Source organism: Arachis ipaensis, chromosome B6 (assembly GCF_059453495.1).
Source record: "Arachis ipaensis isolate K30076 ecotype BB chromosome B6, ASM5945349v1, whole genome shotgun sequence".
Classification (NCBI taxonomy): Eukaryota; Viridiplantae; Streptophyta; class Magnoliopsida; order Fabales; family Fabaceae; genus Arachis; species Arachis ipaensis.
In genome coordinates, this window is record NC_142441.1 from 148,809,606 (window position 1) to 148,881,694 (window position 72,089).

At 32.2% G+C, this 72,089-nt stretch overlaps 5 protein-coding genes across 9 annotated transcripts; 1 reads left to right on the forward strand and 4 right to left on the reverse strand.

The window, feature by feature from the left end:
• The first annotated feature begins 231 nt into the window (after positions 1–231).
• On the forward strand, positions 232–886 carry LOC107648551 (glutaredoxin-C6). The gene has a single exon (XM_016352371.3). The coding sequence runs from the start codon at positions 321–323 to the stop codon at positions 753–755; it is 435 nt and encodes a 144-aa protein (XP_016207857.1). The 5' UTR covers positions 232–320; the 3' UTR covers positions 756–886.
• A 21,042-nt stretch (positions 887–21,928) lies between these two features.
• Positions 21,929–25,657, reverse strand: LOC107605492 (beta-fructofuranosidase, insoluble isoenzyme CWINV3). The gene is made up of 5 exons (XM_016307385.3): positions 24,785–25,657; positions 24,007–24,165; positions 23,123–23,364; positions 22,677–22,767; positions 21,929–22,217 (listed from the first exon to the last, which is right to left on the reverse strand). Exons 1-5 carry the CDS (start codon positions 25,655–25,657, stop codon positions 22,014–22,016), a joined length of 1,569 nt encoding a protein of 522 aa, XP_016162871.2. The 3' UTR covers positions 21,929–22,013.
• Positions 25,658–27,081: 1,424 nt separating this feature from the next.
• Positions 27,082–33,510, reverse strand: EMB1030 (Alanyl-tRNA synthetase, class IIc). 3 transcript variants are annotated; one of them, XM_088489888.1, is made up of 13 exons: positions 33,267–33,510; positions 32,820–33,172; positions 32,139–32,365; positions 31,734–31,912; positions 31,326–31,404; positions 31,083–31,217; positions 30,837–30,986; positions 30,592–30,702; positions 29,556–30,473; positions 29,132–29,404; positions 28,438–28,647; positions 28,156–28,313; positions 27,082–27,600 (listed from the first exon to the last, which is right to left on the reverse strand). In XM_088489888.1, the coding sequence occupies exons 2-13, from the start codon at positions 32,992–32,994 to the stop codon at positions 27,264–27,266; spliced, it is 2,952 nt and encodes a 983-aa protein (XP_088346014.1). In that variant the 5' UTR covers positions 32,995–33,172; positions 33,267–33,510; the 3' UTR covers positions 27,082–27,263. The 3 variants fall into 3 exon arrangements, with proteins under 3 accessions (XP_088346014.1, XP_088346015.1, XP_088346016.1); XM_088489889.1 differs by having other exon boundaries at positions 32,820–33,051; positions 33,267–33,486; XM_088489890.1 differs by having other exon boundaries at positions 32,820–33,029; positions 33,267–33,466.
• A 3,997-nt stretch (positions 33,511–37,507) lies between these two features.
• On the reverse strand, positions 37,508–41,942 carry LOC107605494 (beta-fructofuranosidase, insoluble isoenzyme CWINV3). Of its 2 annotated transcripts, none has more exons than XM_088491328.1 (6): positions 41,619–41,942; positions 39,571–40,463; positions 39,295–39,459; positions 38,512–38,753; positions 38,038–38,128; positions 37,508–37,827 (listed from the first exon to the last, which is right to left on the reverse strand). In XM_088491328.1, the coding sequence occupies exons 1-6, from the start codon at positions 41,749–41,751 to the stop codon at positions 37,642–37,644; spliced, it is 1,710 nt and encodes a 569-aa protein (XP_088347454.1). In that variant the 5' UTR covers positions 41,752–41,942; the 3' UTR covers positions 37,508–37,641. The 2 variants fall into 2 exon arrangements, with proteins under 2 accessions (XP_088347454.1, XP_088347455.1); XM_088491329.1 differs by lacking the exon at positions 41,619–41,942 and adding an exon at positions 41,476–41,595.
• A 12,463-nt stretch (positions 41,943–54,405) lies between these two features.
• On the reverse strand, positions 54,406–63,016 carry LOC107605495 (linoleate 13S-lipoxygenase 2-1, chloroplastic). Of its 2 annotated transcripts, none has more exons than XM_088491388.1 (8): positions 62,610–63,016; positions 61,206–61,492; positions 60,051–60,291; positions 58,719–59,042; positions 57,857–57,942; positions 57,652–57,756; positions 56,450–57,030; positions 54,406–55,325 (listed from the first exon to the last, which is right to left on the reverse strand). In XM_088491388.1, the coding sequence occupies exons 1-8, from the start codon at positions 62,896–62,898 to the stop codon at positions 54,566–54,568; spliced, it is 2,673 nt and encodes an 890-aa protein (XP_088347514.1). In that variant the 5' UTR covers positions 62,899–63,016; the 3' UTR covers positions 54,406–54,565. The 2 variants fall into 2 exon arrangements, with proteins under 2 accessions (XP_088347514.1, XP_088347513.1); XM_088491387.1 differs by having other exon boundaries at positions 60,072–60,291; positions 62,610–62,941.
• Between the last annotated feature and the right edge of the window lie 9,073 nt (positions 63,017–72,089).

Sequence of the window (72,089 nt, forward strand, 5' to 3'; positions counted from 1 at the left end):
TTTAGATATGAGTCTTCTCCTTTATTAGCTAATAAGGTGGTGAAATTTTAGCCAATAAAATATAGCTCAAATGACATAATTTCTGCATATTCAATTAAGAGGTTGCGAAGTAAAATCTTATATGAAAAGTAACATTTGTTTAATCTGTTTTTATTATATTAGAAGTGAATTAAAAATGAAATTATATATATAAATTAAAACCCCTCAGGTCCAACACCAAGAGCTCTTGTTCTCAAAAACGCACCCCACTTGCAACTTGCAACTCTCTCTCTCTCTCTTTCTCTCTCTCGTTGACATAAAAGAAAAGGGGGAAAACGGCGATGCAGGGGCTACGGCGGTGCTCAAACGACGTCGTTCAGCTGGACCTATCCACTACAGTGACGACCACAAACACATCATCAACCTCACTCTCCATCGACGTTGAGGAATCAGTGGAGACCAAGATCCAACGGCTCATAACAGAGCACCCAGTCATCATATTCACACGATCTTCTTGCTGCATGTGCCACGTCATGAAGAAGCTTCTCGCTACCATCGGAGTTAACCCAACCGTCATCGAATTGGACGACCACGAGATCGCCGCCCTCCCTTCCTCCTCCGAAGACGGACCTGGTGCCGCCTCCAATCTCCGGAACCGCACCCCCGCCGTCTTCATAGGTGGCGCCTGTGTTGGTGGTCTCGAGTCCCTCGTGGCTCTCCACGTCAGCGGTCACCTTGTTCCTAAGCTCGTTCAAGTCGGTGCTCTCTGGGTATGAATATCAAAATCAATTATCCAAATTATAAATTTCCTTTTCTCTATTAAAAATATCAATATTGTTATTTCTTCCTCAAAAAAAAAAAAAAAAAAGAAAAAGAAAAATATAAGTAATTGTATAATTTCGAGTCCTCTCCCTCTCTCTCCCTCTCCCTCTCTCTCTCTCTCTCTCTCTCTCTCTCTCTCTTCATGCAATGTTTCTAATTTTGGTTAGAATTGAAGTGTGAGTTAATTAATTAAACTGATGTAATTAAATATAAAAAGTTAATATAAAAAATAGTCTTCCGTGTTAGTTAATAATTAAAGTATATTAATTTTGCTATAGTAGTTATTATGAATGATTTTAGGGTAAGAAAGAAGTGCGATATAGGTTAGATTGTAGTTCTATATCCCAATTATTGATCTACTTTCCTCTTCTGCTGCTAGGGAATTTTGAACAGGAATCTTAAGAAGTGTATTTTTTTTTTTAGCGTTTATGGATGGTGACAATGGTTAAAAAAGCAAAACAATGATCGCAGATCTTATTAGCTACAGTAACCATTCAACTTTAATTTAATCTAATATTTAAAATAAAATTGAGTGCATACAATAATAATATGATTTGACCAAATTAGATGATATTGTGGGTTTTCATAGGGGGGACACGTGTTGTGGGAGAGCATCTCTTTCTCTTGTGTGCAGAGAGAGCGTGACAACGTTGTTTGTTTTGTTTTGTTTGGACTTTATTCATCTGTTTCAACTTCAAGTGTGTGTGTTCTTCTGTGATTGGGTCCCACTCTACAATTATTGTGCAATCTGGACCGTTGCTTTCTCACTTTTCCATACCCAATTCCTTTTTCTTTTTAATCTAATATATCCGTTATGAGATCAAGATGACGAATTTCACATGGGAAAAGTTTCTTCTAGGACCAAGAGCATTCTTGTGAGTTTGACTCATCTCAATTATAGGTCATACAGAAAATGATACTAAAAATGTTTACATTAGGATATGAATGAACACATAGATAAAGGAATCTCTCTTTATATAAATAATGATTATGTAGATTGTAGAGACAAGATTCATTTTCCATTCAAAACTAATAAACGTATGTAGTTAAGTGGTGGTGTGAAAAATTGAATTAAATCTTATAAAAGTAATAGAGATGATTCCTTCTAACTTAAAATTTATGTTTTGATTGCTTCACTTGCCATTACCAATGATGGGGACAATTATGGCCGTCCGAGTGAGGAAGATCTTTTATTTATTTTGTTCTATTTTATTTTTTATTTTAATTTCTATATTCTTGACTTCTTGTCCCCTATGGGGGGCTATAGGTCCTTGTGAAAGGGCTAAGGGGTTCTCAAAGGGATTATTTTCTTTGTGACAATTAATGGCACGCATATCCAATAATTATTGAAAAACAAATAAATATAGTTTAAGTCTACCACGGCTCTTAATATTTTTAATTATATATTTTTTGGTCCTCTCTGCACCCTTGGCATTTTGATAAGCATCCAATAGAATCAAATCCCAATTTCTGAGTAATATTGTCCTCTAAAAAGGAATTAAAATAACTACTTTAGGCATGGTTCATTGGTTAATTATGCTGTTATTGTCGAGCCAGAATCATATGCATGAAAGGAGTTGCAATTGGAATTAGAATTGGAATAATTGGAATCCATACTAACCTCTTATATATTCTTCAATTTCTTGCTTTCTTTTTTGTTCTTTTGACTAAATATGAGTTGCTTTTTCTTTATTTTTCAAATGACAGAGACCTCATTTTCTCATTCACAGTAATGCCTGTGGTGTGTAAATAATAAATCATGTCATAAAAATAAAAGTAATTGTTGTGTGTTCAACTTGGCTTTATTTATGTTGCAACAACAATAATAATTTTTGTTAGTATTATTACCCCATGAGAATAAAATAGTATGTGCATATATTCGCTTGGACACTATTGATGAAGCTATTTAAATAATTATTAATTAATTCATCATTGAATCTAGTACCATTGATGATCACAAAAGATGAATTAAAAAAGCTTTCTGATTAGATTCAAAGGTAAAATGAAATTACTGTCATCATGGTAAGAGACAACTTTGATGTGGTAATGCATGATGGCATGCATGACTACAACACCAAAAGTCACATAATGTAGTTTTTTTTTGTTTTTTGTGTCAAAGTAAGTCTCCATATTTATTATTAAGAGTCAATTTAAAAGGGTCCATAAGTAATTTTTTTTTTTACTTTTAATTTATGAAAAGTTATAACATTAATGTTTGGTACAATTTTTAAAATCAAATTGTAATTTTTTAAAAAGCTATTTAAGTGCTTATATTGAAGTTAACAAAAATGAGTTTTCTTATAATAAATTTTTTTTATCATTCTTCTTTTAAAATGAGTACTTTTAAGATTAAAAAACTAAACACAAAAAAAAAAATAAGTTTAATATAAATATTTATTATTTAATTTTTTTCAAAAATAACTTAATTAAACTGTCTATCCAAACTAGACTTTAGTCTAAAGTATCAACCATGGTTATTTTTTTTATTTCTCACGGCATAGTTTGACTTAACAAGTAAAAGATTGATCCGTTGTAAATTTGTATTTTATTTAAAGATTTATCATTACTCAATAAATTATTACATAGATAAATTAAGATTTGTATTTTCAATACTTGCTAAAAGCTAAACCGGTCGAGTAGTGAGTGGACATCTCACCGAACCAAATTGGTTAAAGTATGAACCATATGAAATTGGAAAGTTTTCAAATATACCGGTACACCGGTGTTTCAGTAATTTTTAACCGTTGATCTTAATTATATATATTATATATACTTTTTAAAATTAAGATTAACGGTTAAAAATTACTGAAATACCGGTATACCAGTACACTTGAAAATTTTTTGAAATTAGAACATAGTGAGCATCTCATGGGAAAGAATCATAAATATCTATGATCATCACTACTTCACTATTCTAAGGCAAAGTCCGCACACAAAATGAAAAACCCCCAAATAGAAACAAAAACGAAAAAAGGGTTTAGCACTTAGTAGTAGTAGTGTTGTCATTAGATGAGTGCCACTACTTTAATTTCTCTCACTGCTTACATAAACAAAAAGCACTTTGGTTGTCATTAATTATTGAGATAAGCAAAGCATCTTGGAAGCTGGGGTAGAGCCAGAGCAGCATCTTGCTGCTTTCTACATATTTGTAATTACTTACGCAAACATATTTATTTCATTTAGGGCAGGATAATAAAACATCACTTTTGTTTGGTATGTTTTAAATTAAGAGTAAAATCTCTTTTGGATTCCTATTTTATTTTAATTTAGACAATTTGTATTTTAATAATTAAAAAATGATAATTTATTTGTCTCTTATCTTTTTTTATCATTAGCCGTGTGAATTCTTCTATGAAATTTTTTAACAAAAGATGATAGAAAATATTTATGTGTGACGTAATTTATGAGTTAACATTTATCAGTCCTATATGAATGATAATTATATGATTGAGACTGTTTTAGTTTCTGCATAATTATTAAAATAATATCACAATCAAATGGTTATAATTCTTTGTAATGCTATTTAATAAATGTATAAATAATAAACTGTCACAATCCAATAATTATATATCATTCATGTAAAAAAGATGAAAAATAGATCATACAAATTAACGTCACATGTAAATATTTTTTATTATTTTTTTTAAAGATTTTCATAGAAATGTTCATGCATATAATTAAACAAAACAATAAGGGACGAATAGTCATTTTTTAATCATTAAAATATAAGTTGTCTAAATTAAAAAAAGACAAGGACAAAAAAAATTTACTCTTAAAACAAATATTAAAAATAAAATATTATTTTAATTTTTATTGTTTTGATTAAATTTTAATTTGGTTGTTAATGTTTGAATCAAACAAAGATTGGTATTGATATTCCGAATGGAGTAAAAAGAAGAGGTTATGATTAAGGGCAAGAACGTAAGTCCAAATTCCAGTTCAGTTGGCACTAAGTGGGGCCCAATTAGTTCTTTTTCCTTTGGGCTTGGAAAAGACTCCAAAGGTGATGAGTGATGACATCAACGACATCAACCACTACAAGCCCACAATCCCAGTGAAACAGAGACAATGAAACTACAAGAAACTAAAATAAATTATGTAAAATCACTATTAATAAAGTACACACTTCATTAGAATAGATTGATCATTGAAAATATACAATTGATAAAGCAGCTGTTTTTGGCAAATTTGTTAGTAATTAATTATAAAAAAATGCTAAAAGCTCATTAAAATTTATTCTTTTTATCACCTCTTGTGTGTTCTTGGAAAAGTAGTTACTAATAATCTGAAAATTTTGAATTGAGTTAAATTCAATAGCAATGAATCTAAATTATGTTTCGTGCCACAATCGCAATCCTAATAAAAAAAACATCCAGTTCCAATATTAGTAAATCTAAAGTTGACTTCTTGAAATAATTGACTCTGTCTTTTTTTTAAATAAAAATAGTAATTATATTATGTATATATTAAAAATTAATCATCAATTAGTCACTGCATATAAAAATGCGTATTTAGCATCTTAAAAAATTCTCATTATATTACTAGAAATAAATTTGATTATTTTATTATTATAGATTTTTTTTATTATTCTACTATAGCGTGTTTGATTATTTTGGTAGATTGATTATTTAGTTAAAAAATATATGAATTAATATCTATCAATATACAAAAATATATAATAGCTAATTTTAGTACGTACATAACATTTTTTAAAAAGCCAATGAGTTATAACTTAAATGGTATAGTCTCTCTATACTTACCTAAGAGGTCGTGGGTTTGAATTTTTCTATCTTTGGTAAAAAAATAAAAAAATAACATTTTTTAAAAATATATACCACAATAATTTGAAAAAGTAAAATCAAATTGAAAACTTTGTTTTATTATTGAGATTAGAGTAGCACAGGAGCAAAGCTAACCTAGTATTATTAATTATCTAGAAAAAAGACCATCAAATTAAGAAAAAATTGCCCTTGCCCCTTGTGTAAGAAATAAAAAAGTCGGAACTTTTTTTCTTTTTTAAAACCGTTATTTATATTATATTATAAAATATCCAACTAACTTTGTTTAAGAAACCGCAGTAGTTTTATGATGAAACTCATGAAAGGTTTTTGACTTTAGGGAAAAAAAAAACCCAAATATTTACAAATGATTTAAAAAATTACAAATTAAAATTATTCACGTATTTATAAAGATATGAGTTCTTCATTTTTTATAACTTGTCAACGACTCCATAAGTGGGGTTCTTTTTTCTCCCAAATTTTGTGGCTTTTTCTATAATGGAAAATCAAATGTGGCATGCAATTTGCATGGCATGATATATATAATAATGAAGTAATGAACAGCAATGGGAGGACCCATGTTAGAATCTTTTACACCCTAACCAAGAAGAATCTCTCACAAATGGATCTCTTTCCACACACAAGCATATACAAAATTAAAATTTTACCAATTTTTTTTTAATTTTAAAAATAGGCTAAAAATATAAATGGCATGGTAGATGAAAAATCATTAGGGCCGTTAAAATGGGCTAAACCCATCAGACCAGTCTGTTTATCAATTTAAATGGGCGGGCTTTCCTTCTAAAATTAAGCCCGTTTAGGACTAAATAGACTGAACTCGATTAACTAAAAAAAAAATGACGGGTTAAACGGGCTAGCCCGTGAATTAAACGGGTGGCCCGTTTAAATTTTTTTTACATTTTTTAAAAAAAATAGTACTTTTAGCTAATATTTCTTCTGTTCCGACTCGAAAATTCGACCCATCAACTAAAAAAAATTATTTTTTAAATTATTTTTGACCTAAAAGTAGTATTTTTTGTCAAAATATTTTTTAAAAAATAAAATAAAATAATAAACGGACTGACCCTAACCCATTGGACTGACCATAAATGGTCCGGACTAAAAAATTCTGACCTGCAAATAAAGCAAGTTTAAAGGAACCAGCCCATTTAACCCACAAGTTTAACAGGTCGGATCTAAATAGGCCAGACTAGCCCGTTTGACAGCCCTAAAAATCATTAGTTCCTTAATGCTTGGACTTCAGGTGGTGCACTCAGCTATAAGAAAGACACTTTAATAATTGTTATATCTTGGTAAACGTTACATCAATGTACATATATAAATAAACTTGAAGGAATAAGCTTTTTCTACCTAGCATACCACATTCTAAGGTTGGGAGGTACCATTAATGGTTACTTTATAATTTTTCCCAATCATAATCTTTCATTGAGTTCACACCACTACTTTCATCATCAAGCCCGCCATTTGTGTCACACTTTGATATATTTTTTTCTTTTTCTTTAAATTTAACAACTAACATTCGAATTTTTCTAATTATAGCATGTAAATTAAATATGAAAATCAGTAATTAAATATAAGGTTAGGAGGAGAGATCTCTTCCCATGTGAATAAAAACATATAAACCAAACCACCAATAATAAAAATTTAAGAAGAACTATCGATGGGAATTGAAAATTACTGTCATCATAAATCATTCATTCTAAAAATTTAAGTTAATAAAAAAAATAATATTAATAATTATATCTTTAATAATTATAATATAAAATAGTGCTATGGTGTTTAAATACATTTTTTTTAGTAAATATTGAAATGTGTTGGTATTACGCGAGAGACATGCGTGAATATTGCATGTACACGACTACACGCACAGACAAAAAAGAATTTGAGAGAAGTTAGATTTAATTAGTAGATAATATTGGTTAATTGTGATTAATTAATTTGTACATATATATATAAATAGAAGTGTAGTTTGAAACAAATGACTTACACAAATAACAAACACTTCTCTCTCTCTTTATACGCTCAACATATAATTAGTGAATATATATATATATATATATATATATATATATATATATATATATATATATATATGAATTATTTTTATTATATTGAGATAATAATATTAACAAATATTAATATTAGAATTTTTTATTTATATTTATTTATTTTATATTTATTTATTTTATTTATTTATTTCACAATACGTTATCAGCACAAGATTTTGATAAAAATTTAGAAGGACTTAAGTAATAAATTTTTATTATATCAAAATTCTCTCATTGAATTTAATGATCTTGATATATCTGAAAATAACTACTTATCATGGATATTAGATGCTGAAATTCATTTTGATTCAATGGATCTTGGAGATACTATTAAGGCTGAAAATAAAGCAATCCAAAAGGATAAAGCCAAAACCATGATATTCCTTTATCGTCATCTTGATGAATGATTAAAAAATGAATATCTCATACTAAAAGATCCTGCAGATCTGTGAAAGAACCTTGAAAAAAAAGTATAATTATCAAAAGATAGGGATACTTTCTCGATCCCGATATGAGTAGATACAGTTGCGTCTGCAGGATTTTAAATTCATAAATGAATATAATTCAGCAACGTTCCGAATTACCTCACGAATGAAATTATGTGGGAAAAAGATAATTGATAGTGACATGTTAGAGAAAACTTTCTTGACATTCCATGTCTTGAATGTGCTCATGCAGCAGCAGTATCGAGAAAAATAATTTTAAAAAAAAATATTTTGAACTAATTTCTTACCTTCTTGTTATTGAACGAAATAATGAATTGCTTTCAAGAAATCATAAAGCGCGCCCAGCTGGCGCTGCTCCATTTCCTGAAGCAAATATGGCAAATTATAACTCCAAAAGAAGTAAATGGCAAGGCTTTAATAAGAAGAAAAATTATGGCATGAAAAAAAATTATGTTTACAAGAAAGGATCTCATCAGAAATAGGATAAAGAAAGAAATAATGGGTAAAATAAATCAATAAAGGAATAAATATTTCCATTGTGGTGGAAAGGATCGTTGATCGCGTACCTGTCGTATCCCAAGGCATTTAGTTGATCTTTATCAAGTATCCTTGAAAAAGGACGACAAAAGAAATGAGACAAATTTTATTTCAAAAGATGTTGCTGAAAATTACACCACTCATTATGAAGTATTTGATTTCTTTGAGAATCCTGAAGAAAATATTGGTCATTTAATCAATGATGAAAAAATTTAATATTAGAGTTTGTTGAATACTTATATAAATAAATAATGTAAGAAAATTTTTGTTAAGTTTTATTTCCTATGCATTTGAATTTTAGGTACGATGTATATAAATAATGTTTAATAAAATATTTATGTTTAAGAATTTCAAAATCACTAAATGTGTCAAGTTCTACAATAATAATAATAATAATAATAATAATAATAATAATAATAAAATTTTTAGTATATGATACTATGTATAGTGCCTCTTGAAAAAACAATTCCAATTAGGAATACAATTTTACGACGCATATACTTTTTCTCATATTATTATTATTATTATTATTTATCTTTGAAGAAAATGACAAGGACATATAATGAAGATGTTTGCCTTGCGGATAGTGCAAGTTTGCATACTATTCTCAAAAGTAATATATATTTTACTCATCTTGTACCAAAAAAAGAATGTGTTAATATCATTATTGGCTCAGGCAATACGATGATAAAAGGTTTCGAAAGAGTTATAATTTTATTTTTTGGAGGAACAAAATTCATAATAAATAATACACTATTGTCTACTAAGTCTCTAAAGAACTTGTTGAGTTTTAAAGATATTCGCCGAAAAGGATATCATATTGAAACAATGAATGAGAGAAATAATGAGTACTTATGTATGACAACTCATGATTTAAATAAAAAGGTTATACTAGAAAAGTTACCCTCACTTTCTTCTGAGTTATATTATACTAATATCAATGCAATTGAATCACATGTTATTGTAAATCAGAAATTTACTAACCCAAATGAATTCATAATTTGGCATAATCAATTGGGATATCCTGGAACAACCATGATGTGAAGAATTATTGAAAACTCCTATGGACATTCATTAAAAAACTAGAAGATTCTTAAATCTAGTGAATTTTGTTGGGTTACATGCTCTCAGGAAAAGATAATTTTAAGGTCATCACCAATAAAGATTGGATTTGAGTCTCCTGAATTTTTAGAAAGGATTCAAGACGATATATGTGGACCTATTCATCCACCATGTGGATCTTTTAGATATTTTATGGTCCTATTAGATGCATCTTCGAGATGGTCACATGTGTACTTATTGTCTTTTCGCAACCTGGCGTTTGCAAGATTACTTGCTCAAATTATTTGATTAAAAGCACATTTTTCAGAAAATTCAATCAAAATAATTCGTCTTGATATAATGCTAGTGAATTCACCTCTCAAGCTTTCAATGCTTATTGTATGGCCAATGGTATAAGTGTTGAACATCCAGTAGCTCATGTTCATACACAAAATGGACTAACAGAGTCACTTATTAAACAGCTCTAATTGATTGCTATACCCTTACTTATGAGAACAAAATTTTCAATCTCTGCTTGGGGCATGCTATTTTACATGCTACAGCACTTATTCGCTTAAGGTCAACAAGTTATCACCAATTCTCTCTTCTGCAATTAGATTTTGGCCAGCAGCCAAATATTTTTCATTTGAGAATACTCAGTGTGCAATATATGTTCCAATTGTCCTGCCTTATCGCACTAATGGGACCCCAAAAAAATTAGAAATATATGTTGGATATGATTCTCTCTCTATAGTGTGGTATCTTGAGATATGAACTGGAGATGTATTTAAAGTCCGATTTGCAGATTGTCATTTTGATGAATCAAAATTTCAAAGATTAGGAAGAGAGAATAAATTTCTTGAAAATGAACTTAATTGGAATGCATCATCCTTGATGCATTTAGATCCTCGATCAGGACAATGTGAACTATAAGTTCTAAAAATTATACATTTGCAAAGACTAGCAAATGAATTGCCTGATGTATTTTGTGATACGAAAAGGATAATTAAACCCTATATACCAACTGAAAATGTCCCAATTCGAATTGATGTTTCAGTCGAACAAATGGCCACATAAATAAATTCACGTTAGAAGCGGGGTAGGCCTGTCGGTTCTAAAGACAAAAATCTTCGAAAAGAAAAAGAGGTAAATACTATTTTTGTTAAAAAAGATAAAGACATAGTAAAGACACCTGCATTTGTCCAAAATTCGGATATAATTTTGATGCAAGAAGAGGAACAGGTAGCTAAAAATTGTAAAAATGATGAGATCTCGATAAATTATGTCTTTATAGGAGAAAAATAGAATTGAAACAAAATAATTATCAATGAAATATTTGCATATAATGTGGCATTACACATAGGGGTTGTAGTGGGGCGGGTAGGGGCGGATTTTTACTCTACCCGACCCCACCCCGCGCTCCATTCACTTCACTACTACTCACCGAACCCCTACCCGCGGGTAATAGACTACCCGCCCCCGCTCCTATAAAAATTAAATAACATTTTAATTTTTACATACTCATGTATAAATTAAGATAAAAACTTAAAATTAATACATAAATTAAAATACAAATATAAGATTCATACAATATACAATGTCAAATACCTTGAAATTAAAAAAAAAAAAACTAATGTTTGATCACTATAAATTTAACACCATAATAAAAAAAATGGTTTAATTATTCTGTTGGTCCCTATAGTTTCGCAAAATTTTTAATTAGGTCCCTATACTTTTTTTTCCTTTTAATTGGGTCCCTATACATTAATTTTTTTTCAATTTAGTCCCTATTAACGTTAAACGTCAAAAAAATGTTAGTGAATTGTGAAATTATTTTTATACCCTTAGGGACCTAATTGAAAACAAAAAAATATAGGGACTTAATTGAAAATTCGGTGAAACTATAAATATTCAATGAAAGATATTCCTATAATCCCTATTCAATGATTCTAAGACATGAAAAATGTTCTTATAATCCATTTTATTTTGTCACTATCATTCTTTTGCTTATTTATATACAAATTGTACCAAAAATACCTTCTCTCTTTTTTTCTTTTTTTTACTTTTAAAATACCTTATCTTAAGAACCTAAAAAAAAGAATGGATAAAATGAAATAGAAATAATAGTAATAAGCATATATAAAATTCAGTTTTCATCCTTCAAGTATTCATTATGATAATGTAACATTTTACATTTGTGTGAATTCATAGAATATAATTTGTGTCTTTATCATATCATGGTACACAATAAAAAACTGTAATTTGTGTTATTGAAATTTAAAATCTGAAAACCAGTTCTCGTGTTGCAGCCTCCCACTCCTTGAACTAGCATAGAGATCAATAATAATATTGATAACGGACGATTTTGAGCCAAGAAGAATTCTGAGAGAGCAGACTTCAGTTCATCAGTAAATATATGCAACCATCCTGAACCTCACTTTTCTCAGACTTGTATAAAAATCACCAATTTAGTAAATAAAATAATAAACTTAAATTCATAGTCATGATTCATGAACCTAGAAACAATAATCTAACAATGCCTTATCAAAGTGAATATTGTAATCAAATCATGCATGCATCACAATGCAAACCAGATAGGAGTAACGATCGCAAACACTAACCGTGCTTTCTCCAAATTTTCAACCATATCTTTCATTGTGTGTACTGTAATTTTTTTCACCTGGTGTAAATAACACAGCAATTCAGAAAGTGTAAAGCATTTACATTATACACCAGCAAGAAACTATTAAGCTCGCAATATGAAGGACATGTAAAGTTCATACTGGAACTATCAAATTTAAACAAATTGGTTAGTGACAATAAACTTCTGATATACAAAAACAAATTCTTAATAAGCAGAAATAGGCCTTTCGAGAAGCCGATATCTGGTTCTATTCCTAGATTTAAAGTTGTAATATTATCCTCCAGATTTGACGTGATGGCTAGAATGGTAGTGGGATAACTATTTTGAATATGATTAGCAATTTCATCCGGCTCACTTTACAAAAAAAAATTCTTTACATTTTTATTGAATTAAAATATTGCAGATATATAAAGAAACAACTCAATATACTAAAGATGTGACTAATCACTAATGCATAATGTATGTTCTTACCTTCAGATTTCTGACTTGGTGAAGACAACCTGCTGGAATGAAAACAGCTTCTCCTAACCTCTGAACGAAAGTCCAGGGCTCAATTCCTACGAGAAATAAAGAGCTGTTAACATGCTGTCACAATTTAATTATCAATCAAACAAAAAATAATTCTCTCTTTCAACATCTCAATATTAAGGAAAAATAATCCAAGAGTAGTAACGGTTATGGAGTAAAAGAAGAGTAAATCACATTGACATGTTCAACTACTTGGCCTATCTTACCCCTTCCAAGGTCATCAGGATCAGCATGCACAACAACTGCCATGCCAAGTATGGAATGCACTCCATTCAACTGAATCTACATCGAAAATTGAAAGAGATAAGTACAATTAAGGGTTCATTTATCAAATTGAAATGTGAATTATACAACAAAAAAGATGTCAAATTTGAATTCTACAAACATAGCAATAACCAAAGTTTAGTTGAGTAATTACCTGTGAATCTGTGATAGAAATCTCAGCAACCCCTGAATGAGAAAAGAACAAAATGTGTTGTTAGGAGAAAAATCAATTGATAGAAAGAATTGAGAAAATAAAAAGAATTGATAAAAAATCATACCATCAAGGCCTGCAAGAATGTTACCCAAATCACCAGCATGACGGTGATGATCGGCAAGAGCTTCATGGTGTTTGTTAAGAGGATTGAAGTGAGGACTCGTGGAATTGCAACCATTGGTAGTGTCACCAAGAGCATGGATATGGAAGCTTGGCACGACAGGGACGCCGAGAGGACGAGGCACAGCGAGAGGGCACCATGCGACAGATCCGGAGAGAGCTCGATGAAGAGGTTAGGGCTAAGGATATGTGAGTGTGGAAGTGAGAAGGGTTTTTTTGAAATTTTAAAAATATAAGAGTGTCCTGCTATCCTAAAAGAGAGAATATTCATTTTTTTAAGAGAATATTCTGTTATTTTAGACGTTTTTGTCACGGTAGGGACTAAATTGAAAAAAAAAAACGTATAGGGACCCAATTAAAAGGAAAAAAAGTATAGGGACTTAATTGAAAATTTCGTGAAACTATAAGGATCAACAGAGTAATTAAACCTAAAAAAATTATAACACTAGATATAAAAGAATCTTCAATCCTTATTCTGATCACTTTTTAAATCTTTATCATCATTAAAAATTTAAAAATCAAGATTCAAATCTAAATTTAAAAATTAAAAGACATAGTAATTAATAAATTAATTAATATTATGTAAAAAATTAACATAAATAAATATTAGTAGATATAAATATATTTTACCTAATTTAAGTTTAGTTCCGTTAAATGTTGGAAGCACTTTGAAAACTTTACAAAAAAAACATGATAGCATAGGTAAGTATTAGATTGCAAATATTAGTATAAACTATAGAAGTACTAATTATTTTCTTGTTTTGTTTATTTAAAGCATGAATATCATAGTCTCATTCTTAATCAACATATATAACCAATTACAACATGCCAAAGTCATGAAAAAAAAAACCAAAGAAATAAAAAAATGCAATCAAACACATATAAACAAATTGTAATTACAATATCTTTGGTTCTCAATCAAAATAAAAAATAAAAAATTGCAATTATACACATATAAACAAAATTATAATCACAAAGTTTCTAATTCTCAATCAAAATAAAAAATAAAAAACTACAATTAGAGACACTTGAAAATATTATTCTCAGTCATACATATCACCAACGAAGGAATAGTTGTTCTTTTTATTTTTATTTTATTTTTTCATGGCAATGGCTTGATTGGCTTCATATAGTATTTTAATAAATGCATAAACATAACTACTTAAAGAAAATATATGCACATATACTCACCAGCATCTTATTTTTCACCTTGAAAAATCCAGTTGTATCATCTTATATTTCACCTTGAAGAATCCAGTTGCATCAGCCTTAACAGTAGGCTTTGATGCTCCAACTGCCACGATAGCCCCCTGAAAACAAGAAATGACCAAATTACAACAAAATTCTCAATTAAACACATATAAATCTACAGTTGTAATGTCAACAATGTTGTAATGTCAACACATATAAATCAAGTATATACAGAGTCTGTTATAATGTCCAAAATGTTAATGGACATATCTTTCTGAAATTCTGACCAAGTGAAGCCTTGATCTATGCTGGTTGCTTATGTTAGCTTGGACAATTTCATTATATGCTCTAAGAGTCTCTTTTGCTATTTTTGGTTTAATTATTAACAAAATCAGAACACATAATCAAAATAAAAAATGAAAAACTACAATGAAACACAAAAAAATTGCAATCAACAAATAATTCTCAATCAATAAAATTACAATAAAATTTTCAATCAAATACATATAAACCTACTGTACAACACATATATTAATAAAATTGAATAAAAAATTACAGAACTTACTGGCGGTCACAAACTCAGAGAGACAGAGAAAAGGGGCTCCGGTAACAGGCTCACATGCCATGGCGACGGTGACCAAACGATGAATCTGTAGAAGAAGAAGAGAAGAACTTAGATCTCAGAGAGAGAGAGAGAGAGAGAGAGAGAGAGAGAGAGAGAGAGAGAGAGAGAGAGAGAGAGAGAGAGAGAGAGAGAGAGAGAGAGAGAGAGAGAGAGAGAGAGAGAGAGAGAGAGAGAGAGAGAGAGAGAGAGAGAGAGAGAGAGAGGAACTTGCAGTTTTATGGAGCTGTGGGACTGAGCAGCGAAGGCAGGCGGGAGCTGAGCAGCAACGACGAGGAGCTACGAGACTGAGTAGCAACAATAAGGAGCTGCGGGACTGAGCTGCAGCAACGTCAAGGAGGTGCAGGACTGGGCAGCAGAGAAGAAGACTGTGGTGATTATGGTTCTCTGTAGAAGACTTTGGAGACTTGGGATCTGATGGAGGCACAAACAAAAGAACCAGAATCTCTAGAAACATATATGTATATATACTCCGGGGCGGGTTTACCCTGACTCCGACCCCATCCCGCACCGCTCAACTACCTGCATCGCCTCCGGGTCGGGTACCCGCGGGTTCGGGTGCTCCTACTACCCCTATTTACACATCATGCATGAAGATAAGGATCTTGAGCTAAGATCAGTCGAAGAATGTCGACAAAGGAATGATTGACCAAAATAGGAAGAAGCTATGAAGGGTGAGTTAGACTCACGTGTAAAACGTGAAGTCTTTGGACCTATAGTCCGTACAGCAGAAGATTTAAAACCTATTGGATACAGATGGATATTTGTGAGAAAACAAAATAATAAAAATGAAGTTGTACGCTACAAAGCTCGACTCGTGGCATAAGATTTTTCACAAAGACCCGGTAAAGATTATGAAAAAACATATTCTCCTGGAATAGATGCAATAACGTTGCGTTATTTGATTAGTTTATCCGCATATCATAAACTACATATGCATCTAATGGATGTGGTGAAAGCCTATTTATATGTATCATTAGATTGTGATATTTATATGAAAATTCATCAAGGACTAAAGATATCTAAATCATCCAATGAATATTTATAGGGGTTACTCGGTCAAATTGCAAAGATCTTTATATGGTCTAAAGCAATCTGGACGAATATGGTATAATCGTCTTACTAAGTATCTGGCTAAAAACGAATTCAAAAATGCTTATATCTACCCATGTATTTTCATAAAGAAATCTGCATCTGAATTCATTATAATTACTATGTACGTTGATGGTTTAAATATCATTGGAACCCCTGAAGAGATTTTAACAATTATAAAAGCTCCAAAATGAGAGTTTGAGATGAAAGATCTTGAAAAGACTAAATTTTGTTTTGGCCTGCAGATCAAGCATACAAAAAATGGGATCTTTATTCATCAAACAATATACACAAAAAAGATCTTGAAAAGATTTTATATGGATAAGTCACATCTATTAAATACCCTAATGATCGTAAGGTCTTTGAATGTGGAAAATGACAAATTCTGTCCTAAAGAAGAAAATGAAGATATCCTTAGTCCTGAAGTACCATATCTCATTGTCATTGGAGCACTAATATATCTTGTTAATAATACACGATCTGATATATTATTTATTGTAAATTTACTAGTAAGATATAGTTTCTCTCCAAGCAGAAGATATTAGAATGGAATCAAATACATTTTTCGACATCTCATGGAACAATTGATATGAGTTAGTTTTATCCATATAAATCCAAGTCACAATTAGTTGGCTATGCAGATGTAGGATACTTGTCTGATCCACACAAAGGAAGATCTCAGATAAGATACCTATTCACATATGGTGATACGGCTACATCATGGAGGTCCACGAAATAGACGATAGCAGCAACATCCTCTAATCATGTTGAAATACTAGCGATACATAAAGCAAGTCGCGAGTGTTTTTGGCTCAAGAATTTAATCCAATATATTATATCATCTCGTGGAATGACTGGTAGAAAAATAGCTCCAACTGTTCTGTTTGAAGATAATATAGCATGCAATGCTCAATTTAAAGATGGATACATCAAAGGTAATATAATAAAGCATATTTCTCCCAAATTTTTCTTCACTCATGATCTTCAAAATCAAGGAACAATTGATATCCAACAGATCCACTCAAGCGATAATCTGGCAGATTTATTTACAAAGTCACTTCCAAATTCCTCCTTTGAAAAATTGATACATCAGATTGGGATGCGTCGATTTTGAGATGTTAAATAATGTCGATAAGAGGGAGATGCTGTACTCTTTTTTCCTTGGTCAGATTTTTATCCTTATTGAATTTTTTTTGACAAGATTTTTAACGAGGCAATCCTCGTCATAAAAGATATTGTACTCATTTTCGTTCACTAAATTTTTTTTCTATTAGATTTTTTTTAGTAAAGTTTTAACGAGATATAATTCTGATAGATATCCAAAAAAGAGTGTTATGATATAGATGGATGCTCATTTAATGATTTGGACGCTAACTTTTTTTAGTTTTTAATAGTGAAGTTCAGTTTATCAAGACAAAACTAAAATTAACTAAATTTAAAAGTATAACTTTTGTATGTATATAAATAAAAGTACGGTATAAGACAAATACTTACACAAACAACAAACACCCCTCCTTCTCTTTAGATGCTGCAAGGTATAATTAGTGAATATATATATATATATATATATTATTTTTATTTTTTTAAGATAATAATATTAATAAATTTTAATATAAAGAAATTTTTATTTATATTTTTTTATTTTATATTTATTTATTTATTTATTTCGCAACAAATTTATTATTAACTTTGTTAAGAATTTGCCCATATGTTTTTGTTACGAGTAAGGTGAGCAAAAGATACTACCATTTTCGGATTATAATGCTAGGGCCATAATGATAATTATAAGGGCATTTTACTAAAATAGAATGTTTGAAAGGATTCTTTACTCAAATACAATATTTGTCATTCGTTTACATGAGTGTTCTGTTTTATTATTATGTAAACCGTTGTAGATAATACGGTTTTCAATTTAAACATAAACCGTGGGTGGTAGGGATGGTTTACTTGTAGGTAGGGGTGGCAAACGAGCTTAAATCTGCCGGGCCGGTCCGCGTAACCCGCCAAAAAAGGCGGGCTGGGCTGGAAAATTGGGATCGCTAAATAGTAAAAGCCCACCTAACCCGCACCGCTTAAACCGCGAGCTTTGGCGGGGCGGGGCGGGCTTCCCTGCCGGGCTTAGAATTTTTTAGCAAGGGGTATTTTTACAATTTTTTTACCAAAACTCAACTTCCCCCAACTCAACTTATAAGAGAATAAAGATGAAAATTGAGTATTTTGGATTATATTTATTTTGTTTTAAAGACAATATTTATAATTATGTTTTGGATTATGTTTATTTTGCTTTGGGAACAATATTTATAATTATATTTATTAGATATTTATAATTACAAAGACTTTAATGTTTGTGAATATAAAAGTTATAATTTGTTTATACTTTTAGAAATTATAATAGTTAAAAATAAAAAATAGGAGAGATTTTTTTATGCCTTTATATATATTATTTAATAGTTAAAAATAAAAGAAAAAAAAAAAAAGAGGTAAGCCCGCCAGCCTGCGAGCCCGCCGTTAGGCGGGGCAGGCTAGGATTCTGGGACCGCCTCACTAGGCGGGGCGGGGCGGGGTGGGTTTCCCCACTTGCCACCCCTACTTGTAGGAAACGTTGAGCATAAACCGCGGTTGCTTACCACGGAATATGCATGGTAGAAACCGTGGGTGTTCACTATGGTTTATGAGGAAACATTGTGAGCATAAAATCCTGTTGGCTACCACGATTTATGCTTTGAGTAATATAAAATTATGTGACAAATGAATAATATTAAATTAATTAATTTTTTTGCAATATAATTTAAAAAATTAATAAATGTCAAATGAAATACTCTGTATAATTAAATATCAAATTCAATACTCTATATAATTAATAGTTTAGATAGTTTAAGAAATTAATATATTAATATTTTTAAACGAACTTTCTTGCGTCTTATATATATATGCCAATCAAATAAATTGGCCAATATTCAAAATAAATAATATTGTAGTAGACAAAATTAATAATTAATTTAGTTTCAAAGTAAATATTTATGTACTCAAATATCAAATATAATACTCTACATAATCAATATTTTAGAAAATAAAAAAATTATTACAAAGCAATTTAAAAAGAAAAAATAAGTTAACAAAATATTTGTAGGACTTTTTTCATTCAATCATTAATAGGTAAAGGCATATCGAAAAATAAAAATATATATCAAATAAAAAAATCGTTTTCTTTCTACATCAAATTGATAAGATAAAAAAATAATTTTTTTACATTAAATTGATAAAAAAAAAAGAGATATAGTACTATTTTTATACGTAAAAAATTTAGAATAAATTAAAAAGGCAGAAAAATTACTGAAAATATAGATTAGATAAATAATTTCTCTGTCTTTTTAAGAGATATAATACTATTTTTATACGTAAAAGATTTAGAATAAATTAAAAAAACAGAAAAATTACTGAGAATATAATTACTTTTTTCTTTTTGAAACTTGAATCTTGTTATGTGGTTTAGGTTCTTTCACATTGGTTATTATACTGCTTGAAAGTCTTTGTTGTTAGTTCCATGAATGTGAATCCAGCTGCGAACTTCTCTAAAGTTGTAGCCTTTCTTCTTTTTTGGATAACTTGACTGAAAAAATGTTAATTTCCTTCTTCTTATAATATAGATATGAGTTATGAGTTTCTGTTTCCATAGTAACTATTCTGTCATATATGTTTCTTTCATTAAAATATATCACCACTGGTTGCTTTTCAAAATATATCACCACCGGTTGCTTTTCTTCTTTTTTTTTTTTTTTTCTTTTAAATGTTGTTGTTGTTTTATTTTATTTTATTTTTGTTTAGGTTTCTGTTGAAGGTTTTTGGTATATTAGCATAGGTATCAATACTTTTTAAGAAAAATTATTTATCTAATTTATATTCTCAGTAATTCCTCTGTCTTTTTAGTTTATTCTAAATCTTTTACGTATAAAAATAGTACTATGTTTCTTTTTTTTTTATCAATTTAATATAAAAAAAAAATTATTTTTCTATCTTATCAATTTGATGCAGAAAGAAAATGATTTTTTTATTTGATATATATTTTTATTTTTTGATATACCTTTACCTATTAACGATTGAATGAAAAAAAGTCCTATAAATATTTTGTTAACTTATTTTTTTTAAATTGCTTTGTAATAAATTTTTTTATTTTCTAAAATATTGATTATGTAGAGTATTATATTTGATATTTGAGTACATAAATATTTACTTTAAAACTAAATTAAATTATTAATTTTGTCTACTACAATATTATTTGTTTTAAATATTGGTTAATTTATTTGATTGGCATATGTATAAGACGCAAGAAAATTTGTTTAAAAATATTAATATATTAATTTCCTAAACTATCTAAATTATTAATTATGTAGAATATTGAATTTGATATTTAATTATATAGAGTACTTCATTTGACATTTATTAATTTTTTAAATTATATTGCAAAAAAAATAATTAATTTAATATTATTCGTTTGTCACATAATTTTATATTACTCAAAGCATAAACCGTGGTAACCAACAGGGTTTTATGCTCACAATCTTTTTCTCATAAACCGTGGTGATCACCCACAGTTTCTACCAAACTTTTTCATGGTTTATGTTTAAATTGGAAACCGTGGTTATCTACCATGGTTTACATAATAATAAAACATGAGATACTCATGTAAACGAATAGCAAATATTGTATTTGAGTAAAGAATCTTTTCAAACATTTTATTTGAGTAAAATGCCCTAATTATAATGAGGTCCCAAAAAAAATCAATGATGATGATGATGATGATAATAATAATAATAATAATAATAATAATAATAATAATAATAATAATAATAATAATAATAATAATAATAATTTTACAAAAGAAAGAGACTTGGGTTACCAAGCAGGAGAAGGGGGCTACTACTTTGTTGTTTCATATTTTTCCTTATCTCAAACAATCATAAGCAAACAACAATATTTGAGAATTAAAAAAAAAAGTTTTTATTTGTCTTAAATTTTAAATTCTCAACCCTCTTAAAAAAGAGATTTTTTCAATTAAAAAATAAAAAAAGTAATGAAACTTTTTTTGGTAATAAAAGGGGCCTAGGCCCAAGAAAGAAAAAACATTCTATAAAAAATTTTCCGTGTTCTGGCCCAATAGGCCACATCAACCTAATAGCAAACAATAGTTACCATCATGACCAAAAAAAAAAAAAAACCAATAGTTACCATGATTTAGTTTTTGGCATAACAAAAACTAGGTTTGGACATCTAATTACTATATGATCAAAATGAATAATGATTTGATTTTATGTAACTTTATGAAATTATTCCAGCATATATGTCAAGTTACCTAGTAAAATTATTTTAACCTAGTTTATTAATTAATATATTACTCAATAAATTGATCTCATGATTATATATATGCACGAGTCTGAGTTATTTGAATTTGTTTAATAAATTAAATAAAATACTATGATATGATGTACTTGCATTGGTATATCACTCATTAAGATAATATAAATCTTATTTAAGCAAAATAAATGCAGAATTTCTAATAAGAACAACTAATTCTTACATCAGATTCATCTTCTTATTACAATAATGGAAACAAATTAAAAAAAAAAAACTCAATAATTTGTGGATTAAATAAAGTTCTATGGTTCTCTTCAAACACAACTTATATTGCCCTCATAGCCAATTTGTGCTTGCTTCATGCTCCAAGCATTTAATTTTGAAATTTGTATAGTTTGAATCCCATTATTAAATACAAAAAGATGAGCATTTTTATCTATAGCCAAAGAAGGATAAACCCTACTGGTGATACAAATTCTCCCTTCATCTCCAAAACTTTCAACAATAGAGTGGTCAATCTGTATAGCAAGAATATATAAGAATATGCCTTTCCACTCAAATCAATTAAGTATTATACTTATGATGGTAGATAAAATTATATAAATAAGTCAACTTGCTCTATGATTAAGAAAATTGAGAAAAAAGTGTATTTTAATTAGAACCAAAGCAAATTTTCAACTACATTGCTATGTTTTTTTCAAAAGACTAGGCAGTTTTTAAATATAAAAAAAAATTGACAATACAAATGGGTTTGTCCATTTTTATTTACATAACTGCATTGCCAATCTTTTTTAAGAAGAAAAAAAAAACGTATCAATAAGCATTGATTAGAATTATTTAGCATATCTGAATATTTAGTTGATTAGAATTATACTCTAACATGATTGTTTGAAAGATGACTATAGATCAGATTAGACATTTAAAAAATAGCATGAATGCTATGAACCATGCATTGAGATACACACAAATAGACATACCAAAGTTCTAAGAGAAATTGTTTTTTGAGTAGGATCTATGTCAAAGAAAGTTCCATATGTAGTTTTATCAATGTCATCTCTTAATGAAGACCTGCATAAGAGTAGAGAAAACATATTGTTCTGGGTTATTTTAAACTTAGAATGAAGTAAATTCAGAAGCATATATAATACAAGGAAAAGTATAGGGTACCAATATATTATTTGCCAATTTATTGTCAATAATAATTAATTATTATATTTTAAACACATGTATAAAGAGACACATCCAGAAAATATATATATAAAGACACTTCCATTAGACACAGCCATAAAAAAGACATTTTTGTTAGACACATCCACAAAGACACTTACGTTAAATACAGTCATAAACAAGAGTTGGCAGAAGTTGGCAGAAACACTGTTGGTAATGTAGCGGGATTGATAATACAATAATAAACAAAAAATACCTGCTTTGATCACTACACATTAGGCCTACATATCTATTTGGAGCTTTATAGATTTGAAAGAACACTGAAGTTTGCTCTCGGAGATCCTCTGAAGCCAAAGCTAACAAACCAAATGGTCCAATTATGCCACTTCTTGATCCATCTTCTTTTTTGCTACATAGTATTTGTGGATCAACACCCTTTGGATCTAACCATTCTGCACTTTCTACTTCGGATATTTCAAATACCACTTCTACATCAACCTTCACAGTGATGAGAAGGTTCAAAAATAATGATAATTTTGTTATGATGATTTATTATAAAATTTGTCTTTTAAAGAAATATTAGATTATGGTAAAAACTCAGTTACAGTCAATTTTATGTGAAGTTAATAATTGAGAGCCATTGATTTGATTAAATTTTTATCTAACGAGTTATAAACTTCACGTGAAGTTTACTGTACCTGAGTTTCCACCTTAGATTATTTATCTATATAGAAAAATTAATCTAAAAGTTTTAAGAATACTTAGGGATTTAGTTTATCAAATAACGATAAAACTAATGTGTCAATCTTTTAACAGAATTCGATGCGACACTAATTTATCTATTAAAATAAAGTGAATGCTATGGTGCCTAAAAAGTGGTACCAATATACTAAAAAGGGTTAAAAGTTATTATTTAATTTAAAAGATATAAGATTAAATAATTTTTAAAAAATTAAAACTTACTACAAAAAGTAAGTTAGGCAAAATTTAGGCAAAAATTTATAGGCACAATAGAATTGGCCTTAAAATAAAAGGTTAAGAACTAATTTGATAATTGAAAATTTTTTAAAATATTCGACTAAAATTTCTTAAAATAATTGATTTGGAAAATGTATGACCAATTAATTTGTTATAACTTACCTGTGATGCAACGATGCCGGAGACTTGAAGAGTTGATCCACTAAGGAGGTTTTCTTTAGTAATGCTAACTTGTTTATCATGTAATTTTTCAACCTCTTCAATTGGCCATTGCACCAATCTCTTCCCACTTTTATCAAGCCAAATTTGCCTTGGAATTGACTACAACAAACATAGCAAAATTAAGCAACAACCATCATTTACCTAAATGGCTTGTTAATTAATTGCATTTTACCTTTTAAACTTTACATCATATACATTTTAGTCCTTAAACATAAAAACATAAACTTCTATAAATATCCATTTGACCTAAAATAAGTGTACTATATTCATAAAAATTTTGACTCCTTAGACTAAAAATGAGTAATAAAAAAAAGGGTAAAGTATATTTTTTGTCCCTGAAGTTTGACAAAAGTTTTAAAAATACCCTTAAGTTTTATTTTATTTCAATTTTATCCCAAAAGTTTTCGATTTGCATCAAATATACTCTCGATGGCTAAATTTTCAAAAAATTTAAGACCAATTTAACAATAATGCATGAAAATTATGCTTGATTTGTTTGTGTTGAGGGTTGTTCTTATGAAATTGTTGTTGAATTGGTCTTAAATTTTTTGAAAAATTAGCGGTCGGGGTATATTTGATGCAAATCAAAAACTTTTGGGACAAAATTGAAACAAAATAAAACTTATGAGTATTTTTGAAATTTTTATCAAATTTAAAGACAAAAAATATATTTTACCCTAAAAAAAAAAGTCAACTAAAAATAAAAAATATTAAATACCTGTATACCAGCCCATCCTTTTTGAATATCATCTTGTGTAGAATCAGATTCATTCACCCATCCCCACAATATTCTCCTGTTCTTAGCATAATCAAAAAATGATTTGGAAGCATAAAATTTACCATAATCATACCTTAAATCTGAACTTGTTCCTGTGAATTTAACATCAGGAACAAAATTTTCATTGTCACCAAAGACATTATAGTTTCCAAGAAAATAATAGTCATGTAACCTACTAAGATAACTTATCTTCATTACATGCCTAACAAAATTAGGATCTTGATGATCAAAAGATGTATCTACTCCATTTTCGCCTTTGATCAACACCGGAAAGAAGTCCGGACACTCGCAAACTCCGGTGTTATCCGTCGCGAAAAACGGCCTAGAATCCACTTTCCAATCAACAAAATCCTTACTATGGTACAAAATAACCTTCCCTTGATCACCATTTTGAGCACCAATAACTACCCTCCATTTTCCATCATTTCCAAGCCAAGCAGTTGAAGGGTCTCTAAAATTGTTCAACTCAACACCAATTGGTGGTTTCATCACAGGGTTTTGAGGGAGTTTGATCCATTCCCTTAAGAAAGGATCTGATGCATTCTTTGGAATAGCCAAGTTTTGAACTTGGTGTTTGTTTTCATCAATACCTGTGTACAAAATAAAAGGCTTTTCGCCTCCTTCGAGTATGGTGGCTGAACCTGACCAGCAGCTATTGATGTCGAAAGGCTCGCTCGGTTCGATAGCATTGTTTAGATGAATCCAATTGATGAGATCATAGGACACAGAGTGAGCCCATACAATTCTGTCCCCAAAGGTTGCTGCATAAGGATTATGCTGGTAGAAAAGGTGGTAAACACCTTTATAGTACATTGGTGCTGCCATAGGTACATCAAACTTTAGTAATGATCATAAATTTTGGTATATTATAAAGTCAAACTAAGTTTCATTGTGTGCTTACCATTTGGATCTGCAGAATGAAGGCATTGATTTACAAATTTTCCTCAACAAAAACATGTCAAATGAAATAAAGAAAATATATAATTAGATGATCAATGATTTATAACAGAGAGGAACAGAACAGAACAGAACAGAACAGAACAGAATACAACAGTGAAGTAAGGCCTATAAATAAATAAATAAACTAAAGCATGTTCAATTTAAAAAGATTAGTTCATAAATCATAAAGCATGGTTGGGGGATAATACCGTTCATCCAATTTTTTGGTGGCTGAAAGTGATAAGAAGTTCGATATGGTTGATTAATAGAAGAAGAACTAATAATGTTATCTGGGAATGCTTCAATTCTGTTTCCATTTTGCAGGATAAAAAGAAACAATGCAAGTAACATTAGTGTTGCAAAGTTCTTCATCATGAATATTGTGAAGGAGAACATGAATTGGTTTGATTAATTAAGAACTTGTATTGTATATATATATGCAGAGTGCATCTTATTAATAATGGACTAATTAATATATTCACAAAACTTGGAAGAACATGTGTGATGGACATAATGATCATGGGACAAATCTAAAATCAAATATAGTTTCTTAAATCTAAACCCACATGCGTGACCCTGTTCTAAGTTTTTTTTCCAACGAATCTTTTCCCTGAAGGATCACTTGAAGACAATATTAAATGAATAATGACAAAGACTCAAAAAAGTCTAAAGGTCTTTTGGTTAAAAATATAAGAAGAAATATCAAGGTCTTGCTCATTTCTTTAATTTATTTTGCTTTAGTTATTTTATATGTATTATTGCTCCTTTTATTTATTATTTATTTTTAAGCAAAGAATTGTATAATTGCATGCTTTGAAATTTGAATTAATTTTGGTGAGCAAGGGTCATAATACAGAGTTATTTATTCAATAATTTAATTTTATAGTTAGTTAATATTAGTCATTTTTTATTTGAATTCTAAAAACTTTTAACTTTTAGAAGATTCAGAGTTTAAAATTTATAATTTAATAATTTAAAATTTAGAATTAAAAATTTAGAATTTATTATTTAACAATACTTTTTGAATTTAAAAATAAATAAAAATATTACTAAAATATAAAAAAAATGACTTTAAATTTAACATTTTTAAAGTATTGCTAACACTATTTAATTAGCATAGACACCATAATTGTAAGTACTATGTACTTCACCAATCTTAAAGTATATCATCTAGATATAGGTAGAGAAAAAGTGAAAACAGCAAAATACACTTACATCAATGTAAAATTGACAAACTTGCATCATCAATAATTTTGTATAGAATCATATAAATTATGTGTAAAAACGAGTATTAAAAATGTGATCAAATAATTCATTTTTTATATACATTTAAGAACATTACAGTTAGTTAGTTGATTTAAATTATGGGCTTACATGAAATAGGAGTATGTATGTATTACATATGTATCTTTTCACTTGGTAAATATGTAACTAAGTTTTTACAGCTTCTCACGTTGCATTGTGAGACATCTTCTGGAATTCAGTTTCCTTTTTCAGATAGAGTGGCTATGAGGTCGGCCTGAGCCTTCTCGAGGGCAGACACCAGGTTTTCAGGTTTCCTCCCACCAGCCTGGGCAAAATTGGGCCTTCCTCCGCCGCCACCGCCACATAATTTTGCTATCTGTCCAATAAATTTACCAGCTTGAATCCCCAGATTGACGACCCCCGGAGTAAAAGCAGCCACCAGACTAACCTTCCCTTCACCTGGGCACGAGCCCAGTACAATGGCTGTTGGATCTGGTAATGTTTCCATTAAATATTCCGCAGCACTTTTAAGTGACTCAGGATCAGTATCGTCCAAGCACTCAACCAGCACCCTGAACATTTTTTACAAGCTATAAATAGATATCATACACGTCGAGTATTGCGGGGAAAAGATCATTCGCGTCTACCCAACCATCAAATAATTAAAGAACATCTCTATTTCTAGGCTGCATTTTGATGGATATTTGTCTCTCTAAGACAGAATAGAAGATACATGTATTATCAATACTTGTTGAAAGTGAAGAACAAATAATATTCATGTCCTCTTTCTGTCTCAAGAGATAGAATACAAAAAGCAGCCTACATGCTACTACAAAATTATCACCATATATGGAAGTATACATGCACAAGGAAATTCTCTAAAGACTTGAGTTCTAACCATATCTAAGCATCCATAGAAAATAATACACAAAGTGAAATAAAATAAGGTGATGCAATTAATTACTTCTGCTTAATTGATTATAATTTTTTGGCTATGACATGAAAATTTTTCAAGTGGAAGACGACTCTGTATCAGACACATCTTTTTCTTTTTCCATGAGTTATATTCATTAGTTAGTACCTTAGCATTATATTATAGAATGTAATGAACAGGAAAGAAATATTACCTGTACTGTTCTGATTTTCCCACCAACAATGTTTTGCCGGCAATAACCGAAGCCTTGTAGACTGCGGCTTTGGCACGCAAGGCAGAATTTTCATTTCTGATTGCTCGCAACTCTTCTAGAAGGTTTTCTATCCTCGTCACCACTTCTTCGGGTTTAACCTTCATATCGTAAGGTTAAACATAAAACATCGAGACTAGTAGAGATAAAAAATGCCAAAATAGAATATTAACTTCGCAAAACATTGGCAACATTATTATGAGAACTCAGGATCATGAAACATACTTTGAGAGTGGAACATAACTGCTTCAGATAAATATCTCGAGCATTGACATATTCAATAAAAGCTCCCCCAGCAACAGCTTCTATACGCCTGATTCCAGAAGCAATACCCTGCTCTGATATTATCTTAAAACCACGAATTTCAGAAGTATTACTGACATGAGTTCCGCCACAAAGTTCCATTGATACACCAGGAACCTCTACAACACGAACCTGCAATACAACCAATTAGAAAACCACAAGAGCCTGCATAAACATCATATCAGCTGGATAAATAATGACATACATATATGAATATATTCTACTTCCCTTTTTAATTTTTACGGAGAGATTGATAATCTGTTTGGTCATTAGGATTTAAACTTTATTCATAGTTTCATTTCTTACGCAACAAGATGCTCTCACAGAGGATCTTCCGATACTAGTATATCACTCAGCTTTACATTATTCACTATCAAGGTCCATGTGCCAGTGGACAGGACGTAGAGAGGGGGATTAAGTCTTGATGTATCGACAATAGACAGGGGAGTTGTAGTCAGAAGAAATTAAGATCCCTGAGAAATAATTGCAACATATCCCTAAAAATCTAGGTTTAAACATCTGAAAATATACACTTCATGATATGCATATCTCCTCAGAAAAAACAAAGCATAAGATGGTAAAATTTTATGTCATATGTGTATGGAGTAATTCTAACCTCTTCTCCATATTTTTCTCCAAACATTGCAATAGCTCCAGCACGCTTTGCATCAGCAAGTGGCATCACTTTGGTTTGAAGAAGTATTCCTGCTTCAATCCATTCATTTATTAGCCCTTCAATTTCTCCAAGCTCACTGTCAAGAAGTGGTCGGTGGAAGTTGAAATCAAACCTCAAACGTTCAAATGCCACCAAAGAACCAGCTTGTGAGGTTTCTTGACCAATCACTTTCTTTAGTGCTGCTTGTAATAAATGAGTAGCAGTATGATGATCCTGCAAAGCACCAAATATATTTGCTATCAACATGAACCACACTTGGAATTTGAAAAACTAACGTGATACAAGGATGTGTCTGTGTGACATTGTAGTGAGTTATAATACACCAAATTGGTTAATGAAATGAGAAAGTCAACAGTTGTTATACCTTAGCTCTCTGCCTCAGCTTTACATCCACTGCTGCTTCAACTTCCTTGCCAACCTCAACAACTCCCTTACGAACAGTACCCTTGTGAACAAATATGTTACCTAAAGACTTCTGAACATCTGTTATCTCCACAACAGCTTTTGGTTGATTTTCACCCTCTACAACATAAATAAAACCATGATCTCCAATTTGTCCCCCTGATTCAGCATAAAATGGAGTCTTGTTCAGCAAAATTTCCACGTTACTCCCTTCACTAACTTGTGCAGTTGGATCACCATCTATCACTAGGCTTTGTACAATTGCTTTAGCATAAAGATTGTCATAGCCTATAAATTCAGTGTCAGGTAAATTTTCTGCAATATTTGCCCCGTTTCCCATGGCAAGTTTGACATTATTGTGTGCAGCTTGAGATTGACGCCTTTGCTTCTCCATCTCCATATCAAAACTATTTATATCAACACTCACACCACGTTCTTCAGCCACTTCTTTTGTTATTTCAACAGGGTATCCATAAGTATCATACAAAAGAAATACGTCTTCGCCAGTCAAGCAAGGTGCAGTTCCATTTTGCTCAGCATTTGACAAAGCATTAGCAAGCTTCTCTTCAAGCAACTTTTCTCCTCTCTCCAATGTTTGTACAAAACGAAGCTCTTCTCTCTTCAATTCCTCAAAGATATAGTGTGATCTACTCCTAACATCGGAATCAATGTTGGTGCTTAGTTCCACAACTTTCTCGGCAATAATTGGTAAAAATGCTCCTTCAAGGTCTCCCATACCATCACCTGTTATACCAAGCAACCTGCCTGTACGAACAACCCTTCTAATAAGCCGTCGAACCACATAACCTCTCCCAACATTTGATGGGGCAACACCATCAGAGATGAGAAATACAATTGCACGCATGTGATCACCTATAATCTAGGATAAATTGGAGAAAGAGAAGACTTAGATTAAAAGTTTTAAGAAACACAACCGTAAGTTCAAATAAGCTATATTTAAGACAGTACAACAGTCTATTGAAAGATAGTCACATTACCTTCAGATTCCTTTTTGTCTGAACGTCAGCAGTGCCATATGAAACATTTGCCAATTTAGAGGCCTTCTCTATGATGGGGAATATTAAGTCAGTTTCATAGTTATTTGGAACCTGCAGAAAACACAGAATATATATGCTGAAAGATATTAGAAGCATTGCAGTGATAACTGATAAGCATTAGCCGGGCCTTAGAATGCTTCTATATATGAATGGGCCCTTTTACAACAATGCAAATCGATATATACCTTTTGAAGGATGCGAGCCATGCGTTCTAGTCCAAGCCCTGTGTCTATGTTCTTCTGCTTTAGAGGTTCAAGGGAACCATCATCTTTTTTGTTGTACTGCATGAATACTAGATTGTAGAACTCTATAAACCTCGAATCATCACCAAGATCCTGCCTTAACACACAACCCAGCCCACAAATATAAGAGTTAAATATTTTCATTGAAGTGATTTTCAGTCAGTTAATCTCAAACTACCACATACGTACAGCATCAAAGTATCCCCTTTCAGGATGAAAATCATAATAAAGTTCCGAGCAGGGACCACAGGGACCTGTCACTCCACTGGTCCAGAAGTTGTCCTCTTTACCCAACCTCTTTATACGCTCCAATGGGACACCCACCTGCAAATAAATCAAGACTAATGCTTCTATAGACTCAATGCACTTGATTAAAATGGCAATCGGAAACTTACATCTAGCTAACACTTAAAAAGCAGTGGCTTGGCTAACCTCATTAGACCATAGCTCAAAAGCCTCATCATCGTCTTCATAAACACTAACCCACAATCTGTCCGCTGGCAAACCAAACCTAAAAGTAATTTAAAGACATGATAAATCTGGTTCTGTCAAATGCAGATTTAAAATAGTAATACTAATAGCTTTTCATTTTTTGCAAAAGGAACAATATATAGGCGCATTACAGTCAGTTTGGAATTAACTATAAGCACAAACAAGGCTGGGAAAAGAAGAATAATTAACAACTATTAAATAAAAAAATGCATGACAATATTCAGATGTTATGGAAGCATAACAAACCAAGTCCTTGCTTCAAAGCAAAACTTCTCACATAAACATAAACAGAAGTATGATATGCAAGCAGGCAAGGTCAGACTATGAAAAAGATGCACTAATGCTTACTCTTTGGTTGAAAGCTCCCATGCCCATACAATTGCTTCCTTTTTGAAGTAATCACCAAAGCTGAAGTTTCCAAGCATCTCGAAGAAGGTATGATGTCGAGCAGTGTGGCCAACATTCTCAACATCATTAGTACGTATGCACCTTTGAGCAGTAGTTGCACAAGGTACCTGCCTTGGAACCTAAGGATACCGCAAATTGGGGTGCGTGTGAAAGAGAATTCGTATGGATTTTGAATCAATGAAGATAAATTCTTGTGTGCTCCTGGAGCAAAGAAACATCTATATATATACCACGTATGTTCATTAATAAGCTATAAATGTTTCTAAAGAAAGCTGCTGAGCATACAAATTTTTCTCGAACAAATAACAGTAAAGAAAGATGGAAATACACGAGGGAGGGCCAGACCTTCCCGAGGAATATAGGCTTGAATTGTAGCATTCCTGCGATTGTTAGTAGAACAGTGGGGTCATCCGGGATGAGAGACGAACTAGGAAGGACCTTGTGGCCGCGGGAAGCATAAAACTTCAGGAATCTCTGCCGTATAGAATCCCCACTCGCTAAATTATCAAATTCCTTCTCCTTCTCTGCTAGCGGTTGGGCCTGTGATGGTGATGCTGCTGCTGCTACTATTGCTGACTCAAACATAAAAAACACAAGAAACTCAATGAATGCTTACTACAATCATATTAATTCAAGATACCAGTACAAAGTTTCAAATAGAAGACCTACCTGAATGTGCCATTGGAAACAAGGAATTATCAATTGCGAAGGGAGGGGATCTGGGCATGTATTTAGACTCAACTAATAATCCGACATTAAACTAAAGATGCGCTTTAACTTATTGCTAAACAAATGAAAACTAAATCAAATCTCTTGAAATTTGAAATTATAAGAAATCCTATCCGTTACCATTAAAGAAGATCCTACCCGGCTAAAGGTTTTATGGCCCTATACTTAACGCATATGTTTACAAACAAGATAATATAGTCAACCAAATTTTCATTAAAACGAAGTCAACAATTAATTGTAGAACATATTAGAAATTCTAACCTAAAGAACCCATGAAAAGCTTTAAATAAAGCTTACCTGATCCAGTCCTCGTGCTTGTGAATGCACGAAAGGGTGTGAGACTGTGAGAGAAAGAGGGTATGGCTCCTGCTACAATGCCAAAATCGCCAGAGCCTGCACCGGTGGGAATGGCGCGTTTCCATTTTGGATGCAGGAAGAGTGGATTCCGAAGCTGAACCGCCAATCCTTCCATGCCACTGCCACTCAATTTTTTGGCTCCCTCTCTCCCTTTGAATCAGCACGTAAATATCTTAGAACATAACCAAGCTCACCCTCAGTCGTCAGTTTAAGCACATCAATACAAGACTCTCTAACAACATAGAGAGGAGCTGAATTCTAAAATTTTGAACAAGCATGCACACTCAAAACTCCTACCAAAGCGAACACAACATAGCTTCGCAAATCAGAAATCATAAAAAGACAACGTGCTTATATAAAAATTCAACTACGGAAGCAGAACAGAACCTCAAGCGGCGGAATGAGAGAGGAGTGCGGCTGGGGCAGCAGAACGGCGGAACGGAAGAAGAACCGGTTGACGAATGCAGCGGCGGAGGGGAACCGAACAGGCTCAAGTGGCGGAGGGGGCGAGCGCGAACAGAGAAGGGAGTAGAATCTGAATTGGTATCGGAGATAAGAGTGACGTCAGTGCTGGGAACTGGGAAGGTGGGATAAAATTAACGTGGATAAGAATTTATTATTATTATTATTATTATTATTATTATTATTATTAATTTAAAATAAGTACGGATTAATTTTTGAATAAAGTAATTATTTTTTCATCTTTTTAAAAAATATATTTTTTTTAACTGATAAAAATTTGGATAGACTTTTTACAAAAAATTTCTAAGCATAAAAATATTTTTTCCTTTTGGGATAAAATCAAATTGGTTTTCTATTACTTGTGTCTCTTATTTCAACCTCCGTTCTATCACCATTTCTCATAAATTCATGATATGACTCATGAATTTGATCATTTTATAGTTTTTGCAACTTTGTATATCTATCTTATTATTGTAGATAGGTAGTAAGGTGTTCTTTTTCCATTCATCTGACATCTTCTTTGACCTTAAAATATCATTAAAAAACTTGGTTAATCAATTGGTGTCTTTCTCTCCAAGGTCCTTCCAAACTTCAATAAGAATATTATCGGGTCCTACTGCACTACCAGTTTTCATCTGCTTTAGAGTCTTTTTTACCTCGAAGTCTTGAATTCTTTGATAGTAGTCAAAGTTTTGATCTTCTTCCCTCGTGCATAACGCACCAAGGTTCGGAAGAATCTTCTGTCCTTCATTAAATAACTTGTAGAAGTGGTTCTTCCACCTTTCATTGATCTTCTCATATTGAGACAAAACCTCTCCTTCTTTATCCTTTATGCATTTAACATGATCCAAGTCTCTCGTTTTTCTTTCACGACTCTTTGCGATTCTATATATGCCTTTGTCTCCTTCTTTTGTGCTTAAAGACTGGTAGAGCCCCTCATATGTTCTTGTTCTTGCTTCACTTACAGCCGCTTTTGTCTCTTTCTTAGGCGCCTTATATTTTTCTCAATTATTTGCATTGCGGCACAAAAACCACTCTTTAAAGCACTCCCTTTTTACCTTTATATTTTCTTGTATACTCGCATTTCACCAGTAGGACCCCTTATCTTTTGGTCCTATTCCTCTAGATTCACCAAAACTTTGTTTTGTTGTTCTTCTAATAACTTCTGCCATCTCCCTCTACATCTCCTCTGCGCTTCCATCTCCTTCCCACTTTGCCTCTTCTCCTACCTGTCTTAGGAAGCTTCTTTGTTCCTCACCTTTCATCCGCCACCACCTTGTTCTTGAGTTCTTCGTATGATGTTTTTTTCTCAATTTTCGCTCAACGCAAAAATGCATGACAAACATTCTATGTTGTGTTATTAAACTCTCTCTCGAAATAATTTTACAATTAATGCAAGATTTTTTGTTGACTCTCCTCAACAAGAAGAAGTCGATTTGAGAGCTTGTCATGACACTCCTATAGGTTATAAAATGTTTGTCTCTCTTTTTAAAACATGTATTTGTGGTGAGAAGATCAAAAATTGAGGAAAAGTAGTTTTACTCTCGGTATTGACCACCTCGAAACTATGACTTCCGTAAATACTTCCATACCAGTCACTTCTCTTCCAACATGGCCATTTAAATCGCCTCCTAAGAAAATCTTATCTCCCGAAGATATGTCTTGGACCAAACTCTCTAGATCCTCCCAACATCTTATCTTGTGTTGCTCGTTCGAACCCACTTGCGGTGCATAGGCACTAATCACATGAAAAGTACCTTCTTCCACCACAAGTTTGATAGAGATGATCCGATTACCCACCTTCTTGACATCTACTACGTCATTCTTCCACTACTTATCCACGATAATACCTACCCCATTCCTATTCTTCACCTTTCTTGTATACAAAAGTTTGAAATCGGAGGTATCCAACTCTCTAGCCTTCGCGCCGACCCATTTTTTTTCTTGTAGGTATGATGTTAATCTTCCTCCTTGTCATGGTATCCACCACCTCCATGGATTTTCCTGTTAGAGTGCCTATATTCCATGTCCCAAATCTCAATCTTATATCGCTCTGACCTTTACCTTTATTTTTTTCTTTGTGAATTAGCTTATTTACTCTCGTCTGTCACGAAAACGTGGGAACCCTTACTCATTTAACATTACACCCGGGCACCGATGCAGCAGCTCTTGCTCATTTGACATTATACGCGAGCCATACAACGCGTTGCTTCCGGACAATGACCTAGCTTTAGTGCAATAACGTCTTTGATCCATATCATGAAGATTCGACTAAGTTTTTATGTTGGCTGTCGAAAGCTTAACACATCCCTCCTCTTTTATCCGGATTTGGAATCAGCTATGTACCGCAAGTGTAGCATAGGTGGAGTTAACAATTATCAAATTAACAAGTTCACAATAACAGTTAAAGCAATAAACAGAAAATAACTGAACAATTAAAACAAAGATCAACACAGTAGAAAAATTACACCAAATTAACAAATTATAATAAAGTATAAGAACATCAACAACACCAATTAAAATTTAAAAGAAAACAACAATAGTAGAAACAACTAAAAGTTACACAGCAACAACACCAACAATTATATCACAATAACACAATAAAAAGTTACACAGTAGTAGCAAATTTTTTCAAAGATTAACAAGAATTATCAAGGTTTCAGCACAGTACAACAAAATAACAAAATAGAGTACAACACAGCAGCAGTGAACAGAGCTAATCATTCGACAATTCAATCTGAGTAACACTAGCAATAGCAGAATCTTAAACCGAAGAATAGAGAATTAAGAACAAAAAAAAAAAAAGCGAATAACCAAATCTAAGTAGCACTAGCAGAATTGTAAACCTTCGTTCTAATGTCTGAGCAATCTGAGCAGAGGGGCAGAAGCGCGACGGAGACGAAGGTCAGGCAACGAGCACGACTTGAAGACAGTGGTGGGTTGGAAGAGCTGCGACTGAGCAAACGAAGTGCAGACTCCAAGATGCCGAGCTTGAGGAAGAAGCTGTGTGGGTTGAAAACTTTGAGCACTACAACCAGACGAAGACGGTGGTTCCTGAGCGCGACAGATGATAGCAGGAGCGCGACGGAGCAGACAAAGACCAGGGACTGACGCCGAGCTCGAAGAAGAAGGTGCGATTCTTGAATGAGGAAGAAGAGCGGACAACCAGACGACGACTGCGTTATCCAGAGCACGATGGGCGGTGGCAGTCCTTGCGCCGGTGGTGGAGAAGCTATGTTTCAGGGTTTTAACTTTGAGGTTTGTGAATTTTGAACTGCAGAGAAGGGGAAGGAAGGGATTCTTCTCTCTCTCTCTCCCTCCCTCCCTCCCTCCCTCTCTCCCCCAGCATTTTTTGTAAACCAATCGGATCCCGATTAAGTCCAACTGATCGGTTCCCGGCCAGTTCAGTGGTTTATAAACGGTTTTTAAAATAGTAAATTTTTCCTTAAGACCAAACTCAGAGATGTTCGATTCACAGATGGACTGGTTCAACTGATCGATTTGGTCTGGTTTTTAGACTCATGGTGATTACAGATTAGGTTTCCATGACATCGTTCGCTAGGTTTTTTTTTTTTTTTACATAAAACACATAACCCGGTCCGGGTTTTATAAATCAGTCGGGTCACCAGTTCTCAACAAAACCGGACAGGTCAATTCGGATTTTTTTGAGTCTAATGCAGGGACGGTTTAACGAGTGGCTCAACCCAATCAAGTGACTAAGTGATCAGGTTTCCAGTCAAATCGAGCAGATCGAGTTGGATTTAATAACTATGGAGGTAACTACTAATTTAGTATCCAAAAGATTCAAATGCTGATAAAAAAAATCTTAAAAGATGTTATGGACAAAAAATTCCTAAAAACTAAAGACCTGGAAAAGTGTTGGAAAAATTCAAGTTGTTTACTTTTCAATAAAAAAGATAGTGGTGAATATTAAGGTTGGAACCAGTGGCATTTGATGACATTAAGAGCTTTGGAGAAATAACCAATGTGTTGAGATTGGTCAAGTTGATAGATAATGAGTTATTTTACCACTCACATTATATTAATGTTTTTAAGTTAAAATCTTCTTATCTTTATAATTGTAAATTATCTTGCTTTCATTATTTTATTATGTACAATTCCTTTCATTGATACCATAGCAAAGACCTTTCTTAATAGATTTGACATGCTTTTAACCAGGACACAATATAAATTAAATTAAACAGCTTTATACAATATATCTATGTAAAATGGTGTATCATTCTCCAAATTATTCTTAGCAATATTGCTTCAAAGTTCAAACAATTTCAAACAATCACTTTCACTGTTGAACAAACTTTGCTCGCTTCATGCTCCAAGCATTTAGTTTTGAGATGCAAACATTCTGTTTTCCATTGTTAAAGACATAAAGATGAGCATCTTTTTCAGTAGCCAACAAGGGATAAACTCTGTTTGTGATACAAACTCTTCCTTTCTCTCCAAAACTCTCTATAATCGACCCATCAATCTACATAACAAGAACACAAAGAGGAGTTATATATTAAATAAAAATAGTAATTTTACACGTACATCTAATTATGTAATGCTATATTAATAAAAATAATTATTTTTTACATTGATCGTATAAATGATTATCTAAAATAATGAATATAATTAGATAATTATATAAAATATTTTTCACTATCAGTATATCAAAAAAACATAGTAACATACGTACCAAGGTTCTAAGTGAAATTGCTTTGAGATTGGAATCTATGGCAAAGATAGTTGCATATGTGGTTTTATGAACGTCTTGCCTCAATGAAGACCTGTAAATAAATTGCAGAAAACAAAAATAAAGAGAATAATTCAATCTTAAACATATGAAAACAAAAAGTTGTAAATGTTCTATGTGCTCTCTAATAAAAAATACAGAGAATAAAATTGTCCCTAAATATTTAAAATAATAAATAAATTTCGTCCAACACAATTCAAAAATTGATAATACATTTATTCTTTTAAAAAAATTTGACACATGTGTACCAAAATTTAGTTGGGACAATAGGATAATTATTATTAATTAACCCAGTAAGATCAGTGCATTTATTTTGTATTCATTAAATAAAAATATTTAAAATCTTTTACTAATAATAAGCTTATTATATGTTCTAGAAACACATGTTAGCTAAATCATTATTATTAATTAATTAACCTGGTAAGATCAGTGCACATGAGACATGAAAATCCATTGGGAGTTCTAAAGATTGTGAAGAAAATTGCAGTTTGCTCTGTAAGATCCTTTGAAGCTAAAGCCAACAAACCAAATGGGCCTATTATGCCACTTCTTGATGCATATTCTTTATCACTACACACTATTTGGGGATCAACTTCTTTGGAATCTAACCACTCAGCACTTTCCAGTTCAGGTAGTTCAAACACTACTTCTACATCAGCCTTCAAAGACCAAAACACACAAAATAAATGAAATAAGTAATAATCTTTTTGTTAAATATGGAAAATGATTGTTTTATATGGAAGTTTCATTATATGTTAATATGTAAATCTTAATGAGGGCATTGATGGATGGAAAATTTGTACATGGTTACAGTTATACAAAAGAGTCAATAATCTTAATTTTGGAAAAAAAAAAAAGTCTACAAACTTCGCCTTTAAAATTTGGAAAACACAATTATTTGACTTTAAATTACTCATTTTTTTAATTTTGAGACTATTTTATTTTTATATTTTTTTTCGAAACAAAAATAAGTTTATTTTATGAAAAATGATAACGTTATACTCTCATTTTTTTAAAATAGAAAAAGAGAATAGCATTATTAAAATAGGAGTAACAATATCCATTTTCTTATTATATATATATATATAATTTTGACATGAGAAAATTGAAAAAAAAAAAGGCCTTTGATATTTTACATAGTCTAGAAATTCATCAATTTCACAAGAAAAAATTAACAATGCAGGAAATAAAGTGACTTACCTGTGATGCAGTGATACCTGAGACTTGAAGAGTTGATCCAAAAACAAGTTTGTGTGCGAAAATACTAACTTGATTGTCGGAGTCTCTAAGTGTCTCTAACTTTTCTATTGGCCACTGCATCAGCCACTTCCCATTTTCATGAAGCCACACTTGCCTTGGAATAGCCTTATATATATATATTTCAATATTGATGCAAAATTATAATTATCTATGAAATCATACATATTATTGACAAAATTATCTAACTTTTTTAGATTAATTTGTTAATTAAAGTACCTGTAGACCAGCCCATCCTTTAAGAATATCATCTTGTTCTGTATCAAGCTCTTTAACCCATCCCCATAATACCCTTCTCTTCTTGGCATAGTCAAAGAATGACTTTGAAGCATAAAATTCACCATGGTCCAATTTCAAGTCCAAACTAGTCCCTGTAATTTTATTCTCAGCAACAAACTTGTCCTCATCACAAACATACTTACCTACCAAATAATATTCTTGCTGTTTATTTTGGTAACTTATCTTCAACACATGCCTAATAACATCATTAGAATCTTGAACTGAAGAATAATCTAAATCAACCCCATGTTTTGTACCATCAATTAAAACTGGAAAAAAATCAGGGCACTCACACATTCCAATGCCATCAATTACATAGAATTCATGATTATTAGGGCTTAATTTCCAATTAACAAAATCATCACTATGATATAAAATTGCCTTCCCAATATCACCATTTCTAGCACCAACTATGACCCTCCATTTTCCATCACTACCCTTCCAAGCTGTTGTTGGGTCTCTAAAATTTTCTTGTTCAACTAATCCAATTGGGGCAGTGATTATAGGGTTTTGAGGGTGTTTGATCCACTCCCTTAGAAAAGGGTCTTGTGGATTTTTTGGCATAGCTAAGTTTTGAACTTGGTGTTTTGTTTCATCAAATCCTGTGTAGAAAATAAAGGGTTGATTATTGGAGGGGATTATTGTGGTTGAGCCAGAGAAGCAGCCATGAATGTCATAGTGATGAGATGGTTGAAGAGAAGGATGATTGAGGTGAATCCAATTGATTAGATCATAGGATACTGAGTGACCCCATACCATTTTCTTACCAAAGGTTGCTCCATCAGGGTTATATTGGTAAAACAAATGGTAAACTCCTTTGTAGTACATTGGTCCTGCAATTATTACAATCATTAAATCATCATTTAATTTCTGCGTTTGTAAAATGTATATTTCAACTTTTTAGGATATGTGTTTAATATTTACTACACTTATCAAGCTTTCTATTTTTAGTAATGGGGTTGTAGTGGTGTTTTTTAACAATGTGAAAATTTAGTGTGTTTTTTGTTTATATAGATACCATAAATCACAGGGTTAGATTTATAATTTATAATTTTTTTTGTGGATACTATCAGATTTATGGTTTTTAATTTTTTTTAAAACATAAATTTGAGAGTCAAATTCATATTGTAGTGTTAAATTTTTTTTTAAACATACTAATCGGACCCTTCGATTTGTTTGAGAACAAAAAAAAATTATCTCACTACAAATCAAACCCATTAGTTTGTGCATTATAGAAATGTTCTTAAATTTAAAGGTCTGATTTGTTATTTAAAATTAAAAAAATTAAATCTATACGAAAGAAAAACATACCAATTAACTACGTGATACTAAATTACATACAATTTTTTTTTCAATTCTAAAAAAATTTGCCCACTTATCATGCTTAGAGATTAAAAAATTAAAAAATCTAATTGAGGTGTAATTAGAATTAAAATAAATATAATAAAATAATATATTTTTATATAAAATATATATTTTTCAAAAAATAATAACTTTAAAAAAAAATAATTTGATTTTAAAATCATCCTTCAAACCATTATATCCTCACTTCACCTATCACCATCTCTTCAAAACGATGCCATTTCAATAATTATCTTTTAGGGATAATTTAGTCTAAAACTTTAAAATTTAGATAAAATTGACGATTTTAAGACTAAGTTAAATCTTAGGAACGAATTCTAATGCACAAAAAAAAAAATTAGAAATGATTAAAATTTTCTACCTAAATCTTGGAGACCAAAATCGTACTTAATCTTAAACCATACTAACTTTGCTTCGAGATTATAAAAGTATGATTAGAACAAATTAAAAAAGATAACTGAAAGTGAAAGTTCATGTTCTTACCATTTGGATCTGCATAATGAAGCACTCAATTTTCAATAATTCTCATCAACAAAACAAAACATGTCATCACAAGAAAAAAGAAAATAAATTAGAAACAGAAGAAAAACATATACATGTAACATATTTGAATATATATTAATTACCGTTCATCCAATTTTGTTGGGGCTGAAAATGGTAGGAAGTTCTATATAGATGATTTTCATGTATCATTTTGTTGTTCTTGATGCCATTACTGATGATATTTGAGGATGCATTCTCTGATGAATTGGGCTCCATGTTACCCACCTTAAAGGTTAAAGCTAAGGAAGGTCAACAAATTAAAACCTTTATATAGTTAGAAATTAAATTACAATATGTATCTTTCACTTGTTTTTTGTTGTGTGAGGATAGAATCAGTGATGATGAAATAATGAACTTGCAAGTGAAGAGGAATGCAAAACCATTGAGAATTTAACTATATATATACACTCATAGTTATATGCAACTGGAAATTATTTTTATTAATGACTTGACTTCTTGATTGCCAGCAAGTTGGAATTTTTTAATTGAACCATATGCTATGTGGTTATTTTATCACTATTCAAATGGTGTTATTTGGAAATTCTTTTTTATTCTATGAGAAAAATGTTTTCACTCGTCAGGAAAAAAAAAATAATAATACATATGTTTCATTCCTTACAAAAAAATATTTTTGAGTGAATACCCAATTTACCCCCTAACAATTATTTCAAAGGGACTAGGAGGCTTCCAAACAAAAAAAAAAATATCTAATTCGCTCCTTGATCTTTATTTTTATGCTATGAAGCATGGGCACTTCATTGAGTTGTCGTGTCCGCGTGTCAAACACATTTCGGACACGATACTCACCGACACTCGTCTGACACGCGTGTCAGCTATGTGACTGTGTCTAACCGTGTCTTAATAAAAAATAAAAAAATTTTCTCTGGACACGCTGGATACACCTAAATATTATCAAGTGTCAGCGTGTCCAATCTTATTATTAACATATATTCTTAAAATAAATTTAGATATAGTATATATTATTATTTATTAAAAAAATATTTTAAATACTTAATATAATTAAAATAAGACATTAAAAATAATTAAAAAATTTAATTTATATTTTAATATTAATAAAATATCAATATATCATTACGGTTTATCTAAAAAATACTTTATATTTTATATGTATACGTGTCCCCGTGTCAGGTAAGATTTTAAAATTCATGTGTCGGCGTGTCCCGTGTCCGTGTCAGTGTCCATGCATCATAACTTTTATGGGACTGATTAGCCCCTGTGCAAAAAAAAAAAAAAACACTGACACATGGGCTAATTAGTCCCAAAAACGTAAAGTTCAGGACCGAAAAGAATACTTTTTTTTGTTAAGGACCTCGTTGTCTTTTAAGATAATTGTCAGGGATCGTTTATGATTTTTTTTTCTTTTTTGTTAAAAAGAATAAAAAATACTGTTTGCACCTAGAAAAATTTTATTGTTAAAAAAGAAAAAGAAAATATTTTTTTGCTTCTGTAAAAGAACTCCAAATCCCAAATTTCTATAATTTTCGTATGCAATCGTCATGTGGCATTTCACACCGTAATGGACTAACCAAATTTTTTAGCCTTTTAAATTGATACAGTATATTTTTAGACTAATAATAAGACCTGGCCTTTATATATGTTTAAATTTTTATTTTTATTTTTTTTGAAAATAACCTTTATCAATGTTTAATTTTAATGTTATTGTGACATTATTTAATTTATGATCACATTCTTTGCATCTGACATTTTTAAAGGTTTGTAAACGAGGAAAAGAGTAAGACGAAAAAGTTGTGTTGTTTAATTTGAGTGGGAAATATATTATGTTTAGTGCCTTACTTTTTCTACTCAAGGTCTTAAAACAAAATTTTCAAAGCTGATTAGTTGCATCAATCTCTTCTAGGAAAGATCATAAGCCTGTATTTTATGAATAATCCCGAAGACTCAAAAGTCTTCGAGTTGAAAAGTCTTCGAGTTGAAATTTTTATGAGAAATATAATACACTATTAGCTTTTATGTGGCGTAAAGAAATTAGAAATGTTTTTTTTTTTTTTTTAGTTAAAATAATTGTACTATCTATTCTATTTCACTATATATATTGAGTAATACAATAAATTATAAATTCAATTTTCATAAACCTTATAGAGTAATATAATATTTTTCTCATGGTCAATTAAAATGATTTAGTTACTATTAATCTTAGTTGTTATACTTAGCTGTTATATTTTGTCTCTACCCGTTTTTTGTTTTTATATATATATTTATATTCCGTTATGTACTAAACCTCCAACTTTTAAGTTTGATGATATCAAGTATTTTAGAAATCTTGGGTTAGCTTTTGATCAAATTCAACTAAATATTCTATCTGAAGGGGAATTGATGACCGAAACCACCCTATATTATATATACAGAATATTAATTATCACCCAAAATATGGGCCAACATTTTTGGTTATGATTGATGGAATATAAAGGATCTTTTTAAAAAAATTGAAAAGTTTTAATATATGTTTAATTAATATTTAATTTGATTAAATTTTATCTACTCCAATATTTGACAATTTTTTTAAAAAAATATTAGAGAAAAAAACAAGCATATTTTACCCAAATATAAATATAGAGATTTCTTCTCTGGTTCATTGGTTTGGAATGATGGCACAATCAAGTTAGTTAGAAACTTCGTTATAGTGATAGAAAAGATCAAATTTAGAAAAAAAAAATGTATTTAGAGTTTAATTTTGATATATTTATAGTGAAAAATATTTTATATAATTGTGTAACTACAATTATTTTTTGGATGACTATTTATGTGATTAATATAAAAATAGTTATTTTTGCTAATATAGCATTATATGATTAACATGCAAAATACATGTATAAAATTATTTTATACTAAAAATGCATCAAAATTATATTCTTCTAATAATAATTAGGACTGTTAAACGGGTTAGTCCGGCCCATTTAGGCCCGACTCGTTAAACATGTGGGTTAAATGGGTTGGACCGTTTAAATTCGCTTTATTTGCGGGCCATAATTTTTAGCCTGGACCGTTTATGGTCAGCCCGTGGGTTAAACGGGCCAGCCCATTTATTCTTTTATTTTATTTTTTAAAAAATATTTTGACAAAAAATATTACTTTTGTTCATACCATGGCCCAATAAATATGGCCCAGGATCCAAGCAAAGAAGCCCAACCCAAAGGGTTGGCTCTCCCCCAGTACCAGCCTTCATCCCAAGAAGTCGGTACTGAACACGACCTGCTCCAGAGAAGTCGGATACGAGGGTTAGCTGGCAGATAACACTCATTCGAATGAGTAACTACCCCTAGAAACTCTCTAACCACTTCATAGAGCCATATCTTAACCTCCCTAAGATATGGGAACGGTTATCCACCTAAAAAGGTGGCACTACTTCAGCGGTGGTTATTGGTTCACCACTATAAATACCCTGACACCTCTCAGGTATCTCGAAGTCCCAATACTCTCTAACCTGCTCACACTCTTGCTAACTTAGGCATCGGAGTGTCTTTGCAGGTACCACCCCCCATTCTTTCACACGTACAAGTCGGACGGAGGAACACCGAATAACAGATCCACTCGAAAGCCACCTCCTTCATACGTTTGGGCCAACCAACGCCATCCAACCCATTAATCTCCGGTTACCCACCGTAACATTGGCGCCGTTGCCGGGGACCCGAGAGATCAACCAGTGATGGCGGATAGATCCCCTGAAGAGGGTCATGTGGAGACAGATTCTGAACAAGAGAATCTGAACACTGGAAACAATGAGGCAGACCAGACCCTTCACCAGGAAGCCAATGATCAACATAGGGAAGGCACCTCCGGAATCAAAAACCCGAAAGTAAATTCCTCGGAGGGGCGCGAATCAGAAAAAGAAGGACCATCCCACGCAATTGAGCTCATGGGGTTAGTCCACAGTCGCCTCTAGCAGCTAGAACAGGAACGGGAACGACAAAAGGAAACCGAAAAGAACCTAAAAGAGGAGATGGAGCGACGAAAAGAGTTAGAAAGAAAACTCTTAAAGTTAGAATCCTCCCTCAAAGGTCAGAACTCCCACGACGGTAGAGAAGATTCGCCCTTAGGGGAGAAAGATCCTTTTAGCGAGGACATAATGAGGGCAAAAGTTCCGAGAAACTTTAGAAGCCCCGATATGGACCTCTACGACGGAACCACTGATCCAAAGCATCATCTGAGCAACTTTAAAAGTCGGATGTATCTGGCTGACGCTTCTGACGCTACGCGATGCAAAGCTTTTCCGACAACCTTGTCAAAAGCAGCGATGAAGTGGTTCGACAGCCTCCCTCCGAGGTCGATTACCAGTTTTGAAGACCTCTCAAGAAAGTTCTTGATTAGGTTCTCCTTCCAGAAAGATAAAGTAAAACATGCACCAAGTCTCCTGGGAATAAAACAGGAGGTCGGGGAGTCCTTACGGGCCTATATGGAAAGGTTCAACAAAGCATGTTTGGAGATTCAAGACCTGCCTACCGAGGCAGTCATCATGGGGCTAGTCAATGGTCTTAGAGAAGGTCCCTTCTCACAGTCCATATCAAAAAGACATCCCGCCTCTTTAAGTGATGTACAGGAAAGAGCTGAAAAGTACATCAATATGGAAGAAAATGCTAGGCTAAGAGACCCGAGTTGGCGACCTGGTCACCCTCCCTCAACGAAAGAGAGGGAGAGGGAAGCTAAGAAGAAGGAAGAACTCGGCCTCGATAGGCCAAGAAAATATCACTCTTATACTCCACTGAAAGTTCCTGTAGTGGATGTATACAGAGAAATTTGCAACACCGAAAGGCTGCCTCCTCCCAGGCCCATTAAAAATAAAAGAGGGGGGAGCCGCGGTGATTACTGTGAGTACCATAAGATATATGGGCACTCCACAAAAGACTATTACGACCTTAAAAATGTGATAGAAAAGCTGGCCAGAGAAGGTCGGCTTGACAGATATCTCATAGAAAGGTCGGACAGTCATGGAAAAAGAAAGCGAGATGATGTGGAGAGAAGAGATCCACCACCACAAACTCCGGAGAGACATATCCATATGATCTCAGGAGGGTTTGCGGGAGGGGGACTCACAAAATCATCTCGCAAAAGACATCTCAAGAGAGTTTACCAGGTCGGAGAGGGGTCATCCGACCTTCCAACCATTTCATTCACAAAGGAAGATGGGCGAGGAATAATCCCTGGGCACGACGACCCAGTGGTAATTACCATGATCCTGGCAAATGCCCATCTCCACAGAACACTAGTAGACCAAGGAAGCTCAGCGGACATCCTCTTTAAGCCCGCTTTCGACAAACTAGGGTTAGATGAGAAAGAGTTAAGAGCCTACCCCGACACCTTGTACGGATTAGGCGACACGCCAATAAAGCCACTAGGATTTTTGCCCCTCCACACCACCTTTGGAAAGGGGGAAAAATCAAAGACTCTGAGTATAGACTTCATAGTCATCGACGTGGGGTCGGCTTATAATGCTTTAATCGGCAGAGCTACCCTTAATCGACTCGGAGCGGTGGTATCGACACCCCACCTCTGCATGAAATTCCCGACCTTAGCGGGATAGCAACGGTGAGGGGAGATCAGAAGTTGGCAAGGAAATGCTACAATGAAAGCCTAAACCTGAGAGGAAAAGGCAAAGAAGTTCACACAATAGAGCTCGGTGGAGCAAGGATTAAAGAAGAACTGTGACCACGACCCGGAGGAAAAACCGAGGAGATTCAGGTCGGAGAAGAGGAAGGAAAAAACACTCACATAGGAACCAACCTGGGGGAAACCCTAAGACAAGAGTTGACTAAGCTCCTCAGAGATAATTCCGATCTCTTCGCCTGGAAGGCCTCCGACATGCCTGGGATAGATCCCGAGCTCATGTCCCACAAGCTCTTGGTCTACTCGGGATCTCGACCTGTACAACAAAGAAGACGCAAGCTCGGCCCAGAGCGAGCTCTAATAGTAGAGGAGCAAGTACAAGCGCTCCTAGAAGCCGGTTTCATCAGAGAAGTCAAATATCCAACATGGCTAGCCAATGTAGTGCTAGTCAAAAAACAAAATGGTAAATGGAGAATGTGCGTCGACTATACCGACTTAAATAAGGCATGTCCCAAGGACCCTTATCCACTGCCAAGCATTGACGCCCTAGTAGACTCTAGCTCGGGGTATCAATACTTGTCGTTCATGGACGCCTACTCGGGGTATAACCAAATCCCGATGTATGAACCAGACCAGGAAAAAACATCATTCATCACGCCCAGAGCTAACTTTTGCTACGTGGTCATGCCATTTGGATTGAAAAATGCAGGGGCCACATATCAGAGGCTGATGAATAAGGTGTTTGCCCCTCACCTAGGGAGCTTAATGGAAGTGTACGTCGACGATATGCTGGTAAAGACCAAGAAAGAAGTCGACCTCTTGTCTGACCTTTCACGAGTCTTTGACACCATAAGGTTGCACGGGATGAGACGAAATCCTGCAAAGTGCGCCTTCGCGGTGGAGGCAGAAAAATTTCTAGGATTCATGCTAACACAAAGAGGGATCGAAGCCAATCCCGACAAGTGTAGAGCTATCCTGGAAATGAAAAGCCCGACTTGTTTGAGAGAGGTCCAACAGCTAAATGGCCGGCTAGCAGCTCTCTCCAGATTTTTGGCAGGATCAGCACTAAGATCCCTTCCACTGTTCTCCCTATTGAGAAAGGGACACCAGTTTGAATGGACTCCCGAATGCGAGGAGGCGTTCCAGGAGTTCAAAAAGTTTTTGAGCCAACCTCCTATTTTGACCCGACCTGTAGCCGGAAAAGACCTCGTCCTATACCTATCTGTGGCAGACAAGGCTGTCTCAGCAGCCTTGATAAGAGAAGACGAGGACGGTCAACACCCAATCTATTTCATCAGTAAAGTTCTACAGGGCCCTGAACTAAGGTATCACAAATTAGAGAAATTTGCCTACTCCTTAGTGGTAGCCTCTCGAAGGCTACGGCCTTACTTTCAAGCTCACACAATAAGAGTCCGCACGAACCAACCCATGAAGCAAATCCTCCAAAAGACGGATGTTGCAGGAAGAATGGTTCAATGGGCAATAGAGCTTTCCGAGTTCGACTTGAAGTACGAAACTCGGACGGCGATTAAAGCCCAGTGCCTCGCCGACTTCATTGCAAAATATGCAGGAGATCAAGGGGATAAACCAACTACATGGGAACTCTATGTAGATGAATCCTCCAACAAAACAGGAAGCGGTGCAGGCATAATATTGGTAGATGAAAGGGGAACCCAGATAGAGATTTCCCTCAAGTTTGAATTCCCAGCTTCAAATAATCAGGCAGAGTATGAAGCCTTGATCGCAGGATTGAAGCTGGCAGAAGAAGTCGGTGCTACGAAGGTGATGATATACAGCGACTCCCAAGTGGTGACCTCCCAAATAAGTGGAGAATATCAGGCAAAGGACCCAAACATGAAGAGGTACTTGGAAAAAACTTTGGAGCACCTGGGGCGCTTTGCAGAAACCGAGGTGAAACACATAACTCGGGATCTAAACAGCAGAGCAGACGCCCTATCCAAGTTAGCAAGCACCAAGACAGGAGGAAATAACAGAAGCCTGATTCAAGAGACTCTCCAGGAACCTTCAGTGGTAAAAATGGAAGACAAACAAGAAGTCTTTGAAGTGGTCGGATTAAACCTCGGATGGATGAACCCCTTAGTCGAATACCTGAAATTCGACATCCTCCCCAAGGAGGAAAAGGAGGCCAAGAAAATCCGAAGGGAAGCACAACACTATACCTTGGTGAAAAATATTCTCTATAGAAGGGGGATATCAACACCATTGTTAAAGTGTGTACCGACCTCAAGAGCCACCGAGATATTAGAGGAGGTACATAGTGGAATCTGCGGGAACCATCTCGGAGCGAGATCATTAGCCAGAAAGGTGATCCGAGCTGGATTCTACTGGCCAACCTTGCAGAAAGATGCCACAGACTTTGTGAAAAAGTGCCAACCGTGTCAAATGCATACAAATTTCCACGTGGCCCCCCCAGAGGAGCTCATTAGTATCACCTCCCCATGGCCCTTTGCAAAATGGGGAATGGATTTGTTAGGTCCTTTTCCCCAGGCGCCAGGACAAGTCAAATACCTAATAGTGGGAATAGATTATTTCACAAAGTGGATAGAAGCAGAACCACTGGCCACCATCACTGCACAAAAAAGTCGGAGATTCCTCTACAAAAATATAATCACAAGGTATGGGATACCTTATTCCATTACCACAGATAACGGAACCCAGTTCACCGACTCCACTTTTAGAAGCCTAGTAGCCAGTATGAACATCAAACACCAGTTCACCTCAGTGGAACACCCACAAGCCAATGGGCAAGTCGAAGCAGCCAACAAAGTCATACTGGCAGGGCTGAAGAAAAGATTACAAGATGCGAAAGGAGCTTGGGCTGAAGAGCTCCCACAAGTACTATGGGCTTACAGAACAACCTCCCAATCCGCCACTGGAGAAACACCCTTCCGACTAGTTTATGGCGTAGAAGCCATGATCCCAATAGAGGTCAATGAGCAAAGCCCAAGAGTGATTTTCCACGACGAGATCGGAAATATACAGGGACACAAAGAGGAGCTCGACTTGCTCCCCGAAATCCGAGAAGAAGCCCAGATAAGAGAAGCAGCGTTGAAGCAAAGGATGACCGCGAGATACAACAAAAAAGTCATTCGAAGGAATTTCACCCCAGATGACTTGGTCCTAATCAGAAACGATATTGGAGTCAACAAATCGGGGGAAGGAAAGCTCGCTGCTAAGTGGAAAGGACCATACAAGATCAACGAGGTCTTAGGAAAAGGCTATTATAGGGTAACCGACTTCGACGGCAACGAGTTACCAAGATCATGGCATGCTTGTAATATGAAAAGGTACTACAGCTAAAAGCGAACCCTACTCCCTGATGTACTCTTTTCCCAATTTCATGATTTTTTCCCAAAATCAAAGGGTTTTTTCTGAAAAGGGTTTTTAACGAGGCATCATAGTAGGGGCTAAGGGAAAATAAATTATCAAAAGCCCTTAGTAGCAATAAGGTACCTCCTCAATTAATAAAGATCTCGTTCATTTTAAATATCTCTTTTAAATTCCCTTTTTATTCTCTTTCTACGAAACGCGCCGATTTAAGCTCGACAAAACGTGAAAATCTCATGAACCGACCTAGATGGTCGTCAGGATAAAACGACGAGGTACAAGTCGGCGTAAAGAGGCTATAGAAGTTGATCATGATAAACTCGGGAGCAGTCCGACTCATAAGTCGGAATGCGAAACCGAGTAAAATTAAAATGAATCGCAAAAGTAGCCTAAGTCACGAAAAACTCAATAAAATAAAATTGAGTACTAGGAATAACAAAAAAGAGATAGGAAAAAACTAAGAAAAAGTTGTAAGGCTGCCTTGAGGATCAAAAAGATTCAGAAAAGCAGGCAAGCCCCAAAGAATAGGTTTTTTCCAAAAAAGATAAAAAGAATAGAAAAGCATGCGCGCATAAGGTAACTCAAAACCCTTATCCAAAAAAGGCATTTATTTAAAACGCTAAATTAAACCCTTATTAAAAAAGGGTATCGTAAATTGTTTTGTTTACGGCCTTAAAAGGCCAAAAATTGTTCAAACATCAACAAATAAATATAAAGAGTTTAAAAAGGGGGGGGGGGTCCACAAGCCGGACCCCCAATAACCAACAAATTACTTCTTTGCAAGAGGAGTAGAAGGATCACCACCACCAGGACCAGGAGTTGAAGAGAAAGTCGGAGGAGCGGCAGAAGAACTCGGAGCGTCCTTAGAGCGAGGAGGGGACTCTATGATCCTCTGCCCCCGAGTCTTCAAATCAGACTCAGACTCCACCACGGGGACAGGAGGATCCACGATGGCACCATCAATAACAATCTTATTAGGGTCCAAAGGAGAAAGGTCAAAGTCAGGAGCAATGACTCCGACCTGCTCCTTAAAAACCCTCCAAGCCTCATCAGCACCATCCGCAATAGAGTCCTCCAACTCGGTATAGGCCTTCCGGGCATTCAGCAAGTCATTCTTTACAGACACAAGATCAGCAAATAAACTGTTGTAGCTGGCTTGCGCTGCCTTCCTCAAATCCACCTCCATGTTGCATTGGGCTTGCAATTTTCTCTCCTTCTCCCGGAGGCCGTCCCTCTCCTCCTTCAGCTTGGCGACTTTCCCCTCCAACTCCCTCTCGTGCTCCTGATATATGCAAAGCCTGCCTTCCAGCTCCTCGACCCTCGAGGTCGTCCCTAAAGAGCTGAGAGGAGTCTTCAAAAATATATCTAAGAGTTTGCCACAAACTCCCGCCGTCTTGAGACTCTCCTCAACCACAGCAGTGAGGTAGTGCCGAACAGAAACATCATCCATGCTCATACGAGCATGGGGATAAATGTTCTTTCGGACGAACGCAAGAGCGTCCGCCTCACCAGAAGCGCCAGACTCTAAGGTCTTACGCTTCCTCTTCTCTGGTTCAGGAGTAGGTCGGACGGAGGGAGGTGGCAGAGAGGAAGCAGAAGAGGAAATCACAATAGGCTGGGAGGGAGTCCCGACGTTCCGAGGAGGAGGAGGAGGAGAGACGACCGCCCTAGCGTCGCCAGACCTGGTACGAGACCTCGCCTTGGCCTCCTGAACTCTTTGGTAAGACTCTTAGGCATTTGTTTTTGCCATCTCTGAAAAAAGCAACAATTGATAGATTAGACAAGTCGGAAGAATTAATCAGACAAGTCGGAGAACCAAATGAAAGCTACCTATTTGCGCCTGGATAAAACTCGGAGACCCCTGGAGAAACTTTTTCGTGTCCAAGTATGGAGACCTCCCCCAAACTTCTCGGAGGAACCCCACAATGGCCGCCTCCACCTCATCCAGGTCGTCAAGACCATATTTTTCACAAGGGGAGGCCTCCAACCAGTATAAAGGAAAGCGGGGGGAAGAATTGTCATCCAGGAAAAAGGGGTGGTGGCCCTCTACAGCTTGCACTTTAAAAAAATAGTTTTTGAAATCATGGAAGGATTCGTCAAAAAGGGTAAAAATCCTCCTACCTTGTATGGCTCGGAACGATACCCACTGTTGTTTATTGTTTAGCCCACTAAAGGGTTTTGTCATATGAAAAAGATGGAAAAAAATCTTTAAAGAAATCGGGAACTCCAAAGCCTGGCTGATAAATTGATAAATTTTCAAAAAACCCCAAGAGTTGGGGTGAAGCTGGGTAGGAGCGACTCGGCAATGACGTAAAACAGACATCTCAAAATCTGAAAAAGGAAGAAAAACACCCAAACGGGTGATCATACACTCATACATAAAGAAAAAATGGGAGGCCGCCTCATTAGCCCTCCCAAAGCAAACCCGGTCTTCTGGACCCGGGACCACTAACTCATACTTCGGCTCGTCCTCCTCAGAAGAACAAATTCTGTGGCGAGTACGAAGATGGGTGATAAACTCAGAATCGACTGAGGGTTCCTCCCCTAAAACTATGACATCGACCCAGTGAGAGAGAGCATCTACAGAAGCCATTTCTTTTTCTAAAAAAGGGGTGACAAAACCTACAAGGGGAAAAGAAAAATCACCAACACGGTCTCTAAAGGAAGGGGGATGCGAAACCAAAGTCTGCAAATCAAATTTATCTACAAAAGCATATTAAAGAACTAACTTTTATCTGGAAATGAGGATTGGAAGCAAAAGCCTTCGAAAGCACAAGAATGCAGCACGAACGAATGCAAGGGAAATTTGAAAGATCGCAAAAACGAAACAATGAAAGAGAGGGAAAGTATTTATAAGAACGTTAGGGGCATAATGGTAAAATAGGGGCAGTCATTAATGAAGATGCACCGTTACCAAGGCTATTGAATCCCTATACACACCCCTAACGGACACGACGCTTGATTAGACGTAACTGTCAGAACCAAAAGGTCACGAAAGGTCACGTCGGTTTCGAATCATCACGTCGGTCCCCTTTCAAATCGGCTACGATCCCGAGTAGAATACTCGAACCCAAATCTTAAAAAGAAATTGGGCTCGAGTAGGGGCATTGTTCATACCATGGCCCAATAAATATGGCCCAGGATCCAAGCAAAGAAGCCCAACCCAAAGGGTTGGCTCTCCCCCAGTACCAGCCTTCATCCCAAGAAGTCGGTACTGAACACGACCTGCTCCAGAGAAGTCGGATACGAGGGTTAGCTGGCAGATAACACTCATTCGAATGAGTAATTGCCCCTAGAAACTCTCTAACCACTTCATAGAGCCATATCTTAACCTCCCTAAGATATGGGAACGGTTATCCACCTAAAAAGGTGGCACTACTTCAGCGGTGGTTATTAGTTCACCACTATAAATACCCTGACACCTCTCAAGTATCTCGAAGTCCCAATACTCTCTAACCTGCTCACACTCTTGCTAACTTAGGCATCGGAGTGTCTTTGCAGGTACCACCCCCCATTCTTTCACACGTACAAGTCGGACGGAGGAACACCGAATAACAGATCCACTCGAAAGCCACCTCCTTCATACGTTTGGGCCAACCAACGCCATCCAGCCCATTAATCTCCGGTTACCCACCGTAACAACTTTTATGTCAAAAACTTTTTAAAAATAATTTTTTTTTTAGTTAATAGGTCAGATTTTTGGGTCGGATCGAGAAAAATATAGACTAAAAATGTTACTTTTTTAAAAAATGTAAAAAAAAAACTTAAACGGGCCACCCGTTTAGTCCGCGGGCTAGCCCGTTTAACCAGTCATTTTTTTCGGGTTAATCGGACTCAGCCCGTTTAGCCCAAAATTTAAACGGGATTAATTTTAGAAGCAAAGTCCATCCATTTAAATGAGTAAACGGGCTGGCCGATGAGTTTAACACATTTTAACGGCCCTAATAATAATTAAACTTTATTCTTGATATAAGTTAGATAATTACATTGATCATCAGACGACAATCAAATTATTGCATATAAACAAACAATCAATAATAGACTACAAATAGTAGTTTTGCAAAAAAAATAAACAATAATTAGTAGTGAATATTATAGTTTATTAAATGGAAATGCTGTATGGAACACCCTTTCCAGTGAGTCCAGGCCCTGAAAAAGGCTTCAAAAGCTCATAAGGCACTAATCCAGCTCCATGCCTATTGTTCAAATGAATGTTACCATTCCTTGAATCAATGATCCCTTCAATCTCCTTCAATCTCTTATTAAACCTTTCAAATGATGATTTTATAATTGGATCCTCACCCCATGATGGCTCCATAAATTGTCCAATGTACTCTTCATCAGGTGAATGATCAGAAAGCAAATTCAAGATGACCATAACCAAAAGTGCTTGAATTTGTGATGGAAAACACTCAAGTAAGGTTTGATCAGGATTGGTCATGAAATTCTGCCACTCTTCCAATGAAGGGTCTTCATCAGGCATTTTGATCCTAGCAATTGCAGGCCTATTAGGGAAATAACCACCATACATGTATTGTGCAAAGTTGACTGAAGCATGGTGTGCTGAAGCAACCCATGATATAGTGGTAATAATGTGAATTAGGTCTTTTTGTGTCTTGAGATTTGGCCACCATGGTTCACTAGACTTGTCACCATGACCAATTGTTATGATCTCATTCCACCATGATTGGAGTTCTTCATCAGATTCAATGGTGCTTGGATTTGGATAGTAATGGTTTACATAATCTGTGATCCATTCTTTGAGAGAATCCCATATGAGGAGACCATCATTTGCAAAAGGGTAATCTTCAATTGTTAGCTTTAGACCATGTGCTGCATTAGGATCTTCCACTGCCATTCCTCTATGGGAAAAAAATAAATAAATTATATCAAATAAATGAGTGCTTCTTATATAAAATAAATTACATCTTCATATAATTTAAGATAAGATTATTTTTCACAAAAAATAAAAAAAAAATGCATACTACTTTTTGTAATTGCGAAATATTTTTCATATAAGATAAGATTGTTTTTTGCAATTTATGAAAAGATATGACTCGTATAATAACTTTAAAAATCCATTTTAATTGAATCCACCAATAATTTTGAATCCATATTCAAATTTTTTTAGCAGAAATCATACTATTATTATAGATAAAAAAAAAAGTAAAGTATTGTTGTTATCTCTAACATTTGTGATAAGTTTTAAAGTTGTTCTTAATATTTAAATAATCTTATTTAAGTTCTCAACGTTTCAAAATCGTCTCAATATTGTCCTGCCGTTAGTTCGTTGATCTATTAACGGAATTGACAATAGAACAAAATTGAGACAATTTTGAAACGTTATGAACTTAAATAGGACAAATAATTACTTAATTTATTTTTTAATTTTTCTCTTAATAAAAAATAAATTCACTTAAAAAAAATAACGTGATTAAGAGTAAAATTAAAAAAATAATTAAATAATTATCTACCATAAAAATTTGATAGTATTAAAGGATAAAATTAAAAATAAAGTTTAACTAAATTAAACATTAAATAATTTTGATATATTAGAGATAAAAAGTATAATTTATACTTTGTTGTATATGTATCATGCTCATTTTTTTAACTTTTTTTTAAGTTTATGTCCTGGTTATTCAAACATTTCATGATGAATAAAATCTTTAAGAGTAAAATTATAAAAGATTAATTTGTTTAGAATGAAAATAATGTAATTAAGTACAATTTACTTAGATATGATTAAAAAATAATTGAATAACTATATTCCGTAAAAAAATAATATTATTGAAGGATAAAACTAAAATTTATTTCTATATATCGTTTTTGTCTCCAACATTTTCGTTATATTTAAGTTCATAATGCTTTAAAATTGTTTCAATTTTGTTTTGCTGACAATTCTGTTAACAGATTCGACGATAGGACAACACTAAACCAATTTTAAAACATTATAAATTTAAATGAAAGAAGAATAGATTATATATACCTGTGAATAAGATCATTTGGAAGTGCCTGCAAATCAAATCTCCAAAGCTGATCATATGCTGAGGAGCTTAACTCCATTGAATATCTCTGAGGAGAGAAAGAAAGCTCAATGATGCCAGCTGCACTAATAAGAACTTGGCGTGCAAGGGCATTAATCTCCAAAGTGTATCTCAAATGAGGATGCAATAATCTATATATTGGATGCATTGCACTTAGTTGCCTCTTTGTTGCTATCACATAGGGTTCCACTGAAGCATGTGTTCTTAACCAATGGCTAACAAGTTCATGAATTCCAGAATCATGGGCAAGTACATGAGCTTTTGCAAGCCTCCAAAGCCAAAGTTCAGTTGAAGAAGAAGAAGAAGAAGAAGAAGGAGTGTACACTCTCTTCCATTGTCCATTGTTATTGATTTGTGGTCTAGTGAGCTCAATTGCAAGTGGCTTCAATGTTCCTTTGCTTGTTAGTGAGAATATAGTCCTTGATCCGTACAGTGTTGTCCCTTCAATCTCTCTTACTTTGCTTACATATGGTAATAGTAAGTCATGGTAGTCCAACATGAACAACTTCTTCTCACTTATTTCCTATACTTATTAATTAAATAATATTAGCTTTTAGTCATATTAATTATTTATAAAATATTTCACATTAAATAAATACTAGTATTTAATTAATAGTTGGTTTAATTATTCTGTTAGTCCCTATAGTTTTACAAAATTTTCAATTAGGTCCTCATACTTTTTTTCTTTTAATTGAGTCATTGCACCAAAATTTTTTTTTAATTGGGTCCCTACACTTTTTTTTCCTTTTATTTAGGTCTGTGTACCAATTCTTTTTTCTTAGTTGGGTCCCTATAAAATTAAACCAATTACTACTAAGAGGAACTTAATTGAAAAAAAAAATTTGTGCAGGGATCCAATTAAAAAGAAAAAAAGTATAGGGACCTAATTAAAAATTTCATGAAACTATATGGATCAACAAAGTAATTAAACCTTAATAGTTTTACCCATTAATTTTAAGGTGCAAATTCAAGTGCAATAAACTTCACGTGAAATTGATAATTGAGAGCCGTTAAATAAAAATTTAATCAAATCAGTTAAATTATTTAACAACTCTCAACTATCAAATTTACGTAAAGTTGACTGCACCTGAGTTTTCACCTAATCTTAATTATTATAATATTATTAATTACTTTGGATGGGTACCTGTTCAACTGTGCCATTTATTTGTGACTCAATGACTTCACTAGTAATAGCTGATTCTGGTGGACCATACACTTTGGGATCTAGTTTACTCCTCAATGGCCATTCCTAATTAAATATTGAAAATTTGATAATTAATTGTTTTTGCATGAATATATATAATATATACATGAAATAATTAATAAAGGGATAAACAAATTAAATATACCTTGATCAATTGGATGCTATATGGATTGACACCTGCCAAAGTTTCCCTAGCAAATTCCTCATCTGAGAGCCAGAAGAATTTGTCCCCTATAATTCAAAGGATTATTCAAAATCATCTCAATAATTTCAAAGGTTTAGGATGCATCAATGCATTTTAGAGTGTCTTTGATTCGCATTTGTTTATATTTTATTTTTTATTTTTAGGATTTTATAAAAATTAATAAATAAAATTTTATTATTTTACTGTTTTTGTAATTATGTCTATACAATAGAGATAAAATCATACAGAATAAATTATTAAAATAGTACGTGAAAATTTACATTGCTAACAAAAAGAATTCCAAAAAATATTAACGACAAATAAGTATTCGAAATATTTAAAAATACGATTAAAAAATTAGATATTAGATATTAAATATATATTCTAAAAAAAAAATTAGAGATCAGATTTTGATGTAAATTTTTGTAATCGTTATTAGAAAAATAAAATTTTTTTATTCTTAAAATTTAATAATTTTATGTCAAATACATTTTTTTTAAAAGTTTTTTTATTATGAATTATCATATTTTCTTGAAAGATAAAAATAAAAATATGAAAATCAAATTTTGTTTTGAATCTTTTTGTACATTTTCTAAATATTTATTCAAATATTGCCACAAAGATTCAGATCAAATGAATAAGTCGTTTATTAAATACAAAATTTTTATCACTTACAAAAAATATAATAATTATTAATTATTTATGTCACATTTTTAAATCATTTAAAATTGTTTTATCAATAACATCTTTTAATTTTTTTTTTTTGTCAACGGTTGAATTGAATTTTTCAGTATCAAATTGATAGTTAACATATTGTACTTACTTTTAAATGGTTGTGGGGCATCAAAGTTCAAAAGATTGTCTGTGTGATTAGCAGATTTGAAGAAAGTTGGAATGGCTTTTTGGATGATATTCAAAGCAGTTGCATGAAGAGGTGGTAACTCATAGCCTTCTTTGTAGAGAGAATCTATGTCCTCAAAGCTTGGAAATCCAATATTCAGGTTTGTGAATATTGCATCCAACGATTTCAACACTGCACTTACACCTGATGTTAATATGCTTTCTGTGAATTGCTTTTGCTTTCTTTCACCGAATTCTTCATCTCGAGGAACATAGAAACTTCCACTTTTCTTCTCTGATAAAGGATCTGTTTTCAGTAAAAATATAAATAAATCAGTTAGGTCATATATATTTTTATATGAATTTGATATTGATGCACATTAAACATAAAACAGTTTTTCATGTATATTTTATTAGTACATAATATTATATTAGTAAAAATAATTAATTTTTTATTGATTATATCATTAAAAATAATAGATATAATTAAATAATTATATAAAATATTATTAATATATTAAAATTAAATTCTATTCATATTGACTCGGATATTTTAATTACGTGAACATCTTATATAAAAGTTATTAATTTATAAATAAATTATTTTTGTATTTAAATTCAGAACTTTTTTTTATTTTAATTAAGTTGATCTCAATAATTCTAAAAATTACTAGCACTATATATTTTGGACCCAAGAATTGCTGATGAGTTCTTTTGAGATTAGCTCTCATCTCAACAGAAAGCAATAACTTCTTAAATTGCAGAAAAGCTTCCAACAAATAAATTAAAAAGAAAAATCAGGAAGTATACAAATTATGTGGAAAAAAATATATTTTTATTTATTTATTTTTTAAAATTTTAATTGATAAAAGAAGACTTAATAGTTATATTTTTAATACACCTTTCATACAAGAATTTCTTTTGAATTTTGACGAATTTTCACATAAAGTTTCTTTTAATTTTTTATTGGCCTTATACTAAAATTCTCTCTTTTAATTTGGGGTCAACAATATTCAAATTTTAGACTTTATTAAATTATAAAAGCTATTATACTATGTAGATAAATAATTAAAAAATACAAATAAATTCATACTTTAATTTAATTTAATTTAATAATGATACAAAAATTAGTACCTAAATAAGCACCACTTTTTTCTCATAGGAATAAAATCATTATTAATTTAATTATATATATTTTTTAATTTAACCAATTTGAGAAAAACCTAGGACAAATATAAAAGTGACATGGTACATTATTTATTGTATGACATACATACATCTACTTTAATTCATATTATGAAAAAAAATGGGATACCTTTATTAGAGTGGGTCCTACCAGTGCGACACCTTCTTGGATAAGGATAGTGTTTAGAACCACCAAGAACAGGTCTCTTGAGTTGAATGGAGAGGTCAGGGTCACCAAGGTCATTGTACACATCATAGTCATATATTCTATCTGTGCTCTTTCTTTCTCCTTCTCCATTCCCTCTTAGTTCCTCCAATTCCTCTTCTCTTAGCTTTCTCAATCCTTTTGGTGTTTCTGATGGTAAATAAGACTGCGTGTGCCACATGTATATATATAGGTTAATTAATTAATTAATTAATTGACCCTACAACAATTTTTTTTGGTTTAATTACTCTATTGGTTCCTATAGTTTCGTAAAATTTTCAATTAGGTCTCTATAATTTTTTTTTAATTGGGTCCCTGCACTAATTTTTTTTTCAATTAAGTCTCTCTTAGTAGTAATTGGCTTAATTTTATAAGGGCCCAACTAAAAAAAAGAATTAGTATAGGGATCTAAATAAAAAGAAAAAAAGTGTAGGGATCTAATTAAAAAAAATTAGTGCAAGGACTCAATTAAAAGGAAAAAAAGTATAGGGACCTAATTAAAATTTTCACGAAACTATAGAGACCAACAGAGTAATTAAACCACTTTTTTAATCTAATTATAACTATAAATTTAATTTTAATACACTGTTAATGTAAAATAATTTTATATGTGCATTTAATTACTTAATACTACATTAACAAAAATAACTACATTTCACATTGACTGTATGAATAGTCATTCAAAAAAACGGATGCAATTATACGACTATGTAAAACGTTTTACATTATCAGATAATCAAAATTAAACTCTTATACCTATATGTATAAAAAATTTGGTAAATTTTTAGTATACAAAATAAAACTTATTAATGATAAAAAATAATTAATTAATGTTGTTTAATTTTTTTTATCTAAAAGATTATTATTTATGATTAAATAAAATTTAAAATGTGATTTCTTTTTCTTATTATTCTATTGAATAAACTATTATTTTTTACCATGAAGCATCTAATTTAAGAAGAAAGGTTGTGGGGCTTTCATTTTAGAATAATTAACATGGAAATTAAATTTTAGGTGTATAGTTCTCAATCACAAACATGATAAATAAACATTCTTAAAATGCAATTTTACTATTCTAACCTTGTTAGAGAAGAAGACTCTCTTATTAGAAGCCTTATCATTCTTGGGTTGAATCCATGAATCACATGTGAAGTTTAAAGATCCATTATTATTGTGGAAACCATCAATTACTATACTCTTCAGAAACAACTCCTCATGTTGCTCATTTTCAACAAGAACAGCACCAACTTCACCAAACTCTGGTGGAACTTCAAATGAGGCCTCATAAAGAACTTCATTATTTTCATTTTCATTTGTCTTGTGCACGTTATAACCTTTTATGGTGGTCCCTTTCTCTGAGTTCACCTCTTCATTCATAGAAACCAAAGGTTAATTATTAGAAGGGTAAAACGGTAAAAACAAGAGAGTTGCAAATTAAAAGTTTTTTTCTATTTTGATGGGGAAAAACTTTTATAATTTAAATTTGGTTTAATTATTCTGCTGGTTCCTATAGTTTCACAAAATTTTTAATTAGGTCTCTATACTTTTTTTTTCTTTTAATTGAGTCCTTACACCAAAATTTTTTATTAATTGGGTTCCTATACTTTTTTTTCCTTTTATTTAGGTCTCTGTATCAATTCTTTTTTTTAGTTGGGTCCTATAAAATTAAGCCAATTACTACTAAAAGGGACTTAATTGAAAAAAAAAAGTTGGTGCAGGGACCCAATTAAAAAAAAAAAAGTATAGGAACCTAATTGAAAATTTTACGAAACTATAAGAACCAACAGAGTAATTAAACCTTTAAATTTTTATGGTAATATATATATATATATATATATATATTACCATAAAAAAATATTGTTTACTTGGTTTTATCGTTGCAATGAAGCTTTATTCTTTATTTAAAATGTTATATATATATATATATATTTAAATAAAAGTATGGTTAGAGATATAATTATTAATGTGTCTTTTTTTATTAGTTTAAATTTTTAGGAGGAGTGATCTAAAAGAAATTTATACAAATCCAAAAAATAAATTCTTACATAAAAAGATATATTAAAGTTCATATACCTCTTTTTATTAATTTAAATTAAAAAAAAGTAATAATTTCATGACAAGTACAAACAATAAGAAAGATTTCTATCCTTATTTGGGTAACCTAAGACTTCTCTTTCAATGAAGGCATCAAATTTCATCAAATTTTAAAAAGGCATAAGCAGGTTCACATTTTGCTATGGGATATAATCAATCTATGCATTTTTCTTTATAATACTATTATTCCAATGCAATAATCATTTCATTTCCTCATAAAAAATAAAAGCAACTCAACTATTTAAGGGGAAAGAAGAGGAAGAAATAATGGAAGAAATCATTTACCAAGTGTAAATTAAAGAAAACCAATAATAATAATAATTATTCTTAATGAATCCAATAATATAATAGATGCAAAGAAAGAAGCAAATTAAAGAAAGTTGGAGTTACTTGGATTAAGATGATTGCTCACAAGCTCCAAAACAAGTGTTTTGCCAACCAGTAGTTCATCAATCCCATCAACAACTCCATTTAGAAGACCAACACCATTTTGTTTTAAGGTCACAATGGCTTTCACCCTTTGAGAAGATTTTGTGTTGTTGTTTCCACTACTCGCCATAACAACTTTGCTTCTTGAAGGAAACACACCCCACACCCTTTTGCTACCACCTTTTTTTTCAATTCCTTTGTAATAAGTTCTTAAGGAAAAGTGATGATGAGAGTTTATATGTACTTGCATTATTGTATGTAATTGTTATTAGTTCTTGATGCCGTACGTACCAAGTATGCATATATAAGGGCGAAGGTGCAATCTTTATCGCTTTGTGATTGGTTAATTAATAATACTAATCAATCAATATGGGTTTATCGAGTGATTAGCTCATTCGTCCAGTTAAATAAGTATCTAAGTTTCGAATCTCACATTGTGTATGTAGCAATTCATTAACCAGTAACAGACTTTTAAATGGAACTCAAATTCGCGATAAATTAGTCTTTAATTTGTCGAATTAGAGGATACCGTGGACAATAAAAAAATAATACTAATAAAATATTTGAAGAAATATATATTTTTAGAATTTAGGTTGTGTATCTCATATACATACATAATTATCTTAAATAGTCAAATAAGGCAACTCTACGTTTGGTCTAAAATAACTGTTAGTTATTATGCATAATAATAGAAAAAAAGTGAATATAATTTTATAAAATTTGAAAGTGATTTGATATATTATTATCGTACCATATTATTGTGACGCACAATAATATTGGCTTGAAAATACAAGTAAATATTAATAAAATTATTATATTAGATAATATTTGAAAATATTAAGAATATGTTATGTAATTATTTTTTTTTAAATTTAAATTGATAAGAGAAATAGATAAATTATTATATTTTTTAATTATATATATATATATATATATTATTTTTTATTTGTTTTATATTAATTTTTTTTATAAATTTAACAAAGTTCGAATTCTAGATTTTTAAAATATAGAAATTTTAATATTATATTTTAAATTGTTTTTTAAAAATTAAGATAAAATCAAACTTCATCCCTTCTTTTTTCCCTATATATGGTGAAACTTTTGGGGCCCATGACATTTGACAAGTGCTAATAAACCTAATTCATAGTATTTGCTTATTGTCATTGGATATATTCGGTGTCATAATCTCTAATTGGGGACCATTGAAGCCGGCTAGGTTTAATTTGTAATTTTTATGGTCAATAACTGTGTAGCGATGAGATATAATTCATCACCTGCTGTACGATCCAAAGAAAGCCATTCAAATTTCAATGCTTTCAAACTAAACTTGTCTACTACATTGCCTCCAACGATGGAAACAAAAATTAAATATCGCTTATTGGACTCAGAAACAACCTATGATGGCTCATATTAATTTCATGCTACGTGTATATTACTAATAACAAATAACAAATTTTGTGTGTGTTATACGATATGGGTAGTGTGTTTAGTTACTCAAGTTAATTTAGACTTTTCTCACATTTGAATTTTAACATATATATAAATATATAGGAAGAGTTTTAAGTGTATTAGAAATATCGGTATTTTCAGTTATTTTAACCGTTGATACTTGAGAACCGTTGGATGAAAATTTAGTCAAATCAATCAAATAATCTAACAGCTCTCAAGTATAAACTTTACGTGATGTCGACTTCGCCTGAACTTCCACAAAAAATATATATAATATATATTAATTGAAATCAATGATTAAAATAATTAGAATACCGGTGTTCTCGATACACTTAAAATTTTTTCATATATATATATATATATATATATATCTTTGTATTCTTATATCAGTGAGAGCGAGATCATACCCAAACGTAACCTTAGGGCTTAGATTGTATATAGACTTACACAACATTAATTATATTATGTGTGTAGTATAATATAATGTATCTTAAGTTTTTTTTCCTTGTTCCACACAAGAAGTTACAAGGTAGCAATGACTAATTAGAAGGTGAGGCCTAATGATTTTGAATTGATTTAAGAACAATTATAAATGATTTTCTAGTTTCCAAAAATATATATGAATAGAGAGGCAAAAGGAAAATAACAAATAAAATAAGAATAAGAGCTCAATTGTATTTATTTCTGTCATAAAACTAATTATCCCAAAATGATTAAACTAATAAAAAAAATATAAATAATTATATTTTTAATGTAAAAACTGAATTTTGTATAAGCCTTTATTTTTAAATATAGTTATCTATCTTATGTTTTTTTTGGGAGTCAGTAAGAATCAAATTCTAAAGTTTTTGTCATAAAAGTTTGATTATAAATAATTATATTTTAAACCATCTTATATACGTAATAGTTAGTCTTAATAATGGACCTACTTAAAAATCAAGGGGTACTTTTCTCTGCTAAAATCTTACAACAACAACAATAATAATAATAATAATATTATTATTATTATTTATTATTATTATTATTATTATTATTATTATTATTATTATTTAAAAAAAATATTATAAAATTATCAAAATTTATTATTTTTTATTAAATTATATTATTAAATTGCTAAACTAAAAAAATTAGATTGATGATTAAAAATAATAATAAAAAATAATAAATTCTGATAACTTTTTAACATATATTTTATTATATATATTTATCTTCATTAATATATTGTCGTTGTTCCCACAATAAATTATAATATTTTTTTTGAGATTTATGTTAAAATAATTTTTGTTTTATTAAACTTAACATGAAACAGTATTTATCTTGTTAAATTTAATTTAATATCAAAACTATATATAAATAATTAAATCAACTCATAAAAAAAATAATGAGTAGCAATAATGTATTTTTTGAAATTAACTAATTAGTTAATTACCAAATTGAAGCTTAATTTTTTAAAAATAAGTAAAATTATTAGTATTTTTTTCTTAAAAAATTAGTTGAGATAAAAAGAACATTATATATCTATTAATTATGTTTTTTTTTTTATTTTAACTCCTAAATATTTTGTTTATAATAACTATTTTGGTTAAAAACAGTTTTCTATACCATAAATATTATAACAATGGAATTTTTAATTAATTGGGAGGTAATCAATAGTTAAAAATTGTAATTAGTAATAGAGTAATAATTGTTAAAGAATATATAGAATTTAATTTTAATATATTGATAATATTTTTTTATATAATTATTTAATTATATTTATTTTTTTTAACCATTCACATAATAAATGTAAAAGATAAATAATTGAATGGAAGTATAAAAATATTTTAAAATAAAAATATACAAAAATCAAATTTTAAAAATAATTATTTTGAATAAAGAGAAAAATTATTGTAAACTAAGTTTTTTTTTTAGATGAATATATTTTTCACACATAGGTATAATTTCTCTTTTAGCTATATATAGTATAAGGTATTTATTATATATAGTGTCTAATTGCTCTAAAAAAGGATAAATAATTAATATTTAATTTATAAATAAAAAATAAATAAATTTTAAATATTTAAAATTTACTATAAAAATAAGTTTGACGAAAATTTAACACTAAGTATTAGATACTAAAAAATTGAAAATAGTATAAATATCAATGTCCAATATAATAAAATTTATTTTAGTATATTTTTGTTTTCATTACTAAAATTTTTTGAGTCCATTACTATTAGGCTAATTCCATCTTTTAGGCTTAGAATGATTTTTTTTTTTTTTTTTGTAAAAAAAGAAGTAAAGTTTAGATAAGTATGTGCACCATTTATTTTTAGAATTCAAGTATCATGTGTCTTTAGGATATATATTAAAGTTTATTAATAAAAATTTTTAAATTTTTATTTTAATAAATATATTAAAAGTTAAATTTTACATTTAAAAAAAATAATTAATAATATTAACTTGTGTTCTTAAAATATATGTCAACTAAACTCTTATTTTTATTATCCGCATAATGGCAAGTTTTTTAATAGCTTTAGGCATTTTTAAATATATTTAAAACTTGTCATCGACTAAAGTGATCCTTGGTAGGATGTTCAAATTCAAATCGAACTAAATTAAATCTCTTATTCAATCTAATTCAAATTGAAAATCGATTAAAACTATACTAATTTAGATTTGATTAGATTTTATTTTTGGCAAATCGCATGAATTTGATTAGATTTGAGATTCACTTGTCAAAATCGATCCAATCCAATCTAAACTGTACAATGTGTTAAATATTATTATTTTATTATTATATTCATAATTTTACTTATAATATGATCAATCTGTTATATATTTTATATATTCATGTATTATTATTATTTAGTGAATATGTTATGTTAAAAATTATATTTATTTATTTTAACTAATCCATAATTTTATTTTTATTGTTATATTATTGTTAGTTTTTTAAAATATTATTAAAACTTGTTATGTCATTATTAGTTATTTAAATTTGATATTAAAACTTATTATATACATTTAATTCTTTTAACTTATAAAATCGCAATAAATCTAATCCAATCCAAACTATTTAAAATTGGATTAGATTTTCTTAAAAAAATCCTCTAAATCGCACTGCAAATAATATAAGTGTTCGAATTAAATAAATCTTTTACTCAAAATCCATCCAAAGTATCACAAACACCCTTAATCCTCATCACATTGACGGTAGGAAACAAACTCAGGTTTTCATATTTTCATGTCATCAACTATATATGTGAATTATTTTAGACTATTTTTAGAACTAGCTTCTAGTCTTAAAACTCATTAAAGAAGGTCGGGCCTACCATTTTAAACTTCACAATATTGAAGTAGGTCATCTGTCTAATTAACCTGAAAAACGTAGGAAAAGAGGGTACGTATTTAATATATTTAATATTATTAAGTTTTTCTGAAAAAAGTATTTTAAATTAATAAAAATATAATTATTTATGTCTCAATTAAATTAAACTTTTAAAAAAATAATTTTATAATATTTAATAAAAATTTATATGACCGACAATTTTAAAATTCGATTATTATTATCTCTAAAAAAATTACCATAAAATAAATAAAAAAATTATAAAAAAAATTCACCCAAACAAAGAAAAATGTTTCTCTTTTTCGATAATTTTGCAGAAGAGCTGACCCCAACAATAGAAGAAGAAGTCAACACATTACATCGTTGCCAAGTCACCAAATGAAATACTAATAAGAAACCCGTTCAGCACTAAATTAGAGGGGCTTCTAGTTCCATATTAGGAAAGAAACATTGAATTAAAATTTTCCTTGGTTCACAAGAGGAAACGTGGCTAAATGTGGAGATCAATTTCGGTAATTAAGAACCATAGCCCTATGACTTAACATGCTTTAATTATGAAATATGACTGATTGAGAAATATCAAAAGGAGCAAGCAAGCAAATTAAAAGTTTAGTGGTGTTATTTGAAAGAGAAGATGGTTTGAATTTAATAAGAATGAAGCACACACGCATGCATGACATTGTTCACAAAAGTTATTAACTTATTATTATGTAAAGTTGTTATATACTTTATCAATAATGAAATAATAGCAAAACAAAAATATAACATATTAACATGCCTAGCTAACAAAGCCCCACAAATTATATACATCTTTTTGTTTTTTGTTTTTCCCGTAAACGTTCCCTTCGCTCTAACGTACACTTTATCTATCTCAAAGCATTTTTATTAGAATTTTTTTAAATAAATAAAATAAATATTTTATTTACTGAAATAGATAATATGTAATTTTATTATCGAAATTTATTTTTTTATTTATCTCATTTATAATATAAATAATTTAACTTTGAATACATCTCATTTACACGAAATAAGACATATAATGGGTTACATGTTATCACGTTTGCACACGTGATACGTGGGATCCACGTATCTTTTTTACAGTGTAAACGAGATATACTCAGTCAAATCGTTTATGGTGTAAACAATATATATGCATGCTGAGTTAAAACGTTTTTACTGTAAACGAAATATAGTACGACAAAAATAATCAGCTATAATAGGATATACAAATCATTGATATTCTCCACAAACATCTCAATCATTCTTCTCATTCGTTTCTTCGATAATTTTAGTAGAAATGTCTAGTGTTAGTGGTTATTTTGTTGTGACGGTATATCCTAACTGTCACATGAAAACAGTGACACTAGAGTTGTATTTGAGTGTGAAAATCCTATTTGCTGTGCACTTGGAGAGTATATTCTTTGTCTGAGTTAAATAGTCTGATATTGACGCACGTCGGTGATAATGAGAGAAAAGAGGTTGGAAGAATTGGTTATCGGATGATAGCACCGATGGAAAATGGAGTATTTTGGTTATGTCTGTTTTGGCTCGATGGCAATGAGCATGTGCGGCTCGTGTTTGATGTCCCACGAGAGAATCATCACAAAACAAGTGATAGAACTTTTTGCGGAGGACAGTGATATTGGCGGTGGTGGTTATGGCAGCTAGAGTTTTGTCCAGGATGACCCACCTCTTGCACCATCCCCTGCGTTGTGCTACTTCGGAGGTGTCCATGGACATGAACGGTGAGGAGTCTTATGAAGAGTATGTTGCCTATAGCAACGAGGGTGGTTCCTCTGATGATGATGAGGATGAGGACTTCATATCAGAGACTCCGGTAGGTAGATCAACTCTACCCAGCCACTATCGCACATTAGATTTGGACGCGATGCATGAAGTAACTCCATTTTTCAATATGGGTGGGGACAATTACAACACAAACGATAGAGTGGAGTTTTAGATTGGTCACAGATTTAGAAGCAGAGAGGCAGTCATGCAAGGTGTGAAGAATTACAACATTCGGAAAAGTGTTGAGTACCGATTTGTGGAGTTGGATTGGCTAAAGTAGTATGTGCATTGCAGAAAATTTACTGATGGATATCCTTGGAGTTTTTGTCTCGTCCCTTGACAAAATCTCGGATATTGGTTAGAGTATTATCTTATTTATCTTGCTTATTTTGGTTAGAATGTCGATCGATTATATTTTAATTTGTCATGGAGGTGTATAAACTCGGTGGACCGCGTACTTGTTTAGCCCCCACCATGTCTTAGGATCATTGATAGTTGGACAACAATATCATTTGTAGAGTTATCGTGCTTCTGATACAGTCCAGCCCATCATTTACTATTCATGTTCTACAAGGTGTAGTTGGGCAAAGTTATCACTTCAAATCCTCACACAGAAAGGTTTGGATGGCGAAGCAAAAGACAATTGCACAGATATATGGTGATTGAGAGGAGTCATATAACAAGGTTTTGAGGTTGCTTCAAACTTTGTAAAGTTGTTGTCTCGGAATAATATGTGATTTCAGAATGGTACCGTACTATGATGGGCACTTGCTGATACACGATGTCAGCCAATTTGATAAGGTGTTCTGGTCTTTTTCTCCCTGTGTCGAGGCGTTCAAGCATTGCAAGCCCTTTGTCTTCGTTGATAGGACGCATCTGTATGGCAAATATGGTGGGATGTTGCTAATTTGAGTGGCACAAGACGGTAACAATAACATCATTCCTGTGGCATTTGCGATTGTTGAGTCTGAGATTACGGAGTCCTTGTCGTTCTTCCTTACCAATCTAAGATGACATGTAACACCACAATAAGGAATTTTGATTATATCTGATAGATCGCAAACGATCAAGGCCGCACTAAGAGCCGATGAGAGCGGGTGGCTGCCTCCTAGTGCGTTCCATGCATATTATGTGAGGCACATGGCGGCGAACTTTATGTCTCGTTTCAAATCTGTCGAGAGAAAGTGATATCTGATGAATGATGCTTATAGTCCAATTAAGGTTGGGTACATGTGGTACATGGATGCTTTGAGGACACTGTCGCGAGAGATGTCTAACACGACAAGCATGCTGGTACTAGTCTCAGTACTCTTATGTAGGCCGATAATCTATGAAGGGCTAAATAGAGATCATGTGGCCCTCATCAAACCTATGCCTCCATCCATTGTAGCACTGCTCATGATGCTTGGGCCACCACATGTCTTTCTCCTGTCCTGTGATTGTCAAGAACCTGTCAACATTCATCGGATCTCCAGGCACTGGTTGCTCCCCACCGAATTGGCGTTTCACTTGATGAACGTGGTGAAACTCCACAATATTGAAGTAGACGAGGGGAACAACAGTCATTCATGTCTGATCCCTCACTCTGTCTCATCTTTAAACCAGTCCAGGCATAGGGGTTGCAGGGCTAGGTTGTCGTACGACGTCCATAGGAACTACATCAGTAAATTATAATATAATTGTCAAGTTCAGTTCATTATATAGGATATTTAACCGTTTAGAGACAACTAAATCGCGTACCTCATGCAACTGCAAGCGATCTAATGCACCATGCCATTGGAGGACCCTCTATTCGTACTGGTCCCTATTATGCTAGGCCATACCTATCAACCTATTCACATATGCAACAACTATATTATCTCATTTTATGCAATAAAAGGATGAATTACATAAATTGGAATTGAAAATAATTACATCACGGCCAGAGGAAACGTCCAAACTTGTCTATCGGGTGGGCACCACTAAGAAAACCTATGGTATATCCACGAAACTAGGAGTGGAGTGCATCTAGCTATGTCCGTGGCATCTCAATGTGTTTCATGGCATAAAGAGTGATGCGTCCATGCAAGCACATCGGATCCCCAAGACATACCACGACACCTCTGGAAGTTTGCCAACAGTGACAGCCATTTGATATGCACCTGATTGCTTGACTTGTTAGTCATCAGGTAACCATCGATTAACAACAGTATATAACACCTCGTGTACTGTCGGAGGGTATAGCTGCATCGGCAGTAGCTGGGATATGCCGAACCTGGTCCCGAAGCCATATCATCTTGATGGAAAACAATTCCTTCTTCTGGACACATTGCTGTTGAGCATGAGGAGATTTGGTACCTAGGAGCTCCTCTACCCACTCCGAGGTCGGGTGCTGGTACTACATTTGAAAGCCACGCAAGCACCCACCCACTAGCTTTCCATGCATGCGTAACCCTAGGTGGTACGCAATGTCCTGCAGGATGATCGTGCACTCACCCCAAAGCAGGTGAAAAATGTGGGGTCTCCAGAGTCCAACTATCCACGAATGCAATAATCAGGGAGTTGTCAAAGATAAAATCCCTGAGTTGTACCATGTCGCCAAAGTCAGCCTCCCTCAAGTAAGGGACAATGGCGTCCAGGGTGCAAGAGTGTGGCTCACTCGCTTAAGGAGTAGTAGGCGTGACCTCTATTAAAAGATAAATGTATTTCAATAATAAATCTATTTTTTCAATTGTAAATTAAAGAATTTTATTTCAACATAAAAAAATAAAAATTAATGATAAATAATTATTTCACATTTCAGAATAATTAACTATAAAAACCTAATATTTAAATAAGTTATCAAACATCAATACAACATACTCAATTAAAATTGACAATACGAAATTTGATTTAAA

What these genes read in the sequence shown, in the direction of transcription:
- LOC107605492 (XM_016307385.3), bottom strand. Translation starts at nt 25,657, where the DNA reads ATGTACTATAAAGGTGTTTACCACCTTTTCTACCAGCATAATCCTTAT. An exon ending in AAGGATGGGCTGGTATACAG is followed by an intron (nt 24,166 to 24,784) that starts GTATTTAATATT and finishes TGTTTGTTGTAG; the next exon opens with TCAATTCCAAGGCAAATTTG. An exon ending in CCGGCATCGTTGCATCACAG is followed by an intron (nt 23,365 to 24,006) that starts GTAAGTTATAAC and finishes ATCACTGTGAAG; the next exon opens with GTTGATGTAGAAGTGGTATT.
- EMB1030 (XM_088489888.1), bottom strand. Translation starts at nt 32,994, where the DNA reads ATGGAAGGATTGGCGGTTCAGCTTCGGAATCCACTCTTCCTGCATCCA. An exon ending in TGGGAGCTTTCAACCAAAGA is followed by an intron (nt 31,405 to 31,733) that starts GTAAGCATTAGT and finishes AATTACTTTTAG; the next exon opens with GTTTGGTTTGCCAGCGGACA. An exon ending in AGACAAAAAGGAATCTGAAG is followed by an intron (nt 30,474 to 30,591) that starts GTAATGTGACTA and finishes AATTTATCCTAG; the next exon opens with ATTATAGGTGATCACATGCG.
- LOC107605495 (XM_088491388.1), bottom strand. Translation starts at nt 62,898, where the DNA reads ATGCAAGTACATATAAACTCTCATCATCACTTTTCCTTAAGAACTTAT. An exon ending in GAGCAATCATCTTAATCCAA is followed by an intron (nt 61,493 to 62,609) that starts GTAACTCCAACT and finishes CTATGAATGAAG; the next exon opens with AGGTGAACTCAGAGAAAGGG. An exon ending in ATAGCATCCAATTGATCAAG is followed by an intron (nt 57,757 to 57,856) that starts GTATATTTAATT and finishes ATATTTAATTAG; the next exon opens with GAATGGCCATTGAGGAGTAA.
- LOC107605494 (XM_088491328.1), bottom strand. Translation starts at nt 41,751, where the DNA reads ATGGAGCCCAATTCATCAGAGAATGCATCCTCAAATATCATCAGTAAT. An exon ending in CCAACAAAATTGGATGAACG is followed by an intron (nt 40,464 to 41,618) that starts GTAATTAATATA and finishes TAATAATTGCAG; the next exon opens with GACCAATGTACTACAAAGGA. An exon ending in ATGTGCACTGATCTTACCAG is followed by an intron (nt 38,129 to 38,511) that starts GTTAATTAATTA and finishes ATTTATTTACAG; the next exon opens with GTCTTCATTGAGGCAAGACG.
- LOC107648551 (XM_016352371.3), top strand. Translation starts at nt 321, where the DNA reads ATGCAGGGGCTACGGCGGTGCTCAAACGACGTCGTTCAGCTGGACCTA.